General features: G+C 42.9%; 1 protein-coding gene across 3 annotated transcripts; it reads left to right on the forward strand.

The window, feature by feature from the left end:
• Positions 1-29,014: 29,014 nt before the first annotated feature.
• On the forward strand, positions 29,015-52,431 carry HSPH1 (heat shock protein family H (Hsp110) member 1). Of its 3 annotated transcripts, XR_008200323.1 has the most exons (19): positions 29,015-29,464; positions 31,879-31,936; positions 34,162-34,302; positions 35,037-35,159; positions 37,620-37,719; positions 38,824-38,957; positions 39,383-39,627; positions 40,210-40,438; positions 40,814-40,920; positions 41,168-41,301; positions 43,022-43,230; positions 44,877-45,008; positions 47,359-47,496; positions 48,779-48,904; positions 49,897-50,004; positions 50,105-50,224; positions 50,454-50,615; positions 51,539-51,795; positions 51,944-52,431. XR_008200323.1 is itself a non-coding variant. In XM_052649919.1 (18 exons), exons 1-18 carry the CDS (start codon positions 29,358-29,360, stop codon positions 51,743-51,745), a joined length of 2,580 nt encoding a protein of 859 aa, XP_052505879.1. In that variant the 5' UTR covers positions 29,015-29,357; the 3' UTR covers positions 51,746-52,431. The 3 variants fall into 3 exon arrangements, 2 of the variants coding, with proteins under 2 accessions (XP_052505879.1, XP_052505880.1); XM_052649919.1 differs by having other exon boundaries at positions 51,539-52,431; XM_052649920.1 differs by lacking the exon at positions 44,877-45,008 and having other exon boundaries at positions 51,539-52,431.
• Positions 52,432-63,205: the final 10,774 nt, after the last annotated feature.

Here is a 63,205-nt window from a genome sequence, read left to right on the forward strand (position 1 = left end):
GAGGAACGCTTGCAGGAAGGTAAAAAGACAGTGGGGCTGCAGTTCATCATGTCAGGAAACACCTTCTGGCACTAAGCGGACATCGGGGGTAAGAAGATAGGAGAGCTGTCTGCAGAGGGCAGTAGCAAGCCCAGGAGTGGGCCCTGAGCTGCTAAGGATGCAAGTCCCTGGGTGGGGTGGGTGCAGCTGACCAGACCCCGGAAAGGCGGCCACGGAACCCTGAGGACATCTCATTAATCGGCAAGAGAAATGCTAGGCTTCGCGATACAGACATCACTTCATCAAAAAGGCTAAAACCAAAACATGATTTATGTCTCTTTTCTTCTAAAAATATATTTCCTTTACAGTTCTCTGACTTCAATAACAATAGCCATGGCGTGATAATGTCTCACACAATTGAAACACAATTTTCAGAAATAGCGTTTGACTAGCTTTAAGTCAAGTGGATGTTGGAGTCTCTTTAAATCAGTCAGGTTCTTTGGCATTTGAGAGGAGGCAAGTCCTGGTTTTGTGTTTCCCTGCTCTGTACACTAACACCTAGTTTGAAAGGGACAGAAGAGGAGGAAAAGGAAGGAGACCACAAATCTTGAGAATGCATTTTTACCTCTGCTCTAAAGCTGCAAAAGCGACTCACTGAAGCAGCCAGGGGTTGGCTGAGAACAGGGAAAAAGTGAGGGAGTGCTGCTGAAGAGAGGAGGTTGCAGGAAGGAACATGGCAGGCACAGGCTTTAAAGGACCTCTCAATAACTGGGGGCCTCCCTTGTAAGCTCAGTGGTTAAGAATTCTGCTTCTCAGGGCACCCAAAGCCAGTGCTCTGGGACTACCCAGAGGGATAGGGTGGGGAGGGAGGTGAGAGGGGGTGTTCAGGATGGGGAAGGACACATATATACCTGCAGCCAATTCACATCGATGTATGGCAAATATCATCACGATATTGTAAAGCAATTATCCTCCAATTAAAATTAATTAATTTAAAAAAATAAAAATTAAATTAATTAATTAATGAGGGGGCACGGGTCCAGTCCCCGGTTGGGGATCTAAGATTCCACGTGCTGTACAGCACAGCCAAAAGAAAAAAAGAGTGAGTTCAAGTATAATTCTTATCTAACCCCAAGTCTGAGATCAACACTGTGGTCATCAATGATAGGGATACGGCCATAGATTGCTGGAGGACCATTATGGTCCAAGAATTAAAAATCCAGACCCTCTCCTACTCAGGACTACCTTTTAGAGGTTCGGTGAGGCAGGAGAGCGGTGTGTTCTCGTTCCTTCTTTCCTCCCACAGAGAGAGACCCACTCAGCACCATCACCAGGAAGAGGACCCCATGGACTGATCTACAGGGGCGAGGGTTAGCCATCCTACTCTCTCCTCCCCTCCTGTCCATTGCACTTGGTAAAACACAGGTCTGAGAACTTGGCAAAGTCCTTCTGCATCTTTTACCTAGTCCAACCCTCCCTCCCCTCACTGGTCCCACCATGGATGCAGGCTCTCTTTAGCCTTTCCACATTTTGTAAAAGTGTTATTGGGCTTCCCCGGGTGACTCAGTGGCAAAGAATCCTCCTGCCACTGCAGGAGACACAGGAGACTCGGGTTTGGTGCCTGGGTTGGGAAGTTCCCTTGGAGGAGGAAATGGCAACCCACTCCAGTATTCTTGCCTGGAGAATCTCATGAACAGAGGAGCCTGGAGGGCTCCCCCAGGAGCCATGGGATTGCAAAGAGTCAGGCATGACTGAGCACATGCGCTCACACACGTGTGAAAACCACTGCGATAATTTTCTTCTGGCTAACGTGGTCCCCTTACTTTTCTGCCCAGACTTCCTGGGGCATTCAGATCAAATATGCTCATTTGGGAACATTATTTTGAGTCCTCCACACATCAGATGAAATGATTCCTATTTCTGGTCTTGTTTAGCAGTGTTCTCTAAATCACCAATTATATACCATAACTACCTATGTCTATTTATAAATTATATGTGTGTCATTGGACCAATTATGTCTATCTAAAAACATACAAATATAGAATAACTTTAAGTATGAAATAAATACAAGTTCTAATATATTTTTTCCTGTCCATCCTCCACCCCAACCCTGGAACCACACCCTCTAGGCATAATTCTATCACATTTATAGCATCACCTCCTATTATAATTTTTTTTCAAAATCTTGTTTACTTTGCACAGAAACAGACTCACAGACTTAGAGAATGAACTTTTGGTTGCAAGGCTGGGGTGGGAAGCGGGGAGGTGGGAAGAGGGATAGTTAGGGAGTTTGGGATGGACATGTACGCATTGCTATGTTTAAAATGGGTAACCTACAAGGACCTACTGTATAGCACAAGGAACTCTGCTTAATGTTAGGTGGCGACAGCCTGGATAGGAGGAGACTTTGGGGGAGGATACAGGTATATGTATGGCTGAGTCCCTTTGCTGTCCCCCTGAAACATCACAACATTGCTAATCAGCTATGTGCTGCGCTTAGTCTCTCAGTCCTGCCCAACTCTTTGCAACCCCATGGATTGTAGCCCTCCAGGCTCCTCTGTCCATGTGGATTCTCTAGGCAAGAGTACTGGAGTGGGTTGCCGTGCCCTCCTCCAGGGGATCTTCCCAACCCAGGGTTCGAACCCAAGTTTCCCATATTGCAAGTAGATTCGTAACTGTCTAAGCCACCAGGGAAGCCCAAGAGTACTGGAGTGGGTAGCCTATCCCTTCTCCAGGGGATCTTCCTCACCCAGGAATCTAACCGGGGTCTCCTGCATTGCAGGCGGATTCTTTACCAGCTGAGCTACCAGGGAAGCCTGTTAATCAGCTATACTCCAATACAAAAATAAAAAGTTAAAATACCCTGTCTAGTTTGTCTTTGTATTCACAAAGTGCCTGACACAAAAGAGATGCTTATAAATATCTGTTGAATTAACTCATATAACATTATAAATCATTTTTTATAAATACTTCAAAATTCCCGTAATTTCTCACTGGTGGCTGATTGTAGACACTGCTGCATTAAATAACTTACTGAAAAAATGCAGTGTAAACCTCAAATGAATTGCTCTCCTTCATTCAAACGGTCCCAACAATTGTGCTCAGTTGGGTTTTTCCTGTCAGTCTTGGAAGTATGCCGCAGGGCACAAATGAACACCAATCTCAGGCCCAGGCTATTAACAATTCCAGATCTGGGTTTGTTTTAGAAATGAAGTATTCGGACATTACCATTTCAGTGAGGACTGGGTCATTAATTTGCAAATGTAAAACTCTCCCCAAACCAAGCCAAAGCCCTGTTATTCACGCAAGTCTTGCATCGGAGAAAACCAGAACGACAGGAATATACTTTAAATAGTCACAATTCCCATTTCTGAACATTTTATTCGGTTTGGGCATTCAAGGTTCATTGTTTTTTATTACGAGAATTATCTGACTGTGAATACTTGTTTAAAAAAAATAGAATCTTAAAAAAAAATACTGTTATGTTGTGGTCCTTCATGATGTCGATTTTAGTCATTTAAATTATACGACTGATGGCCTAGCTCATCAGACATGTTATTGTTGTTGTATTAACATGTAAATTGTTAATGTTAACATTTGAGCCTGTGAGTTCTCTGATGAGCCTGAGTGCACCTGCCTGATGGGGAGGTGATGGTGAGTGTTGATCTTTTGATGTTCTAAAGCAGCAGGCCCCACCATTTTTGGCACTAGGGACCCGTTTCCTGGAAGACGATTTTCTCACAGACTGGGTTGGGGGATGGTTTCAGGATGATTCAAGCACACTACATTTATCGTGCACTTTTATTATTATTACATCAGCTCCACCTCAGATGATCAGGAATTAGATCCCGGAGATTGGAGACCCTGTTCTATGGCTTCATTTCCCTGCCAATAAGCCTTCAAAGCATACCATTTAATGATTTTTCTAAAAAGTGAATTTGAAGTAGGTGCTTAAGGGGTCTTGACTGAGCACTTATTCTTTATTTTGTTCTCTGTTTACTTCTCCTTCAGGACATTACATTTCTGATAAGGGCTATTCGGAAACAATAATATGGGTGAGCTATTAGGAATGCTGCTTTCATTTGGGAAATTCGACAGATAAAGACATTAATGGTAGATTGTATGCTATTAAAGGAGCTGTTTAGGGTTTGAGTTGGTGTTTAGGGTAATAGACCGTTCATTCATCCTTCCCCCTCGGGCTTTATTCTCAAGTGTCTGATACCCAAGGAACACTAGCCGAAGAACTGGTAGAACAACAGCCCCCACTGCTGGGCTGGAGTTAGGCTGGATGCATAAGACTGAACGGGATTCCCAGGTGGCTCAGTGGTAAAGAATCCAGCTGCAAATGCAGGAGAGGCAGGTTCGATCCCTGTGTCAGGAAGATCCCCTGGAGCAGGAAATGGTAACCCACTCCAGTATTCTAGCCTGGGACATCCCACGGACAGAGAAGCCTTATGGGCTACCACTCATGGGGTCACAAAAGAGTTGGACACGACTTAGTGTCTAAATGACAAATCAGATTGAATATGTTTGAGGCCAGGAGTCTTAAGTAAATCCTTTTGCCACCAGTGCTTCTCTTCCAAGTCTGTGATGACTAGGTTGGTAGGACAGAGTAAGTCCATCTGCCCAGGCAATCAAATGGGCAGAAATGACAAGCAAGATCCTGAGGAGGCAGAATACAAAAAAGAGAGTAGGTCTTGTCAGTCCAGACCTTTCAGACCAAAAGCACAGCTCACTAGCAAAGCCCAGGCCAGGGGATATCTTGAATTCTAACCAATCAGATAAGCAAGTTCTCCTTCTGCAGAAGCACTAAAGGGCTTGAGCATGAGAACAAATGTGGCTTATTCTACCCACTATGGAGAGGGAGGCTGAAAATGAGAAGGCCTGAAAATTCCTCTTCTCCAATAATGGTAACAAGAAATGGAAAATTTCCTACTAAATCAATAAGCAAGGATGGCATCAGTCAGTCAGTCAGTCACTTCAGTCGCTCAGTCGTGTCCAACTCTTTGTGACCCCATGAATCACAGCACGCCAGGCCTCCCTCATCACCAACTCCCGGAGTTCACTCAAACCCATGTCCATCGAGTCAGTGATGCCATCCAGCCATCTCATCCTCCGTCATCCCCTTCTTCTCCTGCCCCTAATCCCTCCCAGCATCAGAGTCTTTTCCAATGAGTCAACTCTTCACATGAGGTGGCCAAAGTATTGGAGTTTCAGCTTCAGCATCAGTCCTTCCAATGAACATCCAGGACTGATCTCCTTTATGATGGACTGGTTGGATCTCCTTGCAGTCCAAGGGACGCTCAAGAGTCCTCTCCAACACCACAGTTCAAAAGCATCAATTCTTCGGTGCTCAGCTTTCTTCACAGTCCAACTCTCACATCCATACATGACCACTGGAAAAACCATAGCCTTGACTAGGGGACCTTTGTTGGCAAAGTAATATCTCTGCTTTTGAATATGCTGTCTAGGTTGGTCATAACTTTCCTTCCAAGGAGTAAGCATCTTTTAATTCCATGGCTGCAGTCACCATCTGCAGTGATTTTGGAGCCCCCCAAAATAAAGTCTGACAGTTTCCACTGTTTCCCCATCTATTTCCCATGAAGTGATGGGACCAGATGCCATGATCTTCGTTTTCTGAATGTTGAGCTTGAAGCCAACTTTTTCACTCTCCTCTTTCACTTTCATCAAGAGGCTTTTTAGTTCCTCTTCACTTTCTGCCGTAAGGGTGCTGTCATCTGCATATCTGAGGTTATTGATATTTCTCCCGGCAATCTTGATTCCAGCTTGTGCCTCATCCAGCCCAGCATTTCTCATGATGTACTCTGCATAGAAGTTAAATAAGCAGGGTGACAATATACAGCCTTGATGTACTCCTTTTCCTGTTTGGAACCAATCTGTTGTTCCATGTCCAGTTCTAACTGTTGCTTCCTGACCTGCATATAAGTTTCTCAAGAGGCAGGTCAGGTGGTCTGATATTCCCATCTCTTGAAGAATTTTCCACAGTTTATTGTGATCCACACAGTCAAAGGCTTTTAGTCAATAAAGCAGAAATAGATGTTTTTCTGGAACTCTCTTGCTTTTTCAATGATCCAGAGGATGTTGGCAATTTGATCTCTGGTTCCTCTGCCTTTTCTAAAACCAGCATGAGCGTCTGGAAGTTTGCAGTTCATGTATTGCTGAAGCTTGGCCTGGAGAATTTTGAGCATTACTTTACTAGCGTGTGAGATGAGTGCAATTGTGCGGTAGTTTGAGCATTCTTTGGCATTGCCTTTCTTTGGGACTGAAATGAAAACTGACCTTTTCCAGTCCTGTGGCCACTGCTGAGTTTTCCAAATTTGCTGGCATAATGAGTGCAGCACTTTCACAGCATAATCTTTCAGGATCTGAAATAACTCAACTGGAATTCCATCACCTCCACTAGCTTTGTTTGTAGTGATGCTTCCTAAAGTCCACTTGACTTCACATTCCAGGATGTCTGGCTCTAGGTGAGTGATCACACCATCGTGATTATCTTGGTCGTGAAGCTCTTTTTTGTACAGTTCTTCTGTGTATTCTTGCCACCTCTTCTTAATATCTTCTGCTTCTGTTAGATCCATAGTCACCAGCAATTGCAGCCACGGGGAGTGGTGAGCTGATGAGCTCTGTGGGAACTCAGGAAAGAAAGAATTCCTGCCATGTAGAGTCATCAGACTGCAGCCACTGCCTACGTGAGCCCAGAAGAAGCTGGACACTGGCCCCAGATACCTGAGGTACACATCAAAGGAAGGATTTCAGCGAGCCCAGACTCTTGCATCTTCCCAGACACAGAAAAGCACTAAATTCCTTAACTTGGGATATCTGGTTTTCTTTCACAAACAATCATTTTTTATGCCCTTTATGGCCAAACAACCTGGCTCCTCCTCTTGCCTCCTCGGAACTATTCTCTCAGGGTCACTTGAGACGCTGTCTGCTGGGCTTGAAGTCCTAAACATTCCTGCTGAATAAAACTGTCGACTGAAAAATATAGTCACAATCTGAAAGTAGAGAGTTATTTTATTTGATGGGAATGTTTAGGACTCCCAGCCCAGGAGACAGCATCTCAATAGCTCTGAGAAAACTGCTCCAAGGAGGTAGGAGGGGACGTCAGGATATATATAAGTTTGCGACAAAGGGAGTCTGAACATCAAAGATCAGGTATCAAGTTCAGGAATTTAATGTTTTATGTACGGGAAGATGCAAGCCTCTGGGTTCACTGAATTCATTTCTTTCATATGCACCTCATATATCTGCGGCCAATCTTGTTTCCTTGTTCACCTTGCTTTTTGCATTCCCCCAGCTCCTCAGCAATCACTGTGGGGGTGGCAGCCTCCGCTGGATCGCAGTTTGGATCACATTTAGGCTTCCCTGGTGGTTCCGATGGTAAAGAATCCACCTGCAATGCAGGATACCTGGGTTCAATCCCTGGGTTGGGAAGATCCCCTGGAGGAGGGCATGGCAACCCACTCCAGTTTCTTGCCTGGAGAATCCCCATGGACAGGGGAGCCTAGCGGGTGACAGTCCATGGGGTCGCACAGAGTCGGACACGACTGAGTGACTAAGCACAGCACAGCCCATTCACATTTGGAGGCCAGAAATCCCGGATAGCTGTGACATTTCTTGTTAATTAATATGGCAGGAGATATTTTCATTTCACAGGGCATAACTCTCAACTTTCAGGTTGTGAATATTTTTGTGAGTCCACAGTCACACCAGGGGGTTCTGCTCTCTGGTGTCCTCACTCAGAGACATGCATGTCCACCTCATCACCTGCCACAGGGTGGACCCAGGACAGAGAGAGAGAGCATGGTCATGCTATCCTGAAGTGTGTCACCAACGGCCCTCCTGCTCGCATTCTGTTGACCAAAACAGGTCACGTGGCCATGCCCAAATTTAAAGGGAAAGTACTATCCCTCAGGGAAACCTGGCATGCTGCAGTCCATGGGGTTGCAAAGAGTCACAAAAAGACTGAACTTCTAAGAGTTCATTCACTGAGCAACTGAACTGAACTGAACTATCCCACAAGGTACCTGGAAGGAGGAGAACCAAACTGCAGGTGACCCCTCCCCCCAGGAATGCTCATGGAAGGTATTGAAGGGGTTACATCTGCTGAACTTGGCCTGGGCTGAGCAGCTGCATAAAGAATGCAGAATTCACCAAAGGCCTGTGACTGCTTAGGCCAGGTTTTGAAGAATAGGGGAAAAGAAAAAATAATACTTCTTTTGGGGACTTCCCTGGTGGTCCAATGGCTAAGACTCTGTGCTGCTAATGCAGGGGGCCTGAGTTCATTCCTTAGTCAGGGAACTAGATCCTACATGCTTCAACTAAAAAAAAAAAAAGATCCCACATGCAGCCTAAATAAATAGATACATAAACATATATATTTTTGAAATACATCTTTTGCATGTTCCTTTAACTTTCTCTATGGGGGAAAAAAGTGAAAGTTTTGTTTTTGCCCACACTGTGCAGCAGTGCGATCTTAGCCCCCTGCCCAGGGGTCTATCTAGCTCAGAGGCCACATCATAAAGGTCTTGAGGGACTCGAATGCCCTTAATGATTCTTGGGGATGGGGGTGAGGGGAGAGGATGGATGAAGGGTCAATGTCCCCACTGGGCACAGCAGGCATGGTATCTGGGGCCCACAATTCTTTTAGGGGCCCAGGACAATGTTTTATGTTGTCTTAAAATCAGAGGAAAAAAGTAACTTTTAAGTCAAAGGAAATGTTTTCATATATAATATTAATAGATTAATCTTTTTACCAAGGTCATAGTAAAATACAGTTTTTATCTCTTATGAGAAAAAGGGCTCATGACGACAAATGTGTCAAAATGTGGTGTAGGGAGAGGAACCCTGTATTCTCTCCCAGCCTCCCCTCTAAAGAACAGAAATATGGTTGACCCAGCCTGACTATCGAATGCATTTGGCATTAACCAAGAACAGAAATCAGGAAATTCAGGCCTCAAAGAGAAAACAGAGCTTCAGCCTGCCCCCCAACCCCAGGGCACACCTCGTGGAGGAGTGCTGATAAAGATGGTCAAGCAGGACCTATGGAGCCTTCCCAGGTCAAGACTTCCCCTTTATCCTCCACTTTAGCTCCTCTCTGAAGTATCTAGATAATAGTATTTTGATGCAAATTTCCTCAGTTGTTTTGCAGACATGAACAACACCCCCTGCCCCCCACCAAATGGAAGATGTTAACTACTCGGCAGTGGGGACCCAGGCCTCCTGGAGTCCAAGGACTGATAATGTTCACCCGGTGACACCACCCTGTTAGCTCACCATCAGCCAGTCAGAGGACTGTGCACCAAGTGACCATACCCTGCAACTCCACAACCTCTCCCTGCTCTCTGGCTCAGTTGCTCTGCCTGACTCTTTGTGACCGCATGGACTATAGCCTGCCAGGCTCCTCTGTCCATGGGATTTCCAGGCAAGAACACTGCAGTGCAGTTCTTCTCAGGGGATCTTCCTGACCCAGGGATTGAACCCTGGTCTCCAGCATTGGCAGGTGGGCCCTTTCCCACTGCTCCACCTGGGAAGCCCCCATCCCCCAACCTGGCTTTTAAAAAATACTTTGCAGAAACGCTTGGAAACCTGGGCCTTTTGAGGGCATGAGCCACCTCATCTCTTTGCGTGGCCCTGTAATAAAACTTTCTCTCCTCCAGACTCCGATGTTTCAGTTTGTTTGGCAGTGCATCAGGCACACCAACTATGTTAATAATGTCTCCAAAATAATTTGGGGATCAAGAGATGGTGGGGCTTTCCTGGTGCTGGAGTGTGATAAGAAAGGGATTACAATGCTCAGCCTGAGCCGAAAGTCTACTTTTGGACTCCTCTAATGTGGTGTTTTGTGTCAGACCCAGAGTTATTCCCAGTAAAGTTCCTCCTCCCTACGGGGAGCAGGGGTGGGAGGTTGATCAACTTCTACCCTCTGCGCTAGGGAGCAGCCATGATTTCTCTAGAGTGCTCCTCCTTGGGGTGTTTATGCCCTCAGCCTCATCTTTATTCACCCTTCTCTCTTATTTGCACCACTGCAAGAACTGTCTTCGGAAAAGGCAATGGCACCCCACTCCAGTACTCTTGCCTGGAAAATCCCATGGATGGAGGAGCCTGGAAGGCTGCAGTCCATGGGGTCGCTGAGGGTCGGACACAACTGAGAGACTTCACTTTCACTTTGCACTTTCATGCATTGGAGAAGGAAATGGCAACCCACTCCAGTGTTCTTGCCTGGAGAATCCAAGGGACAGAGGAGCTATGGTGGGCTGCCGTCTATGAGATCACACAGAGTTGGACACGACTGAAGCGACTTAGCAGCGGCAGCAGCAACAGCAGCAAGAACTGTCTTCATTCAGCCTCCAGGACTTTCCCTGAGTTCCAACAGGTGGGTTCAAACAGGTGCTAATCAGGGAAGGGAGGGGATGTGGAGACAATGGAAGAGCAGTCAAAAAACAATGGTGGAGCCTTGGGGCAGGGTCCTGGTTCCCCCTCAAGGGAAACATGGAACAGTATCTTTGAGCTGTTTTGCAGACACAGAAACACCCTGCTAGGTAGGAGACGTTAACTGTATTTTGCCCACCAGCATGCAGACCCCAAATGGGTTGGAATCAGAAGGTTGATGATGCTGACTCCCATTACGCCTGGAGAAGGGAATGACAACCCCCTCCAGTATTCTTTCCTGGAGAATTCCATGGACAGAGGAGCCTGGTGGGCTACAGTTCATGGTGTTGCAAAGGGTCGGACACGACTGAGCTCACACACAGTTGCATTACCTCACTACCAACCAGTCGGAAGAAAGCCCACGAGCTGATCACGCCCTCCTTGAACCACTACTATAAAACTCCTCACTGCCCGCTCCAGGTTTGGGACACAGCTTTGAGAACATCATCCTGTTGTGGCCCCTTTTGCCTGGAAAAGCAATAAAGCTACTCTTTTCTACTTCTTCCCCCCAAAACTCTGTCTCAAAATTCAATTTGGTACGGGGGTGAGAGGGTACAGAGACCAAATTTTGGCTATGTAGCCACAAGTCAGAAAGAACTATTAAGCATCTGAAGTGTGACTATTCCAAAGAGATGCTGTAAGAGTGAAACACAACAGATTTTGATGATTGAGTATGTAAAAAATGTTGACAACCTCAACAGTAATTTTATAGTGATCACAGCTTGTACTCTTAATAATTCAGATATATTAGGTTAAGTTACATACATCAAAGTATTTCCACCTGTTTCTTTTATTTGTTACCATGGCTACGAGAAAAAATTTTAAATGACAAATATCTCACATTTTGTGGCTCATGTTATATTTCCATTGCACAACGCTGGTCTGGACTCCACAGAGCACCTAGAGTGGTCCTCTGAGGGTCCCAAGTCTCCTGACACTTCTCTACTCAGACTCTCCAGTGGCTTTACACATCCCTCAGGGGCAAATAAAAGATCATCGTGTGGCCCATGAGGACTCTGACAATCATACGTAATCCCACCTAATGCCTCTCAGACCCCCTCACTTGTCACTCTTGCCCTGGCCACTCCATTCAGGGACACTAGCCTTCTCGCTCCACTTTCAACATGCCGACCAGGATTCCAGCCCAGGACCTCTGCGGGTACTGTTTCCTCTGCTCAGAATCCCTCCCTTTACCTATTTGTATGTCACTCCCTCCTTCCTTCAGGCCTCTGCTCACGTGTTACCACCCTATTTAAAGTAGGAGTGCATACACATGCGTGCATCTCACACACACACACACACACACACATCGTTGTACCACCCATTCCCTCCTTACTCGGCTTCAGTCTTCTTCATGGTGCTTACCGCAGACTGTCATTTTTCTGGGTCAGTCTTCTTGTCTTAGGCCATAAGTTCCATGAGGGTAAGAATTTTTGTGTGTCCTTTACTGATGAGGACCAAGTGCCTAGAAGAGTGCCTGGCATGTAGTAGAAACCCAAAGAATGTTTGTGGAATGACTAGTAGAGCAGTAAATCTGTGTGGATCGAGGCTCGGGGGAAAGCCCAGGCTGCCCTTCATGTCTGCTGCTGGCCAAAGTAAACAGGTCTCCTCCACCACCCATAGATTTCTACACTGGAGTTTAAAGCAAGAGCCTCATAGTAATGGGGTCTGCTTCGCCTGACCTTTTATCTGCAGAAACTGAAGGAAGTGACTAAGGCAGGATGGGACCTGGAAATGCTGGAAATCCCAAATATTACCAACGCAAACACAACTCACAAAAGTCTCATGTGCATCATTGTTCTGTTCTTTTTTTCAATCTTTGGCCACATCACACAGCATGCAGGATCGTGGTTCACCAACCAGGGATTGAAGCTGCACCTCCCATTGTGGAGGCACAGAGTATAACCACTGGACCACTAGGGAAGTCCCAATCTTTTTTTCCTTCCTTTTTTTTATAACTAAAATAAGTTACAATATTTTATAATTCTTAGGTAAAATCAAAAGAAACCAAAGACGCCCCAGTAGCATAAAACCAATTACTGTAAGGCTTGGGCTGTGCTATTACAATAACTAGTCAAGTCACAGATGGATTAAATTTTCAAGAGCCAGGCTTGGCTTCAGTTTTCATCTGTCTCCAAGTCACCAGTGCTCTGGACATTCCCTCATTGCCATTGCTGCTAACTCACTTCAGTCGTGTCCGACTCTGTGCGACCCCAGAGACGGCAGCCTACCAGGCTCCCCCATCCCTGGGATTCTCCAGGCAAGAACACTGGAGTGGGTTGCCATTCCCTTCTCCAATGCATTGAAGTGAAAAGTGAAAGTGAAGTCGCTCAGTCATGTCCGACTCTTAGGGACCCCATGGACTGCAGCCTACCAGGCTCCTCCATCCATGGGATTTTCCAGACAAGAGTACTGGAGTGGGGTGCCATTGCCTTCTCCATTTGCCATTATCTAGTGTCAAACCAGTCAATCCTAAAGGAAATCAATCCTGACTAGTCGCTGGAAGGACTGATGCTGAAGCTCCAATACTTCGGCCACCTGAAGAGCTGACTCTTTGGAAGAGGCCGATGGAGGGCAGGAAGCAAAGAGGGCAACAGAGCATGAGAGGGTTGGATGGCGTCACCGACTCAATGGGTATAAGTCTGAGCAAACTCCGGAACATAGTGAAGAACAGGGAAGACGGGCAGCCCATAGGGTCACAGAGAGTTGGACACAACTGAGTGAAGAATGACAAGTGTCCTCCTGAACATTCTCCCCCTTTCAAGGTGAAGTTAGAATGTCAGCTTTTCTTATGAAAAAAAAAATCCTTGCTTTCTAGAGACCTCCTGATCCGTGTTCAGTCACTCTACACACAGTTAATTCCAGTTCTTCCAGTCAGTCCTCTCCTCTGCCCCACTGGCTTTCTTTCTTTCTTTTTTCTTTAGCCACAGGGCCTGAGGGAGCTTAGTTCCCTGACCAGGGATCGAAAGTGTGACCCACCCCCCACCCACGGGGATCACGGGTAAGTCCCTGCCCTCACTGGCTTGAAAGTCATCTTGGTTGGCTGTTCCCACCTCTACTGGACTCAAGGCAGCGCTCCCCCAACCCCCGCAAGATATAGCAACTTGGTCCCAACTAACAGGGAGAGGAGCATCTGCAGGCTGAGTCCCCAGAAGGTAAGGAGCCTCCTGGGTCAGCCTCGGCGTCTGACAGCAGCCTCCGGGCCACCGCCCCCCACCTCTGCCCCACTTCCCCAGCGGAGAGCCGGACTCTGCTCCATGTGGGCTTTGACAGGCGAGCTGTCCCGTCCACACTCCCGAAACCTCGTCCCGCCCACAAACTGCTCTACACCGGATAATAACTTGTGCCTCCCATGGAATGAAAATTCTGTTCCATTCTTTGGGACTTAGCTCTATAGAAGGTTTTATGATTTAACTGTGCTTGAAGAAAGGGAGGAATTACTTAAAAGCACCTCACACCTTCCTGTGTCCACGCCCACCCCCACCCCTCCCTCCACCCCTGGAGGAGGAAATGGCAAGCCACTTTAGTATTCTTGCCTGGAAAATTCCATGGACAGAGGAGCCTGGCGGGCTATGATCCATGGGGTTGCAAAGAGTTGGACCTGACTGAACGACTAAGCATACACGCCATCACTTAAATCACTTAACAGTTCAGATAACTACTTAATCCAGCTGAGGTTTGTTTGTAAAACGAGGATGAAATACAAAATAACTATCTCAGGGGGACCTTGGAGGTTATCTGGAAAACATGAGAACACCCACCTCTCTCCTTCTCCTAGGAGTAAGTACTGGCTCCCTGTGGAGCTGGGCCTGGCTTTGCTCCCAAGTGAGGAAGGCCCAGGATGGCAGGAAAGCATCACGGGGCAAAGCTCAGCTGGGAGACAGACAGAGAAGGATGGGGCAAGCCGTGATGAGCCCACCAGAGCCCCTGGGTCTGGCTGAGCCCAAACCAGACACACGTTAAAGCTCCTAAATTATGTGAATCAATAAGTTCTCCTTTTTTTGTTGGTTAGTTGTTTTCTCATTGCCTACAACTGCAAAAGCCCAAACTGAAATATTGCATTTTTAGTCTTGGGCTCTTAACTTAGGCAGCTCTGTGTAAGATTTTCATGAATCTCTGGCTCCCCTGGGTGGCAAAAAGAATAAATTCACATTTCTAGGATTTCTGCTGTCTGCATAAGCATCCTCATTTCTACAGTTTATTTACACTTTGACTCCCACTCCTCTAGTCTCAGATATACTCGGGTTTGCTCTTAACCCACACATGCTTCGACATAGGTTTTTTTTTTCATGTCTCATCTGCTCTCCCAGATGCGGCTGTGCTGTGTCTGCCGTGAGCCCGTCAAATTCCATTCACTGGTCCCGTTTGGGGTGGGCACTGGGTTTGGGTTGGGGTATAGTGACTGGCCAGGTCAGGAGGGTGGCGGGCCACCTCCTCCAGAAGCAGTCAGGACACAAGCGCCGTTTTGATAACTTTAGAAGCTTTTGCCAACCACGTGACTCTATCATGCTTCTAAAAGCCAGGTGAACTGAGCTCATCCAGATGACTCTGAATAAGAACGTGAAGGATTTTTTTAAAAAGTCAAGCTGATAGGTATTTTCACTTTGTAACTTGTGAGGACATGTTTAAAAACACAAAAGAACTTCCCTGGCCATCCAGGGGTTAAGACTCTGTGTTTCCACTGCAAGGGACACCGGTTTGATCCCTGGTCAGGGAACTAAGACCCTACATGCTGAGCGGCCAGAAATTAACTAATTAAAAACACAAAGCTCTGACCGTATGGGTTTTATTTGGTCAGATCCATTTCCTGAAGAGTCATTGCTATTCCTTGGAACTCTTGCAGTTTCGTCCTCAGAGAGAGTATGTTTCACTGCGATGTGCTTGTAGTTTTACATCAGTTATTCCTTCCTTAGTTCAGAAGCAGTAACCTGCTGGTCCTCACAAGTACTGGTTCCTCCATATCTGGCAGAAACAGGGCGGATCCTTCCTCCAACCTCCTCACCTCGGCTCAGGGGCCACCTGCTTCCTCCCCGACCCCACACCCTTGCCCCGGGCCAGGCTAGGTGTCTCACTTCCATTCCCAATAACGGTCCTCGCACAGTGCTCTCATTACAATGATTCCTGGATAATTTATGGGTTTATGGATTGTGTCTCCAACTAGATTGGGAAGCTCGAGGTGTGGCCTTTATCTCTTTTTTCTTTAAACCAAGGACTTCCTAGCACAGGGCTTGGTTCAAAGTTTATAAAATGAATATGTAGGTGAGACAGACAGGAGAACATAAATTAGCATTTGTTGAGGACCTCGTGGCCAGTTGTCTCGGAGCACTGGGGTCAGCAGTTAACAAGAGAGCGTAAGTAAATGAATTTGACAAGGACGGCACCTAGCACAAAGTGGACATGTTCGTTGTATGAATGATGGTGGATCCACATTCTGAAGATGAAGACACTGAGGATCAGAGAGCTTACACTGCTTCCTGGGGTCACATAGGAAGACTGAGGTTTGAGCATAGCTCTCTTTCCGGTCCCTAAGTCCTTGGTTTCACCTGTACTTCCCTGTAGCCTTTCACTTATTCCTCCCTGCATCCCTTGCCCCAGCAGGTAGGCAAATACTTTTTTGTTGATAATGATCTCTGAATCAACTGTTAGCAGTCTTCCACAATGGCTTTACATGGAAGGGATTCCACAGATATTTGTTGGATGAATGGGTGAATGTCTACATTTCCAGTGCTGAGCAGGGTGGCTGACTAGTCCATGCAGTCCACAGTGTTGTAATAGTCCTTTAGAAAATAAATCAGTATCACTGTAGTGACCTGTGAAGCAGAAATGTAATGTCTTAAAAAATAACAGTGGGGAAAGGGCTTTAAGAGAAATGTAATAGAATTAAATGTTAAAAAAAAAATCTTTCCAGGATACTGACAAAATTAAAATTGACGACATTCAGAATATTCTTAAGAATCTCTCAACAGCAGAAAGGAGGCATTTAAAACTCCCTGCTAAAATCTGGTTCTCTGATTTTGAATTATCTGTGACGATATTAACACAGATCTATCAAACTTTTTGAAATCTGTGACTTTTTTTTCCCTTAGTCAAAAATCTCTTCTTATTCTGTTTTCTCTTACTCTGAAAATAGATACATATATATGAATATATACATATGTATATATATATAAGCATGCATTATATTGTAGGAATATTTTCTAGGGTGTCAGTAGCAAAGGGATTAAAGTGTCTGACAGTTGGAACCCTGGTTCCTGGAAGAGACAGATCTGTGCTGAGCATCTCAGCCCATCATTTAGCACTCCGTAACCCGAGGAGCATCTGATCCCTTCATCTGCATCTTCTTCCTCTGTGCTCGCTGACCTGACCTTTAAGGCAACTGGACTAATACCTCGTCTTCACACCACATGATTGGAGAGGTCCCAAGGCTGGCAAATCAAACATGGGACCAGGTCATCACCTATTTCCAGCAAAATGAGTTCATACCCATTTCAGGCTCATTTTACTGCTGTTTGTTATAACTGTTGTCAGGAAGAAATGAGCAGGTTTGTGTACCACAAGGCAAAATAAGATTTGAAATTTGAACATGTGCTTATTTGTTAAAATTGTTAAGAACCCTACTGTGATGTGGGAGGCTTTTTGCTAGTCTTCGATGCTCTCCCATGATGTGCAGGAGGACTGGGTTGCTTGGCCTTGGGGTGTGTGGTCTCACTCCTCATCCCCAGAGGCAGTACCTTGTGCACAAATCCCTGCTGGCTGATTGTCTAGGCAGCAATGCCACAGAGGCGGCACCCTGTGAAAGACGAGGGCTGGGAAACTACGTGTTGTTGCATGTTGTGCTGGGGCAGGATTCTGAGAGGCAGGAAGCGAGGATGTGTCTTAGGTGACAGGAGGTTAGGTCATTAAGGCAATAACAACCGCAGGTGCCGTTCAGCGTGCTCCCTTTGCAGGCAGGCACTTTGCTTATGTTGTATTACTTAATTGGTCTCCACACAACCACGATATGGTAGGTTTCCTAGCCACATTTCAGGTACAGTTTCACAGAGATTAAGTAATTTGCCCACAAGAGGTTGTAAATGTCAGCTCTTACCCCAGATTCATCTGACCTTAGAAATACAAAAAGGCAAATGGTTGTCTGAGGAGGCCTTACAAATAGCTGAGAAAAGAAGAGAGGTGAAAGGCAAAGGAGAAAAGGAAAGATATACCCATCTGAATGCAGAGTTCCAAAGAATAGCAAGGAGATACAAAAGCCTTCCTCAGTGATCAATGCAAAGAAATAGAAGAAAACAATAGAATGGGAAAGACTAGAGATCTCTTCAAGAAAATGAGAGATACCCAGGGAATATTTCATGCAAAGATGTGCTCAAAAAAGGACAGAAATGGTAGGGACCTAACAAAAGCAGAAGATATTAAGAAGAGGTGGCAAGAATACACAGAAGCACTATACAAAAAAGATCATTATGACCCAGATAATCAAGATGGTGTGATCACTCACCTAGAGCCAGACATCATGGAATGTGAAGTCAAGTGGGCCTTAAGAAGCATCACTGTGAACAAAGCTAGTGGAGGTGATGAAATTCCAGCTGAGCTATTCAAATCCTGAAAGATGATGCTGTGAAAGTGCTGTACTCAATATACTAGCAAATTTGGAAAACTCAGCAGTGGCCACAGGACTGGAAAAGGTCAGTTTTCATTCCAATCTCAAAGAAAGACCTTAGACACAGGGCCTAGGGTATTTTCTTGAAATGCCTCACCATAACTCCGAATCCATAGCCCGGCTGGCCAGACTCTGGACCTTGTTCTAAGAGCTTCTTCTACTTTAGATTCCTGAGAGCAGGAAGGCCTCAGGCCTTTCATCCCCACATCTCCAGTCCAAAGTGGAAGTGAAGGCCTTGCAGGAGGAAGGTATTTATCCACTGTAGGTGAAGCTAAGAGTGCAGAGTCAACTAGTTAGGAGAAAACACGTCAGATTACATACTAGCAGGCATTTTCATTATGTAACTTGTAAAGACATATTTAAAGCACAAAGGTCTGACCAGATCAGTTTTATTGCATGGTGATGAATGTCCCGGAGCTCCAATCTTATTGAAAAAAGTCAACAAGGGTAAAGTAATTGTCCTCCAATTAAAAATAAAATTTAAAAAAAGAAGAAGAAGAAAAAGTACATGGAATGCTTCTTGGAAATAGCCCAGGACTCCTCAGCATTGGAGTCCCCTCTCCTAGCTTCGCAGCCAAGCATCCCCTCATTTCCTTACTCATAGACACACTTTACTCTGCCCAAGGAAGAGTTCTGATTCTGTTCAAGGACCAACACCATCCTCAAGGACATGTCATAGGTCACAACAGTAAGGCTGGGGCTTCTTTACTCTCGAGAAACAAAAACGTCCTTTCTTTCATCTCTGCCCCAGTGGTAGTAAGCCGAGATTGGTCTTACTTCTCCTCAGGAGGTAACCTCACCGCTGGAAGACGAAACAAAGCCAGAGCAGGGCTGGAGGCGGGGGAGCCGGTCTGCTGTGGTTTGTTCTAGGAGAGAGGGGGCACTTTTTTTAATAGCTGATGACGTAAGATGGGACGGGGTTGCCTTTTGCCGGTTCGGCCCCTCAAGCCCTTGTAAGGCCAAGAAGAAATCAGACAGGAACAGGACATGTATACGGGGCTTGAGAACCTTGGCACAAGTGGTCAGGGACCTACATTCCGGGACAGTTAGGAGATACAACCCATAGTAGGTGAGGAGGCTGGGGAGAGGTTTAGAAAGGCAGGAGTCAGGAGCTAAAGACAGACTTTCCTTCTTGCCTTGGGCTGACTCTGTCCCCTCCCTTCAGAGACGAAGGTGTCGACTGAAATAAAAACACACACCCTGAGAGCTATGCATTTCAGTTTTATTTGGGGGCTTCCTGAGGACGATATAGCCCAGGAGCCACCCTCTCAGAGGGCTCTGAGGAATGGCTCCCAATAGGTAAAGGGGAGGGTTAGCATGTTACCAAAAGTGGGGAGCCGGCTACTCACTGCTCAAAAGCCAATAAGGAGGCCAGGCTGGTAGAAAGGAAAGTTTGCTTTAGTTTGGAGGCCTGTAATGGACTCCTGTACAAAGGCTGATCCCTCCCATAGACAATCCATGCAAGAACTTTAATAGTTGGAGGGAGGTGGCTGCGTGCAGAAACAGCACAGTCAGCTCCGACAGTCATCCTGAAATTAGTCATCGGTGGCCTGAACAGCAGCATCCTGTTTTAAGTACAGGTAGCCTTTAGTCTCGGGGTCGGTTTGTTCCCATCTCTTTGAGGCCACCTCTCAGAATAGTAGCAGCTATGTCATGTCCACAGTCTTGTCATCATGTAGTTAATTTCTCTGCCTGATGGGGGTTTCAGTATCTATAAGACAGTTCACAGGACATGGCTCAGAATATTATCTGTAGCCCTTAGGAGGGACGAAAGTGCTTGACTATCCTTAATGACTAAACTCTTATGATTTAATCTTGTTGGAATGTTTTCCTTTTTTTTTTTTTTTGCATTTTCTCACTTCTCTGATTAAAGTTATTCTTTGGCTAAAGTTTATCTACACACAAAAGGTAGGCTGAAGACATGGGAAGGGTGGGGAGAACCATAGGGTCCTACTCTGTTTCACATGTGATTTTCAAGAAGGGGGAGGTGCAACTAAGCACATATCTTAGTAGATAGAAGGTTACTGCTAGTCACAAGGCACAGATACCTTAATGATTTTAGCGCTTTTCTAAGTATGAGAAGATGCAAGAAATTGGGTTCATGAAATTTTCTCCTGAAAATACCTGTGCGTAAGGCCTGTTCTGCCAGTTCTCCCAGAGCACAGAGGGCTTCATCCTGATCTCTACCCTGAACTTTCAAAGTGTATTGAAGGTCAGCAACTGCAGTGGTTAATGACTGAATCCCTGTAGAGCTGGATGACGAGTGCCTTTCTTTAATTGACAAAGGGGAAGAATTTATACTGTCAGAAAATGAAAAGAGTTCATAAACAGTGAACTCCTCAGAAGAGACATTTTGCAAGCATAAAACAAAGCGCGGTAACATATTTGTGGGGTGTCCTTATTTTTTGTTTAAATGAAAAATAACGGTTTACAGGGAATTCCACAGCAATCTAGGTTAGGAGGTGGTGCTTCCACTGCCAGGTTCAGTGCTTGGTCGGGGAATCAAGATTCTGCAAGCCTTGTGGTGAGGCTCCCCCCAAAAAAGAAGAAGAAAAAGAAAGAAAAGAAAAAAAAATAACAATTTACAAACTTCCTCAGGAAAAACACATTTAACATTTCACAATTTAAATAGCTGGTTTCAGGGTCCTTAGTCAGCAATACCAGCTTCCGAAGAGCAATACTGTGTTTTTTTGGGAAGCATTTACTCCCTTGAACATACCTTAAACCTTGCGCTTGCTGATGGAGAAAGCAGCCAGAAGGAAGGTGCAATAATTTTGGAGTGCCTCATCATTCTAAAGAGCCTCTTGATGAGGATGAAAGAGGAGGGTGAAAAAGCTGGCCTAAAACTCAACATTCAAAACACTAAGATCATGGCATCCACTTCCATCACTTCATGGTAAATGGATGGGGAAAAAATGGAAACCATGGCAGACTTTGTTTTCCTGGGCTCCAAAATCACTGCAGACAGTGACTGCAGCAGTGAAATTAAAAGACGCTTGCTCCTTGGAACAAAAGCTATGATCAACCTAAACAGCATATTAAAAAGTAGAGACATTATTTTGCCGACAAAGGTCCATCCAGTCAAGCTATGGTTTTTCCAGTTGTCATGTGTGGATGTGAGAGCTGGACTATAAAGAAGGCTGAGTGCCAAAGAATTGATGCTCTCAAACTGCGGTGTTGGAGAAGACTCTCAAGAGTCACTTGGACAGCAAGGAGATCAAACCAGCCAATCCTAAAGGAAATCAACCCTGAATAGTCATTGGAAGGACTGATGCTGAAGCTGAAACTCCAATACTTTGGCCACCTGATGCGAAGAGCCGACTCACTGGAAAAGACCCTCATGCTGGGAAAGATAGAGGGCAGGAGGAGAAGGGGACGACAGAGGATGAACTGGTTAGATAGCATCACCAACTCAATGGACATGAGTTTGAGCAAACTCCAGGAGGTGGTGAAGGACAGGGAAGCCTGGTGTGCTTGACCAGTAACTGTAGTCAAGCGGAATGAACGTGCTGATTGACTCAGGCCAAGCAGTAACCACCCTCTGGTGCCAGGGTTTAGTCGTGAATAACTAAACAAACACTGGCATTGCAAGAAATACCCTTTTTGCTTTTTATGCTTTGTAATTAAAAGGGAATTAAAGGGCCTCCCTGGTAGCTCATCTGGTAAAGAGTCTGCCTACAATTTGGGAGACCTGGGTTCAATCCCTGGGTTGGGAAGATCCCCTGCACTGAGTGACTAAGCACAGCACACAAAGTAATTTTAATTTGCATGTCCCTTAGTTCTCTCTCCTCCACATTTTTCTAGTTGTCCACCACGAGACAACTGACTGTTAGTGATTTTATCCATTCTTGCCAAGATTTCACTTTGCCATCAGGTGGCCAGCTCTTCCGAAGTGTCTTGAAGGAGGGATTTCATTTCATGTGGTACAAACGAGGTAAGAATAGCCCGACATGACTGATGAAAACAAATCCTGAAAAATGCTATTCACTTAACCACTCCCACCCTCCTGAGTGGATTATTAATTCATTGGGGGGAAGTGAATACACCCTTGGGTTCAAGAACTTAAGGTGTCCTACACTGATGGCATCCATCATGAGTGCTAACATCTCTGGAGTTCAGAAATATCCTGGTTTCAGAATTTATCTGATTAAAAAAAAACACAACCAACATTTTGGTGGTTATTTCCTTGTTGAAAGGAAGGTGCCTCCTTTCAACAGGGCAAATCCATTCTGTGCTGAAATGACTCATCTTTAAGTATAAGACTTGACCCCATTATAGTTCAGAACAGAGTAGACACAGGCTCCTCTTTCTTTCTTTGCTTTTTCTCCCACGTGTTGAAGAAACAAAGGAAAGAGAAAAAGGGATCTATTTATGGCATGTGAATTTAGTTTCAGGGTGAAAAATGAGAATGTAAGGCAGCAATGATCCTGGTTATTCAAATGCTAAATTTCTTTATTTTTTCTAGTAAAGCAGAATGGTTAAGGTAATCCAAAATGATTATTTAATAATTTTCAGCAAATGTGCAGGCATTCGAATTATTACTTCACAAGCAAGGAAAAACTAAGGAAAGGAAAGGTGGTGAGTTATACATACTTGCCTGAGGAAAATAATTTATAATCGCAAAAATACGTCTCAATTGCAGTCAAAATGAACTCCCTGGAGTGGACAGGTCATGTTTTCACAACAACCAGCATGTCCTGTAGCTAAATAGGGGGCAGCCTACCCCTTCTCATCTACTGAACCAAATACAAGCTGACGTTGCCTGTTTCATTCATAATGAGGTCATCATTCTTCCCATCTCTTATTCTCTGTGGTTCAGAAATCAAATGTTACTTTGTTTTCTCTCAAAAACATGTCCTGAGGCTATGCCTTTTGGGGATTTCCCTGGTGGCCCAGTGGCTAAGACTCTGTGCTTCCCAGGGGCTCAGGTTCGATCCCTGGGGTCAGAGAACTAGATCAGGGAACTCAGTCCCACACACTGCAGCCAAGAGTTCACATACCACAACTAGACCAGTTCCTGCAAGCTGCAACTAAGACCAGGTCAGCCAAATAAAACAAATAAATATATTTTTTTTTAATGACTGTGTCCTGTTTGTACCAACGAAGCTTAAATAAAATCTTACAGCTGTGGGTCATAATCAGGGACAGTTTGGGGTGGGGTGGGGTGGAGAGTTGCTACTACTGGTATCTAGTGGGTAGAGGGCTAGGATGCTCTGAAACATCCTATAATGCACAGGACACCCTCCACACACACACACATACACACAACCAAGAATTATCTGGTCTAATACATCAACGGTTGAAAAAAGCCTGTGTTACAGGAAAACTGATACATATCCCTTTTCTCTAATAAGTTTATAAAAGAAACAAGGTCATTGACTTTCTGAGCCATACAATTGAAAAAGAAAAAAAATAAGTTAATGAATAAATAAATAAGCAAGATAATTGCAGCTTGTGGTGCACACTGGAAAGGAAATAAATGGATTAACAACAGAAGATGACTGGGTAACCAGGAGACACTTCAGATAATAAAGCCAAGGAAGCCCTCCCTTACAGAGGAGATTAGGATATTTTTGTCACCAGATAAAGTGTTAGTTGCTCATTCATGTCTGATTCTTTGCAACCCCACAGACTGTAGCCCACCAGCTCCTCTGTCCATGGGATTCTTCATGGAAGAATACTGGAGTGGGTTGCCATTCTCTTCTCCAGGGGATCTTCCTGACCCAGGGATTGAATCTAGGTCTCCTACATTGCAGGTGGATTCTTTACCATCTGAGCCACCAGAGAAGCCTGTCAGCAAGTAACAAACTCCCAATTCAAGCTGACTTAAACTGTAAGGAAATGTATGGTTCATGGAACTCAAAGCAGAGGTGGGGTGGGTTTTGGGGTTGGCTTAGGCCCCTGGTTCCAATGTCTATCCAACTCCACACTGCAGCTTCCTTTTGAGGATGGTAACATCACTGTGATGTCATAACCTCACAAGAGTGTGCCTGGAGGAAATAGGAGGAGGTGGGGGGCACAAAGATGGATAGGGGCAGAGAGGTAAGGCTCCCATCCCTACTATCTTTCTCCTTTAAAAATTACTTATTTGGCTGTGCTGGGTCTTGGTTGCAGCATGTAGAATCTTTGGTTGTGGCATGCACACTCTTATTTTTGGCATGCAGAATCCAGGTCCCCAAACAAGTATCAAACCCCAGCCCCCTGCACTGGGAGTATGAAGTCTTAGCCACTGGACCACCAGGGAAGTCCCCCCATCTCTACTTTCTAAGTGATGGTACTGAGAGTCACCTTGTAGGACTGAGTAGGTCACGTGCCTACCCCTGAACCAATGACTGTGGTTGAGAGGAATGAATGTGCTGATTGGCTCAAGCCAAAAAGTGACTACCCTCTGGTGCCAGGGTCACCTTAATAACTAAACAGACACTGGGTATTCCTTGGGGAAGGGTGATGAGCTTATAGGTTGGCATTCAGGAACTTCTGTGGGAGATGAGATTTATACTGAGCCTTGAAGAGTGAGAAGGAGCTGGCCTAGCCAGGAACCTGAGGAAGAGATTTTTAGACTAGACAAGCACAGAAGCTTCCAGGTCGGGTGAGAGGCCATGTGTGCTCCAGGGGAACCGGGTCTCAGTGAGCTTGGAGGGACAGATATGAGCATTATCCCATGATTTAAGTTTTAGCTTAACCACATTTGTTATAAAATATGATGATCCTTTGTAGGTTAGAAGAAAAAAAAACCCATATAGTCTTGGTTTTCTTCAGGATTTTTCCATGTATTTCTATTTTTAGGTGATCTAACATGACTTAGTTCAGTTCAGTTCAGTCGCTCAGTCGTGTCCAACTGTTTGAGACCCCATGGACTGCAGCACGCCAGGCCTCCCTGTCCATCACCAACTCCCGGAGTTTATCCAAACTCATGTGCATCAAGTCAGTGATGCCATCCAGCCATCTCATCCTCTGTCGTCCCCTTCTCCTCCTGCCCCCAATCCTTCCCAGCATCAGGGTCTTTTCCAATGAGTCAGTTCTTCGCATGAGGTGGCCAAAGTATTGGAGTTTCAGCTTCAGCATCAGTCCTTCCAGTGAACACCCAGGACTGATCTCCTTTGCAGCTGCTAAGTCGCTTCAGTCGTGTCCGATCTCCTTTAGGATGGACTTAAAAACAAGACAAAATAGAATCTGTGAGTACCAATTAATTTTTAAAGAATAAAGTTCAAGTTAATGTATGAGAAGGAAAAAGAAAATAAACTCTTTAGAAAGCAGATACTGAAAGAGACTGAAATGGACAAGATTTCAGGTACTGACATTACAGAGAAGCTTTACCAAAGGCACCCTGATTTAGAACAACTTTGATACTTCTGTAACCTCCAGTACTCGGCACCTTGCTGAATACAGAGGAGACCACAACATACTGGCTCACATCAAAAGCTGAAAGTCATGAGCACTTTCATGTATATTATTCTGTCTATATATCCACTCTTTGCCCATCTCTTCCTTCCTTTCAAGGAAGTCTGTCACAGCCCTTTACATCTACTGCACATTATCTTTTGACATTTTGATTTGGGTTTTCCTTTTCTTAATGCTTGAATTTTTGTTTTTTTTTTTTTGCTATGTGGCATAAGATGTGATATCCTAGTCCCCTGACCAGTGATAGAACCCATGCCCCCTGCATTGAAAGCACTGAGTCTTATCCATTGGACTGCCAAGGACGTCCTCGTCATTGTTCCTCTTTGGGAGCTGTTTCTGCTTCCAGGTTTGAAAACCCTCTTTGTTCCTTAAGACACATATGGGGGAAAAACCCAGTAACTGCAGTGGTAGCCACCACACTTAGGATAAAGTCACCTTCATTCCCTGTTTACCTCCGGATCCACAATGAGACAGCAATCTGTTGGGATTACTTTTATTTGGTTTCATTCTAAAATTTCTCATACCATAATAGAAATAGTGTGAGAAACTGTATATATATTAAAAAACATAATAAATCAAAATAAATAAAATACAGTGAGGTAATAAAAATGATAAGGGTTTCAAGCATGTCATAAATGCATCATTAGATAATACATATGATGGTTCATATGGCCCCTACTCATTCACCTGTTCCAATAAATAAATAAGTGGACTGATTAAATACAAGAGGGCTATACAAATGTACAACTTGGCATCAACAACAGTATGAGTTGAGCCCAAAGTTCTGGCACTTGGTTTTCTTGAATAGTATTACTACTACACGGAGAAGGCAACGGCAAGCCACTATAGTACTCTTGCCTAGGAAATCCCATGGACACATGAGCCTGGTAGGCTGCAGTCTATGGGGTTGCTACCAGTCGGACATGACTGAATGACTTCACTTTCACTTTTCACTTTCACACATGGGAAAAGGAAATGGCAACCCACCCCAGTGTTCTTGCCTGGAGAATCCCAGGGAAGGGGGCGCCTGGTGGGCTGCCGTCTCTGGGGTCGCACAGAGTCGGACACAACTGAAGCGACTTAGCAGCAGCAGCATTACTACTGCAACAACTTTCGGAATATCTGAGCTTCCCTGGTGGCTCAATGGTAAAGAATCCATCCGTCAATGCAGAAGAAAAGGATTGGGAAGATCCTCTGGAGAAGGAAAAGACAGCCCACTCCAATATTCTTACCTGAGAAACCCCATGGACAGAGGAGCCTGGCAGGCTACAAAATTGTTAGATAAGAGGTAGGGACTAAGCAACAACAATTGAGTATCTACTACCAAACTAGATGCTTTATTTATATCTAACCCTTCCAAACTCCCAAAACGATAGGTATATGTCCATTTTACCCATATTGAAACTGAAGCCCAAGGGAGAATATGAAGAATATTAAATAGTAAAATATTAAAATCAAGCAATAATGACCTATGTTTAGTGCTTTACACGTCCTTTCAATCATTACACATACCCTGTGGAGTGGGGAACAGGAAGGCTTAGTAATTATCTCAAAGTCACAGAGCTGGCAAATTATTGAGAAATATATATGGCCAGGATTCATGCCCATAAAATCTACTTTCAGGAGGCCTAGTGGTCTTATAAGCTGTATTATAAAACATATCAGTATTGCCCCAGGATTTGAACCTGATCCAAATTCTTCTGGCTCCAGAGACCTAGAACTGTTCCTTTCTCCTTTCTGCACAACAGTTTCCTCATATAAATGTGGGAAGCAGACCAAAAAAAAAAAAAAATCTCAAAGTTCTATTTCTGTTCAAAAGTGCTATGATTCCAGGGAAAAAAATTTTTTGGGGGGGGGGGCCAGGACATGTGGCAAGAGGGATCTTAGTTCTCTGATCAGGGATAGAACCCGTGCCCCCTGCAGTGGAAGAGGGAAGTCTTTTAACTATTGGACAGCCAAGAAAGTCCCCATGGATTTCAATATAAGGTTTTGCTATGCAGAAAAAAAAAAAAAAAGCGGGGAGTAGGGGAGGCAAAACAAAAAAATAACAAAAAATAAATATAGCTAACTATACTTTCAAATTTATGAATACAGTCACCTTTACTAAATTCTTCCAACCTTCAAGGTGAGTTAACTGAAGCATGTAACATTATCTAGCTTGTTTGAGCCAACCGGTACAATTGACTTTATTTGTAAGGTAAACCTGGCCTTCTAGTCTTGTCTCTAGAGGACAGACTGTTAATGCTTTTTTTTTTAATTAGAGGATAATTGCTTTACAACGTTGCATTGGTTTCTGCCAAACAAGAAGGTGAATAGGTGTAAGATTACATATATCCTCCTCGCTGCCCTAGACTGCCTTACTCTTAATTTTTCTAACTTTAGGTCTAAATTTCTACCTATTTCATATATCTATGTATCTAAGAGTCGGCAAAGAGCAAACTTAAAAAGACACCGAAGGGTATAAAAGATTCGATAATAGGAGCAAACTGCCACGCCGCCCCTCCCCCCCCCCATTTTTAATGCTCACCTTCTAATAAAAAATAAGTAATAGGGATATAGCTTTTCAGGGAAAGAAACAAAAGCTGTTTCAGACCAAGTGAAAAGCAAAACTTATCATTTTGGCTTGGGAGTGGCAGGGCAGAATAATGTCTGTTCAAGTCAGATGGAGCAAAATTAAGCAGAAAGTGGTACCACAGATAGCTTTCCAAATTACGCCACACCTAAAATTCGCTTACAAAAAGTAAAACGAAAACGCTAACATTTTATTCCACAAAAGAATATCCTGCTGCTGATGAATACAAGAGCATTTAACACAAATTCTAGGATTGTTACTAGAAGTTGAAACGGAAATTCCTTCTTCTAATTCTTAATTCACCAGCTGTGGCGTAATCAAGACAATAATAGAAGCGGATACCGAACAAGCACGCAAACAAAACAACGCTGTAACTGGAGAAAGCGCGCAACAGCAGCAGAGAAACACGGCCTCTCCCGAGAGCCTCCCAAGACAAAGCCGGCTCCCAGCACGCACCGCAGCCAGGACTACACATCCCAGCATGCAAGGAGACACTGACTCCCAGCTGGACTACGGTTCCCGACATGCTCTGTGACAGCGGGCCAGCCTCCCCAGCGTACGGGGGTCTCGGGTCTCCGCAGAAGTGGGGCGGGGGGGTGTCTCGGGCACCTGAGCCTCTTCTCCCAATATAAGGGTCAGATACCATCGCCCACTAGTACATTACGAAGATTACGATTTTTTCGAGTCATTCTTCGTTGCCCATTTTATTAGGACGGCAAAGAGCCTCTAGCTAGGGCGGGCGGGGGCGTAGGCGGGTCAGCCTGGCCAGCTTGAGCCAATAGCGCAGGAGTGGCTTTCTGGCTGCCATGGCAACGGCGGCCGTCCCCAGAGGGACCAGCCACTCATTGGGTAGAATCTTTCGAGAAGGCTCGAGAAGAAGGAAGCGGAAGTAGCACGTGGAGGGGCCGGTGGAGGCGCCGGTGAGTAAATGCCGCAGATTCTGGAAAGTTCCGATCAGTGCGATACATAAGGCTGAGGCTCTGGGACCTCCCCTTCTGGGTCGGTAGTTCAGCGGCGCGCCGGTGAGCAAGCGGCGGAAGATCCGGGCCGGCAGCCCGAGCTGCGGAGCGACTCGCGGACACCGAGCGCCGCCTTCTCCCGTGGCTACTGCTCTGCGAACCACCACTGTCCCCGGGAAGCCGGAGGCGCCAGACCGGCAGACTGTCCGTGTGTCCGTCCGTCCGCGTGACAGGAGCGGACCCCACGGGAGCCGAGCGCGGCCGGGGCCGGAAGCGCGGCTAGAAGGACGCAGACCCAGACTCATCCCGAGCCGAGGCGGAGGCGGACCAAGAGCCGGCCATGTCGGTGGTGGGGCTGGACGTGGGCTCGCAGAGCTGCTATATCGCGGTGGCCCGGGCAGGGGGCATCGAGACCATCGCCAACGAGTTCAGCGACCGGTGCACCCCGTAAGTGGGAGCCTGGTGGCGGGGGGCAGCCGGCGGGGGCTAGGGATCCCGGGGAACCCAGGCTTGCGGCTGGCCGCGGAACGCCGGCGGCGAACGGAGCGCGGTGTTGGGAGAGGTGCCCCCTCCATGGGGATCGGGATGCGGGCTGCCTGGCCGCTGGGTAGGGGAGGGCGCCTGCAGCCGCATATCGGAGAGGGGGTGTCTCTGGGATTCGCGGAGGCCAAAGGAAACCCGAGAATCTAGTCTCCCCGGGGTGGTCATTTCGGGCGGGCTTCCTCCTGGGAGCCGGTCGGGGGCCAAGCCGGAGACTTGGCTCCCTTTTCTTGGCGAGAAGTCTCTGCCAGCTCCTTCCGCGGCCGCCCCCGTTTCCCCACCCGGCTTCTCGGAGCTGGCTGAGCCGCCCCCAGCTCGTCCCCCTCTTTCCTAGCCTGTCTTTGCTCACCGCGGAGCTGGGGCTGCCGAGCCTTTTCTTCCGCATTGTGAATCTCGAAATGAGCTGGAAGCTTCCAGAGCCTGTATGCTGCTGCTTGTGCTGTGAGCCAGTGGATTGTTGTTAGCGACCACAGACTCACTGCTAAGATAGATGAGTGTATCTTCTTACTCACGCTTGGATCATTCGTGAAAGATGTAAAAGACCTTTTTGCTCGTTTTATGAAAGCCATTATAGAGGAATTGTGTTCTAGTTTTTTTTTTTTTTAATTTTGCACAGCTTAAATAAGGAGAGAAAATAAAAATTGCACACTTGCACCCTAGAATTGGATGTTGTCAATGAATTAAACAGTATATTCTGCAGCGGCATGGGGTGGGCAAAGGGTAACGTTTTAAAAAGCAACTTTTTTTGGAGAGGGTCTTAATTTTTGAATATAATGTTTATGGAATGAAGCATTGAGCCCAGAGGTGAAATGACTGGGCTTCTATCAAATATTTGAGTGCAGATGAACATTTATAAAAGTGAATGGAAATGAGAAAGTACCCAAACAGAGACAGTGTCAGTACCAGTGGGAAGACTTATTCCCTAAGCATCTCATGCATCAACCTTTTTATAAATCTACAGTCTTTTCTTTAGCTGTGCCAACGTCTCTGATTGGGGTGTAGTAAGGAAAAAGACAGAATCTCAGGTTTTCTTGCCTAGGGACAGTTTATATCTTTGTTCTCTTTTGTCCAATAAAAGGAAGAAAAGCTATTGTAGGAAAAAATTGTATTTGTGGTTATAGAGGTCACTGTGAAACTAAAGATGACAGGTGTGTCTCTCAAAAAATACAAGCGGAGGGCCGTATTGGAGTTTAATATTTTATATAATAGATGTTTGACTCAACTGTGTTAGCTACTATTAATTTGTTTGGTGTAATTAATTTTATTCTCCCCTTGGAAAATGAGTAAATTCGTCGGGCAGCTATATGTTTACTTTTGAGTTGGGGGTGACTGTTTTCGGAAGGTATTTTAAAGGTCCAGCCTTTGCTCCAACAGTTCTCTGGCTTTTCGGAGGCTATTTAGCACCAGCTCAGATAATTTAGGTCTGAGATGTTTCTATTATAGCAAATTTGAATTTGATTCGGCTTGGTATTTAATGCCCTCAGTGTATTCCCATTTTGCTCATATCGCACTGTTACTCTTATTCCGCCTTCTAATCTGAAACCTAATTTGCTTCCATCCTTCTGACAAGACTCTTGTGCTTGTCTCTGCTCTGTGCTGCCATTCTGTTCCCACTGCTCTGAAGGCTATTTCACAGTTACAAGTCACTTCATCTCTTAAAAGCTGACTTAAAATGTAACTGATTATTCAGTCGTTTTGCTCAGCATTTATACTTGGTTCTGTTGTGGTACTTGCTCTGCATTTTCCCTTGACTTGCTCAAGTAGAGTCTTCTGTATAGGACCCTCTTTTGTGCTTTTAAATTCCGGAAGCATAATTTAGGCCCACTTGTTTCTCCTTATATAAAAATTTTCTAAAGAGTCAAGTGGTCTATTAGAACAGCAGTAGGTAGGATAGTGATGTTTAGATTTCTATGAAGTTGGTAACTGCCATTATTTTTGTCAGCGGTGTCTAGGACCAAATTAATAATACACTTTAACTGTTGAAAACATTTTCAGAGTTAATGTCCGCTTCCTAATGATTGGGGCCTGGAGAATTATGCTGGTACTTGTGCTCTTGGAAAATGTCCTCTGAGCCTTGAGCAGTCTCGATTGGGAGCTGGGGTTGGAGCAGTGGGAGTGTGGCTGCCACCTAGATAGCAGTTAAGTTGGAGCCCTCACAGGGTAGCTGACCAAAGCTTTAGGCTCCAAACTTGTGCTGAATTGTGTCCCCCTTGCCTAAGAATGGAAGTTTATAATTCCATTATAAATGGAATTATGTTAAAAAGCATCCACATTTGTGCTTCTTCCCATCTGTGAAACATGGGTTTTTTCATCTTTTCTAGATCAGTCATATCATTTGGATCAAAAAACAGAACGATTGGAGTTGCAGCCAAAAATCAGGTATGTTCAAGAGGATTCTGATCATTTTTGAAAGGAGTTTGAAAAGTGAAATCTCAGAAACCTAGGAGAATGTGAAATACCTAAGCCTCTGTATGTGCTTTGAGTTTGTGGGCTGTAATGCAAGTATTCCTTATGAGCCCTTGCTTGTGTGCTCACTTGCTCAGTCGTGTCCTGCTCTTTGCAACCCCATCAACTGTGGCCGGTCAGGCTTCTGTGTCTATGGAATTTTCCAAGCAAGAATACTGGAGTGGGTTGCCATTTCCTACTCCACTTATGAACCCTTACATCCCTATTTTCCTTTTCTCTTCCTTTTGTTTTTTTGAATAAGATATACTTTAACTCTCTAATCCTCCAACCTTAGTTTTTAATGTGTATCCTATTTTCTGAGACGTTTGATTTTTTAAAATGAGACACATGAAATTCTTTCATGTGAAGTTTCTCATGATACTCAATTTAAGAGTTAAAGATTCCTTTTATAGAAGGAACTTCTAAGAAGTTCTGTTGTTTCAGAGCATTTTCAAGTTACTTAGTAATTAAGGAGAACTAGTTGTGGGCCTGTGGTGTCCTATAGAGTAGCCATTAAATACAGTTCTTGAGCACTTGAGATGTGCCTAATCAGATTAACATGTAAAGTGTGAAATACATGCAATTTTGAAGGCTTAAAATGAAATAAAAAAGAAAACCATCTCATCAGTTTTCTACAATGAGTACATGTTGAAATGACAGTATTTTAGATATATTAGGCTAAATAAGTTATTGGAATTAGTTTTACTTATTAAGAGGACTTGACAATTTACCTATGTAACTCCCATTTAGGGCTCACATTATAACTTGAATTTTGGGGGTTGAGGAGAAGAATATGAAAATCTAAGAAAGGGACTGAAAGCAGTCCTATATATGTAAACATACTGAAGTAAACATACTCTGTATACCTTAAATTCACACAAGGTTATGCATCAGATTGACATAATTAAAATAAGGCTGAAAAAATTCTTTTAAATACAAAAAATAGTACTGCTACAAAGGAAACACAACTCTGTAAACGCTGGAATTCTGTGTCACGGCTAGTTGCAAGAGGGGAACGAAAGAAAAGACAAAGCAGGGAGGGAAATGGGCATGCCACTCTGTGACCTACTCAGAAGGGAGGGCCTGGTGAGGTAACAGCCTCCCTGACTGGCTGTGGAGAAGACTCACGTCCCAGCCCTGAGAGCCGCTGCATTGTTGTTACACGAGGAGGTCCACGGAGGCTTCGATCTAGCCTGTAGAGTGCTAGACATCTGTCATCTCAGTTCCAGAGTCGCAAGGAGTGTTAGCACATAAACAGTGTTGGAGATACTCCGTGTTATTTGAAAGCTAGTGTTGCCAAGCTGTATTTTTCCCCTTTATAAGAAGTAGACCAGAGAGAGAAGTGAACAGTAAACTGTTTTGCTGGTTTCAAACTAGTCACTTTAGAAGTCTTAGTTTTTCATCTTTTATTGTAATTATGTTTGTGCTTTAAATAAGGTTCCCACTGCTGACATCTTTGAGTGAAGTATGCTATCAAGTGTGACTTTTGTATATCCAGAGCCTAACCATCAAAAATACCTACAAGCAGTTGAAAGCATTTCCTCATATGGAAACTGTTTGAATTATCCTTACCTTTTCAGAGTCCAGAGTGCTCAGCCTTACACCATGGAACCACTGGTCTATGCTCACCTTTTCTGCTTTTTGGTATAGATTATTAATATTCCATGCTATTGATACAAAAAGTAGCAATCCATACATTTTGTGACTCAGAATAACTTATCCTGGCCACTTAGCGACTTAATAGACTATAATAGTTAACTCCTTTTTAGAAAAATGTGATTGGACTATAGGGCTTTCTAATTACCCTTTTTCAGTTATTCGTTAGGTATAAAACAAGTTCAGTGGGAGAAAAGGAATGAAATGAAGTGATACATAAAGTTCTCGGGGCTTGTTCAGAGTTTTAGTTGACAGTTTCATTACCTTTGAGTTCATCTTGCGGATTTGGAAGCCTGTGTGTATATTCCTCTCACTGCTTCCCTCCTGGCATTTCTGTAGGAAAAGGAGAGAAAATAAAGTGTTTTCATTGGTGGAGAAATTCAGGGCTCTTGGGCAAGTCACTTATATCCTGGTGATTTGAGTTGAACCAAGTGACTTGCTTTTTAATTGCTGTAACTAGTGATAGATGTTGAAATTAGAATTTAATTTTTTTTTTTTTCCAGCAAATCACTCACGCAAACAATACAGTGTCTAATTTTAAGAGGTTTCATGGCCGAGCATTCAATGACCCTTTCATTCAAAAGGAGAAGGAAAACTTAAGTTATGATCTGGTTCCAATGAAGAATGGTGGAGTTGGAATAAAGGTAATTTAACTGAACAACGTTAGATTCCTTACTAAGAAACTGTTCAGTTCATCTACAGAGAAAGGTACTTATTTCTTAGTAAGTATTTAACTCAGTTTGTATAATTGGACAAGGTGGTCTTTTACTTTTTATCTGATTTTTCTTAAACTATGGGTGTATGTTTAAATCATCCTTGAAGAATTACTCGGATGGTATATACTGCTATAAAGCTTAGTTTGTGTTTCTTACAACATCTTGGCAATTAGAAAGATTCAGAATTTCTGGTGTCTAAAGCAGTTTAAATTGTGTTGTCGTATGAAAAGCGCTCTGTTCCACTGTAGCTCGTTTGCAGTTGTGTGGAGAGCTCTGGTGTAATACAAGCAGAAACCTTTTTTTAAACTACAGAGGCATTCCTGTCTTATGATCTACACAAAATCATATTTGTCTCCGTGATTCATCTCTTCAGTGAGACTGGAAGTTCACTGCTGTCTGTAGTGCTTGATCTAGTACTTTGGGTGGGGGAAACATGCCCCAGCTTCGTTTCTCCTCTTCGTCTCTGGGGAAGAGTATTTCTCTTTTCCTTCTGCTTTGCCTTCCTCTCCACTTTCCTCTTTCTTTTTCCCTTTCCTCCTTTTAAACAGCCAAACAATAAAGGTTTTCTGGAAGTGAATATGTAATGATGTTTGGAAGTTAATATTAGTAGTATGTAGCTTTAATGACTGCAGTAATGAGAGCATTTTCTTTCCTCAACGCAGGTGATGTACATGGATGAAGAACATCTGTTCAGTGTGGAGCAGATCACAGCCATGCTGTTGACTAAGTTAAAAGAAACTGCTGAAAACAACCTCAAGAAGCCAGTAACAGATTGTGTTATTTCAGTAAGTAGAATTCAGCAAGGCAGTGTGTTTTATTTTAATTTGCCTTCTTCATGTTACTTTTTAGTATTAAATGTGTGAAAGCTGTTCTCCTACCAGAGATCAGAATTCTGCTGGACTGTATCACTGCAGTGTTTAGCAGCATTGCAGAGTAGGTTTGAATGCTGTCTTTAGCCAGAAGTTGCAGAGTTTTTTGTGTGGTGGTACATATCAAAATCTCCTGTTGGGCTTTTTGAAAATGTAGATTGGCTGATCAAATTGGAGGATGTTCTAAAGTTAGTTACTGTATTGAGAGACAATTGTATACGTCCATGAGAGATTTCACCCACACATGAGAACCAGTGAGTTCTTGGTGAGCAGTAGTTTTAACTAGGGACTTCCCTGGCAGTCAGTGGTTGGGATTTCACCTTCCAGTGCAGGGGGTGCAGGTTTGGTGAGCTAAGATCCTACATGCCCAAAGGCCAGAAAGCCAAAACCTAAAACAGAAGCAGTACTGTAACAGAGTCAATAAAGACTTTAAAAATGGTCTACATCACTCAAAAAAGATTTCATGCCTTAAATGTTTTTGAACTGCTAGCAAAATTTTATCAAGTCTTCCAATATATACTTCACAAATGGTGATATGCCTGATGGTCACTAAAGATGTCCAATAAATGGAAAAATTATGGAGTAATGTACTCTGAAAAGAGAACTTACCGTTTGACCTGAGTCAGTAACTAACTTATTCCTCTGGGTTAGAATTTTCATATGGTGAAAATCAGAAGTTTATTATGATAAAGATTAAATAATAAGGTTCTTATATCCTTAAATTACTAGGATTCTGAATCTGTGTTCTCTAGTATGGTAGCCAGTGGCCACACATGGCTTCTGAGCACTTGAAAAGGAGCTAGTCAAAACCGAGATGTGCTGTATGCATAAAATACCAGGTTTTGAAGAGTTAATATAAAATAAAAAAATGAAATAGTTTGGATATGTTGAGTTAAATAGAATATTTTATTAAAATAAAAAATAAAAATAGTCCACATAAAAAATATCTTAAAAAAAAAGAATGTAACCAACCAGTAGTGACAGAACCCAGGTTTTTCAGTGGACAGTTGATAATTGTTATTCAGGAGGATTTGCAGTGGACAGGAACCATCTTTTATTGGCAGGGTGACTTGCCCAGACCCATCAGGAGCTTTATGGTCGTGCACCTTGGGATATGAGAGAATCCTGAGATAAGAGAGGCAGGAAGGCTGAAGTTTGTTCTACTAAAGGACTATCTTGGAGAAATGCTTTTAAACAGGGGCTTCCCAGGTGGCGCTAGTGGTAAAGAACCCGCCAGCTAATACAGGATATGTAAGAGGCGTGGGTTCAATCCCTGGATTGGGAAGATCCCTTGGAAGAGGGCATGGCAACCCACTCCAACATTCTTGCCTGGAGAATCCCATGGACAGAGGAGGTTGGCGGGCTACAGTCCATGGTGTCACACAGAGTCGGACATGACTGAAGTTAACTTGGCACAAAGTTGAAGTTTTAAGTCAGTGGTCCTTCCTCCTCCCCCACTTCCCTTTAAATAACCTCATATGGAAAACTGCAGAAAGAAGGGTTCTTTTTTTTTTTTTTTTTTTTAAGAAAGAAGGGTTCTGATTGGAAAGGTGAGCAGAGACCCACCTTTGCTCTTGGTGCTCTTTCCAAAGCATTTATAGATACTTAGGGATAAAATGTGGAAGCTCCTGTACCAAGTTTTTTCTTAGGTGCTTTCCAGTTAAGTGATTATGTGAATGTATTATTAGATGCTCTTCTGGAAGAATGTGCTAGTTAAAATGGTGTCCTAGAAAGTGATCAAAGGAGTTCATCTAGGTAGAAGACAGCACTGTTAGAAACTATCCCTTGAGCTGCTTTTTGTTCTTCCTCTTTAAAAAATCAACAGGCTTTGACAAAAAAAGTTTCATTTTTGTAATCTTAATAGGTCTGCTGAATTAAAAGGTACCCCATCTACTAATGCTTAAATCCAACAAATAGCAAACCAAAGGGCAGTGGCTAGGATTAACTTTGTATTATCTTTAAATTCCTGTAGTCTCTATAGTGTAATTACATTTAATGATGACTTAGCAGAATAATTTCCAAATGTTAGTAGAAATACGACCACTTTAGAAGTAGTATTTCTTCCACTTAAATGTAAAACTTTGTTAGATTTAAAGAACTGGTAATATATATCATGAATATCTTGATTAGTTTTTATTTCAGGTTAAAATTTGGTTATAATAAACCTGATACTTAAAATTTTAGGACAGTCTTCTCAAAAGTAGTTACTGTTTCTTAAAGAACTTGCCAGAAACTTAAAGTCTTTCTTCTGTTTCATAACATGGCTAGGCACCTGTTTAGCTGGACTGTTGTGAATTGATCGCTGGTGGTTGTGAGGGATTTGTATGTATTTTGGTTTTCTGGGTAAGTTAAAATTTTTTCCCTTCTTGTTTGCAGGTCCCTTCTTTCTTCACAGATGCTGAGAGGCGATCTGTCTTAGATGCTGCACAGATTGTTGGCTTAAACTGCTTAAGACTCATGAATGACATGACAGCTGGTAAGAAAAAAACTGTTTTTGTGTAAAAGTTAACATACTATTGAAACTAAAGTTAAGACACATGTGGTCCTGTTATCAAACACTTCCATGTAGAAATATCGCCTATTAAAAAACTTAGACTTGAAAGCAAAAGTTCTAGTCTTTCTTTCAGAAGCTTGTTTTAATCAGAAGTTGGAACCTTGTCAAATGGGTGAATCTGTTTTCATTAGGAAACACTTGTGTGTATTTTTTAATCTTTTGAATTAGTTGTGTTGGGTTTAGTTTTTTTATTTCCTTACGTTGTTTTTATAGTTGAGAAACAAGTTTTCCACAACCTTATTATGGGGTTCTAGAACTACCTTGAGTGTTGATTTAGCGGAAAATTTTTTTTCCCCTCATATGTTTCCTGATTGTTGGTAGTTGGGAGGCGGTCATTCCTCTTCTGTCAGATGTTGATTTAAGCCGCGCCGTTTGCTAGGCGCTTTGCTAGGAATGAGGCGATGGGGAGCAAAGTACTCAGTAGCGCCTGTGTCAGTTAACTGTGGTTAGGATGGACCCAAAGTCACTTACACCCTAGTGTATTCAAGCAAAGCAAGTAGGACTTTGTTTAGCATATTTTTAATAGCTATTTTAAGGATTCTTAAAGTATTGATAAAGGTGTGTTCTTGAGTATCCACAGTGGTTTCAAAATTCAGGAAAAGCAAGCCATAGACTGTTTAAGGTAGATCAGTTATTTGCCTTGAATCCAGTTGGTAGGAACGTAGTTGCTATAGTTACATATTAAATTCTTAAATTTTTTTGGATAAGCAGTCTCCTAGCAGGTTGTGATTCAAATGTAAGTATTGTGTAATGAGTCTGATACTGTCTGTGTGTGGTTTCTTGTGGTTTACATGCCATTGTTTTTGTATTACATATGTCTTCTCTGTCACATCTCTTCATATATTTAAAAGTGATGGAACGTTGTTCTAAAATCAGAAAGGGATGAAGTCAGATATGAAAGAAATGTGTTCACCTTTAATTGGTTGAAGTATAGTCAGGTTCCCTGCATGTGTAATTATATTGGTAACTATGAAATTACTGAAAGAATGTGAACCAAAGTATTGAAACATACTAATTTCCTTTTAGTTGCTTTGAATTATGGGATTTATAAGCAGGATCTCCCAAGCCTGGATGAGAAGCCTCGAATAGTGGTTTTTGTTGATATGGGGCATTCAGCTTTTCAAGTCTCTGCCTGTGCCTTTAACAAGGGAAAATTGAAGGTAAGGTCATAAATTGGAACTAAGTGACCCAGATACTAATGTGTGACAATTGTTGTTACTTTAAGCTACTGAGCTTCTTGGGTAATGAAGAGTTTGGGATAAAGCTATTAACAGAGACTGGTTCCTAAGGTTGATCTCCATAAAGACAATGCAGTTGTCTTAGAATACTCTTAATTGTTCTTGCTTAGGAACGAAAAAACTTCTAAGATTATCTTCTATGTAATCATTAGAATTAAAAATATCATAGAGATGTAGCATTTCATTTGGATTTTATAGTGACATATATCCTAATTGACGGGTTTCATGTTGTAGTTTAAATAGAAATTTTGAGCCTGTTAGTCTTTGATTGAGTTAGCAACGTTTAAGTTTCTGGTTACAAATATGATTGAAAATAACCAGATTATTTGTTGTTTCAACTAAATTAGGTACTGGGAACAGCTTTTGATCCTTTCTTAGGAGGAAAAAACTTTGATGCAAAGTTAGTGGAACATTTTTGTGCAGAATTTAAAACTAAGTACAAGTTGGATGCAAAATCCAAAATTCGAGCACTCCTTCGTCTGTATCAGGAGTGTGAAAAATTGAAAAAGCTGATGAGCTCTAACAGCACAGACCTACCACTGAACATTGAGTGCTTCATGAATGACAAAGATGTTTCCGGAAAGATGAACAGGTGTGTCTCAGATTCTGACAAATTGAATAGAAGGAACTTCTCGCTGAAACTGTGGTCTGGGTGTCAGTTCTGATTGGCGTCTTCTGAATCTTGGCCCACATTTCGAGACTGTACTACCTGAAAGACTGTCAGCATCATTAGAACTAGAATTGCTTCTGCAAAGAGGGTTTTTAAGAAGATCTGTGCTAAGTGTTCTCACAGTGAAGTCGTTTTAGTATTATTTCTGGGCCAGTGATTGAAAAATGTTTTCATTCACAGAAATGTTTTGAAGTGAATGGAAATATTCAAAGTAATGAAAATGGGATCACATAAAACATTAAGGACTAAAAATGGAAATCTTAATATAAAAGTGATTTCTTCTGTAGTTACTAATTTTCTTTTCATTCTCCCTTCTGCATCTGGATTTTGTATATTTTTCGGGAAAAAAGTTATGAATTATGGTATGGCTAAACCTGGCCCATGTGGAATTCAGGGTGTCTGAGAAGAAAAAAGTTTGTTGGGTTGATGAGGTCAATATTCTGCCCTACTTTTTAAATAATTCTTAAGATCAGTTTTCTTAACATTTTCCTCTTAACTGCCAAGGGCACAATTTGAAGAGCTCTGTGCTGACTTACTGCAGAAGATAGAAGTTCCCCTTTATTTGCTGATGGAACAAACTCAGCTCAAAGTAGAGGATGTGAGTGCTGTTGAGATAGTTGGAGGCACTACACGAATTCCAGCCGTGAAAGAAAAAATCGCCAAATTCTTTGGGAAAGATGTCAGTACAACGCTCAATGCGGATGAAGCAGTGGCCAGAGGGTGTGCGCTGCAGGTACTGTCTTCGCCTCTCCTCTGGGAGTCATTCCTCAAACCACTTCTGCTTTATCTCATCCTGGCAGAGTCCGGTGCCCAGTTAGACACCACCAGGGAGTTACTTTTCAGTAAATCAATAAGGCTGTGGGGACACAAGGATCTTCCAGTATTGGAAGATTTGTTGAATTATTTTTTTATCTAGTGAATGCCACTATTATTTATCTTTATATCTAGTGTTTAGATGATAAATAGTTTATGAATAAGACATATATATATACACTCTTAAGTTTTGAATTTGAACCTACCCGTCCTATTTGAATTGATCTTTATGTTAGAAGCTGAGTGAAATTTTTCATGTGCTCACGATACTGTCTTTTTCTTTTTCTTATTTAAGTGTGCAATCCTTTCCCCAGCGTTTAAAGTTAGAGAATTTTCTGTCACTGATGCAGTTCCTTTCCCAATATCTCTGGTCTGGAGCCACGATTCAGAAGATGCTGAAGGGTAAGTAGGAGAAAATAATGTTCAGATACTTGGTTTTAATATATATTAAAAAAATGAATATATGACATTCATGGTAGAGTGTTTGATTAAGTGAGATCTTTTAGCAATCAAACTTACCAAAATACTTCTCTCATTTTGGGTTGTCAGTGGTGAGATGGGGTTGATAAAGCTTTTGGATTGCGTTCTGTTTGTGTAGCACAGTGAGCTTGAACCCTTGAAGTACTGAGTACCTTTGCTTTTCTCTTAGTGTCCATGAAGTGTTCAGTAGAAACCACGCTGCTCCTTTCTCCAAAGTTCTCACGTTCTTAAGAAGTGGGCCTTTTGAGCTGGAAGCTTTGTATTCTGATCCTCAAGGAGTTCCATATCCGGAAGCAAAAATAGGTAAGCAATTAATTGTATTTATTCTTTTGAAGATTTAGCCTACCAACTTGAACACTCTACTCTTAGCAGGGTTGAGTGGAATACCATGAAAACGTGAAGTGGAACATAATTGAAGATGTGAGGACGGTTTCAGTTTGGAATAATGAAGATGGGGAAGTCTCTTCTTTATTGATGACTAAACTGGCCTAAAGAGATTAAATGACTGTGTGTGTAGGGACACTTGAGTATTTCTCCTTTTCTGATACAGTCTGTACTTGAAGATTATCACCTACTTCTAGTATTAACCTTTCCTCTGGGCGAAATGTTACTTGCAGAACATTACTTCACTTTGAAACCTGGCTTGGAAGCCGTTGAAACTATCTCCGAAAGGCACCTTTGTGTTGTAGTCTTTTTTAAAAAAAAAATTATATATTTTTTGGGTACATTTTTCTTTGAGCAGTTTGCACTGCCCATCTATTTTGGCCCAAAGTAACACTGAAAATCTGTGGGAGACCTGCAGGCATCTTCTTGTTTATCTTTTCCCAAGTAAAATGCTAGTATTGCTAGATCTTGTCGGGACTCGCCTTTGCCCAGCGCCGCTTCATAGTGAAATTGTTGGAAGGAGTCTGACCTGGCCAGTTGTGTTTTCTTTCTTAATCCTTAAAACTGTAAATGTTCTGACACAGGAGCATTTTATATTTTAAAGTCATTTTTCCTTGTATTTGTTGACAGATAGTTTAAGTAATCATTAAATATGGACTAGACTAAAATTTTGACAGGCTGGATTGTAGTCCCCATTCAACAGAGGATAAAATCTAAGCTCTTTAGCCTGGAATTGGCTCTTTTATTTTGTCACGAGAACTGAAAAGCCTGCACAGACTTGCAGAGCCATCTTACATATCTCTCCTGTGAGTCTTCTTGAGTACCCTGTGGTTAATGCTGTTTCTTTAACTGGATCTTATGACAGCTACTTGCTGAACCTAGTAATTTGATAATTAATGAAGGTCTATTCCAACCTATTTCACTAACCTAGTAAATAAATCTAACTTTCTGTGTGTTTGTGTAAACAGGACTTTAAATACAAGACTATTAAATCCCATGTAGCACTTTGCACATAATAGGTTCAAAACACTTAGGTTTTTTTTCAGTGGTATTTGTAGTAACAGTACTGTTGGTAGAGGTGATAACACATAGCACTTGGTTCCATAGTAAGTGCTCACCGTAAACCCTTATGAACTCAAACTATAGAAGCATAGATAAAGTAACTTACAGCCATCACAGGGCCAGGATTCAAGCCCAGGGAGTCTGGGTTAGAGTCACCACCTCTACCCTGAAGTTCCTACAGAATCAGAATGAGGCAAGTGCTCGATATCATGTGCTGTATACTTAGGATTTTCATGTTGAGGTTGTGCTCCCCTGTAAAGTGAGGTAGGAGGAGGCGAGGATGGCTGGTCTGTGTCTCACACAGTGTCTGTGTCAGAAGTGTTAAATAGAAAGTCAAGAGCGTGCCCTTGCCTTGGAAGGTTTCATGGCATTTTAAGACTAATCCCAAGTATTGTAAGTATACTGTGTACTTACAAGTCTATTTTAAAAGGTTATGTTTCTGGTATACACTAAAGAACTTAAGTCTTAACTCAGTTGGTAGAGAAAATGGAATTTTGGAATTGCCATCTTTCTTAGCCTTTGTCTGCATGATAGATTAAGATTTGGTTCTGAAATTGTCTATTTCTCTTTGCTGTAGGCCGATTCATTGTTCAGAATGTTTCAGCACAGAAGGATGGAGAAAAATCTCGCGTGAAAGTCAAAGTGCGAGTCAATACCCACGGCATTTTCACCATCTCTACAGCGTCTATGGTGGAGAAGGTCCCAGCCGAGGAGAACGATGTGTCTTCTCTTGAAGCCGACATGGACTGCCAGAATCAGAGGCCACCAGAAAACCCAGATGCCGAGGTAAGTTTGTAGGTAAGCCTTTGAGATTGAATATATAGTTGACTTAATTCTAAGCTCGAAGAGATGGGTAGGAAAAGGTTAAAGTGTGTTTTTCTTCATGATAATTAAAATTTTCGTTAATGATGACAATAGCGATTAACTAGATGATGGTAATGTACAGCCTGGAGTTTGGTGAACTGTGATTAAATTCTGAATAGCTTTATTTGAACCAGCATGTGACAGTTTGATTCAGAGTGGGCAAAGTTTCTTGGAATTATATTTTTTAAGACCTAGGCCATATATTGAGAAGTCAAATGCTGACTGATGATTAAGAAATAAAAGACTAAAAAACTGTTCATTGAAATAGATACCAGATATTAAAACTTGTTTTGTTTGGTTGGTTTTTTAGTCATATGGCAAAAATCAGTTTTGGTATTTTATAACTTGCTTGTAGTTAAATGGTTTTCTGGGTTGTGAGAGGAAGGAAGTGCAGTATCCAACTAGAGTTTAGAAAGTTGTTAATTGTTCATGATGTTAATTGAGACTTCTCTTAGCCTAAGTGCTAGTTTTACATGGTCAACCAAAGAATTCTAAGAAACTTTAAAATAGATGAGCTCTTATAGTTTGCATTTAGACAGTAACCAGAAGTAGCTTAAATGAAGAGGTAGGTAGGCAGATACAGTGTTTTAGTTCCCATGAGCAAGTGTGACATCCCTGTGGTCAAAGAACTGTTAACCACTGTGACCATTCCTAGAACATTGAGGAACAGGAGCATCTGAGCCTTAGCTTTGTTCTCATCAGGAAAAACTTCAGTGTAACGAATTAAAAGACCAGTGCCACATACCAGTGCTGTCTCATCTGGCTACAGACACCATTATTCTAATGCCTGTTGTATCTACTCTCTTAGTACCTTTTAGATGCATATATACCAGGAACGCCTTGCTTCCGGTACTTCAGTGTCTCCCTCAGGATCTTGAGGCTCTGAAAGAAAATTAATGAGAGACTTCAGTTACTGGAGTGAGAATGCTTCAGGCTTCTCCCTAAGATGGGACGAGATCATAACAAGCTCTGATTTACTGGGGATTGAGGCATCTACTAACATGCAGCATTTGTTCTTTTCCTGGGATTTTTTGAGTGTAGACTGTTGGGTCACGGAGAGAGAGTGGAGACAGAGAGGGTCTTGCACCTCTAGACTGGAGTGATGAGCCCCAGATGATGGATTGTCAGCTATTTTATGTGACTCCTCAGTCCACTGACATGCAGACACGTTGAGATGTGTGATGGCCACTGCTGAAGTTAGGTTTGGGGAGCTTATTTTTGGGAGAGAGGCCTGGAGTAAACCTACTTGCTTTTGAGAATTAATATCTGTGCAGTGCTAGAGGGGAGCTTCTTGAAGGAGAGTTCTTGTCACCACATCAGTCAAAATGCCTACTACTTGTGTTATTTAACTATTATATTAACTGTTATCATTCAAAGAATTTCTTACAGGTTTACAATATCTAAGAAGTTTTCAAATACTTGTTCGTTATGCTTTTATCCAGTATCTTTTCCCCCCACCTATTAAGACTTCGGAAATTGAGTGTACTGTCTTTGGTGCCCTATAACCTTGTCAATTTATACAAGTACACCTGCTTTCTACATCCTTTGTGCCTGGGCTTTCATTTCAGAAAAATATCCAGCAAGACAACAATGAAGCTGGAACACAGCCCCAGGTACAAACTGATGGTCATCAAACCTCACAGTCTCCCCCTTCACCTGAACTTACCTCAGAAGAAAACAAAATCCCAGATGCTGACAAAGTGAGTGACTCTTCTAGTTCATTCCATTAGACAATGTTGCGACATGTGATCATTAATGATATCATTCAATCTGCAGTTTCAAGAGCAAGCACCAAGTTACCTTATTCTATATAGGATTTTTTCTCTCCTATTAAATTTCTATGTTTTCCAACTGAAACCAGTGAGGGGTACTCCAGCTGAACTATTCTACTTTTTGGACCTGAAAGCTTCTCTTGAATAACTGCCAGTCCAGGCAACCAGGGGCGAATGCATAGCTTTTGTTGGATTCTGTAGTGCTACAGGTGCCTGCAAATGCCAGCATCCAAAAGAGACACATCCCAGTGCTGTGTGACGAGTTTTCACTCGAAGTCATCCGATGATAAATACATGGGCTATAGGAGTCTAGTAAACCTTTTTTCTCCTCTCAAATTGCCTGTCAAATTTATATAAACTAATTACAACGGTCTGGTAATAAGTTTCCATTGTTATTCCAGATCTGTGCTTTGCAGAACTTCCTTCTTCGTGCAGGTTGCATGTAAATTATTCTTTGATTAGAAGTTTGGTGTTCTCTCATTCTGAGGATAGAATTCTTTATCTTCAAATGAATTACCGAATGGTCCACTGGGGTCCAAATACACGTTAAAAGTATCTGGCTTTAAGCTCCCACACCCTGACTGATCCCCTCGGGGGTCCTGATTCTGATTGCTGAAAGAAGCTGCTGCCTCCTCTTGAAGAGTTGGGTGTGGATGGTCTGGCAGTGATGGCTCCTTAACTTCAGTGTTCCTCCCCTTCACCTAGTGCTGAGCATTGACTGGCTCCTGCCAGTGGTCTCCATACCTGTCAGAACATGACCCTGGGTGGCATCTCATGTTCCTAGCTGTAAGTGGGACCGCTAGTGCCAGACCGTTTGGGACGTTATCGCAGACGCCCTTGGAGTGTCCCTAGTCTGTGCCGTGTCGGGTGCCATTTTGTGGTACGTGGGTTTCGTCAGCAGTTGGTGTAATGTTGCACTGCTAGCCTTATCCCAGCTTAGCCTCCATACCTGTGCTGTCATCTGTTTGATTCTCGGTATCTGTTGCACTCCTGTGTTTTTGCCGGGTGCAGGCGTCACTTTTCTTTCTTGTGTTCTGTGAGCCCCGGAGCGTGCACAGTATATTGTGGGGGTGGTGGGGGAGTTCTCATGCTCACTGGAGGGGAGAGATGGGGATGCGGCAGGCTGACTGACAGGATCCGCCTCGTGACCCAGCTCTCAGCACTCCACAGACAAGTGATCTCTCAGGAGCGCAGAAACAGAAGCCTGGAAAACACGCCTGGAAAACAGGCTCTGTCCTTGTGATTGTCAAGCCATTGAGCCTCTTCAAAGTCCCAGTTTCTTTTATAGAGTCTGAAATTTTAGCATCCTCCGTGACTCCCCCAGCTTACCCAGTGTCAGTTCCTCTTGAGCCTCGCGGGCTCGTCTGTTGCTCTTTTACCATCGCAGCCAGTCAGGGTGCATGTCAGATGTCCCTTGGTTTCTCCTCATCTGTTCTACAGCTGAGTTTGCGAAAGTTGTGCTCTTTGTCATTTGTGTCTAGAAGAACACAAGGTTCTGCAGAAATGAAAATGCTGAGAACATCTTGGAAAATTAAAGGCCATAGGAGATACTTACTTCTTTAGCCCTGTATTTACATACTTTGGAAAAACTTAACAGTAAAAGTAACGTTTGCTACATCATTCCATTTACTGTTTTAAGACTGTAAACATTTTTTTGACCTTGCAGAGTTGCTTATGAGAAGTGGTACAACTCAAAGGCAGATAATAGGAATAAGGAGATGGATGTATACACACACGTATATGTGTGTATAGAATGTCCAAATTCAGGGAATTTTAAAAGGCACTCATCAGGGTACCGATAGCTGTAGCTGGAGTTTAGGGACTCCATATATATTACAGGAGTGGAGTTGATGCTGACATGCTTAGCAGCTGCTCAGTCGTCTCTGTGGTCACTGTTATGGATTGTACTTTAAAGAAGTGGCAGTTTAGTAGTATTTTTGACTTTGCCAAGTCACAAACATTGCTTAAAGGGATAAAGGGATTAGAAAGTTAAGGACCTGTGAAGAAATGCTTTAGCCAGAGAGATTAAATTTGAGATGAAAAATGTTCTGGTGAATTCTTGAAGGGGGAAGTACAGCAGGTATAAGTGTAATTGCAGCCCTGATTTAAAATGGGTGGGTGGGTAGGAGTTAGATGATTTTGCACATTCTTCCAGCTTCATGATTTTAGGGATTTCACTTTTACCTGAGTCTTCAGTAAGTATGATAGGGATATTTCTGTTATTCAGGAACTATTTAAGAATTTTTCTTTTTTTTTTTTTTTAACCCCTCTTCCCAAGGCTAATGAGAAGAAAGTTGACCAACCTCCAGAAGCTAAAAAACCCAAAATAAAGGTGGTGAATGTTGAGTTGCCTATTGAAGCCAACTTGGTCTGGCAGTTAGGGAAAGACCTTCTGAACATGTATATTGAAACAGAGGTAATTACTTCACTTAAATATTTTTATTTTGGAATATATTTATTTGATTGGCCCTGTTAGGTAAATGGCTATAATTCTTAACATTTCATAAGTTTTATACAACTTTTAGGGGCAGAATGAAGCCAAAAACGAATGGTTTTTAGTTAAATATTTTTAGCAAGTTTCTTTTTTTTCTAATATTTTTGCAACTTCATTAAAGAAATCTATACCATAGATCATTCTGCTTGGTGTAAAATTGATTGCCCAGGTTCTTGTGAAGCAATTGAGTGCTGATAGCTTCTAGCACAGAGCACAATACCATTGGTATACCAGGCCACACTAAATAGTTCTGTTAAAATACATTGTGCTTCTCTGTAGTTTGGATAGGTGAAATGATTGAGATTCTGTTTTCCTTTACTGAGATGGGACCATTGTGTTTAGAAATTTAATAATAAATTCCTTTTTCTGTTTTATAAATAATATGTTTGTTTGTGCATGCTAAGTAGCTTCAGTCGTGTCTGACTCTTTGACCTCATGGACTGTAGCCCGCCACGCTTCTCTGTCCATGGGGTTCTCCAGGCAAGAATACTGGAGTGGGTTGCCATTTCCTTCTCCAGGGGATCTTCCTGACCAAGGAGTCGAACCTGCATCCCTTGTGTCTCCTACATTGGCAGGCAGGCTCTTTACCACTAGCATCAGTAGTGTGGTGGCAAAACTGTGTGGCCGTTACACATTGGTCAGTATTAATCCCAGTAGGAGACAACCATATAACTACATAAAACAGACAAAATTGCATAAGAACAGTAGATAATTTTTGTTCCCTTAATGTTAATCTGAATTGTGAAAGTTATATAATTTATTGCGCCCAGTTGTGTCCAACTCTTTGTAGCCGCATGGCCTGTAGCTTGCCAGGTTTCTCTGTCCATGGGATTTCCCAGGCAAGAATACTGGAGTAGGTTGCCACTTCCTGGTCCAGGTGATCCTCCCGACCCAGGGATCAAACCTGCATCTCCTGCATTGGCAGGTGGATTCTTTGCTACTAGTGCCACCTGGGAAGCCCTATATAATTTATTTTATAATGTTAAAAACAAAAAACCCCTCATTCTGTGTATTTATAAGATGAAGAACTTTGTAGGAATCGTTGGAAGAATCTTGTGAGGTATAAATTAGAACTGTTAAAACTGATTTGGGGGGGGGGGGGGTGCAGTATAATTGTTGACTTTGTTAACTCCAGGATCTAAATAGTTAAAATTCAGTTGCATTTAGCAGAAGACTTGAATTAACCTTTTCTGTTTCTGGACAGGGTAAGATGATAATGCAGGATAAATTGGAAAAGGAGAGAAACGACGCTAAGAATGCGGTGGAGGAGTATGTGTACGAGTTCAGAGACAAGCTGTGTGGACCGTACGAAAAGTTTATATGCGAACAGGTGTGTTGAGGGCTGAGTTTTTATTCAGATAATCTCACTTTGAAGTACTTAATACCAAATTTGACGTTTAAACCTCTACTAGATTGTGTAACTTGAGTTTTTTGAAGACAGACAACTTGATACAGAAATCATATAAACAGAGTCATGGAGAGAGAGGCTAACTAGCAGTGTGCAGCTTGATACTAGATTATCCTAGTGACTTTACTCTTTACCATTGAAGAAAGAACCTGTCAGCACTTTTGTTCGTAGTCTGCACCATCACAGTTATTGGGGGGGTAGAAGCATAAACAGGAGACAATCCTTGCTTTCAAAGACCTCAGCGCCTTGGTTGCTCCGTCATTGCTTTATCCCTTAAGACTTGCTCATCCAGTCATTCCAGAGTTTGTCAGGGACCATAAATCCCAGAGCAGAAGCATGTCTGTGGAAGATGGGCCTGGGAGAAAAATTGGGCTAGTTATAGAAATCCAGAGTAGATACTGAACCTAAAGATAGAGTATAACCACATACTTTCTGAGTTGATTAGGAATGACAGTTGTGTGCAGTGATTGAACTATCAACTTGGCTTAGGTTTCCTTTCAGTATTTGGTGATTGTGGAAGTAAGTAGGAAGTTACTAATCAAAACCTAATTGTTTCGGAGAATAGGAAGAAAACTGCTCTTCTATGACGACATTTTAATGTACAAATTGTGCAAAGTTGAACTTCTAAAATTCAAGTCCATAAGGGCAGTTTACCACAACTTTTCAAATGTCCTTATGTGAAGAGAAACTAGCCTAAGACTAACGCCCTCCCCTGTGTAAAATACTGTCTGGAGCCAAGGTGTGGCATGTTTTTGCACCTTGATGTTTTTCAGTGAAGAGAATCCAGGTAATCAGGTTTGCCATCCTGGAAATAAGATGAGCTTGATACTGACCACTTCTGAGGATGCTGTTTTGTCATGAAAGCTTTTAAAGTAAGGTAGCCACTAATCCTGGTTTTCGTGTTCTGTATGTAGGATCATCAGAAGTTTTTGAGGCTGCTCACAGAGACTGAGAACTGGCTCTATGAGGAGGGGGAGGACCAGGCTAAGCAGGCGTACGTGGACAAGCTGGAAGAACTAACGGTAGGCCCTTCTCTCCCCTGGAAAGTGGTACTTGTGTTTCAGACTGTAGACTTCTAAAATGTAATTGCTGCGAATACTAATTTATCGCATTTGGTTTTAGAAAATCGGCACTCCAATTAAAGTTCGGTTTCAAGAAGCTGAAGAAAGGCCGAAAATATTTGAAGAACTAGGACAGAGGCTGCAGCACTATGCCAAGATAGCAGCTGACTTTAGAAATAATGTAAGTCTCTGTACACAGTGAGGACATGAACCCTGCCTGGATTTACAAGCTGCTGCTTAAGTGGAGGAGTCTTCATTGTGAACACATGGTCTTAAGTCAGAAATTAGGTTTTGGTGTGTGAGACGAGAAGTTGTTAATAGATTGGAACTTCATGGGAAATTGGGTGCAGTTAGATATTAGTTACTGTGAAATACTAGATTCTACAGAATGGCCATGTTTTTCCATTTAGGATGAGAAATACAACCATATTGATGAGTCTGAGATGAAAAAGGTTGAGAAGTCTGTTAATGAAGTGATGGAGTGGATGAATAATGTCATGAATGCCCAGGCTAAAAAGAGTCTTGATCAAGATCCCGTTGTGCGTGCTCAGGAAATCAGAGCGAAAATAAAGGTGAGTGTCACTGTCCAGTGTTTACTGCTGTGGTTTCTTAGGGATTCTGGTTGCAATGATTTGAACCTTGAGAATAACCATTTTTCCTTAAATCTTTTTACCTCATCCTAAGATTAGATTTCTTAATGGTTCGTTATTGATATTACAAAATGTGGGAAGGCCTTGTAAGTTTCGTCCAATTTCTGTTTCTTCATTTATTCATTTAGTTCAACAAATACATTTGTTGAGCTTCTACCATGTGCCCAGCTATTGTTCTAGGAGGTAAACTGTCAGTATACAAGGAAAGTCCCCACTCCTGTGGGGGTCGCCTGCCAGTGGCCTCTGCAGTGAAGACTTGACAGTAAACAAGTGTGGAAGGGTGTCAGATTGTGTTAAATGCCAAGGGGAAAAAATAGTCCGAAGGGACTAGGAAACTTGGCGATGGGGAGAGTCCCAGGTTGGTGTTTTATCAGGGAACGTCTTGCTGAGTTCCTGAGGCTTGAAGGAAGTTGGTAAGAAAACCAAGGAAGGTGCTCTGTCTGGAAGAATGCTCAAACACAGAGAAGGTTAACATGAGCCTTTGAGGTAATGGGCTATAAGCTTGAATTCCAGCTCTTTGCTCACTAGTTTTTCTGTTCCTAAGGTTGTTACTTAACCTCTCCTCTGTAGGAGATGATACCTTTTAATAATTGCTATGAGGAGTAAATGGGTTAATAATAAACTGAATAGTTAGCAAGTCCCTGACACTTTGTAGATGAATGTTTACATATCTAGATCAGGCGTCAAGCTATAGTTTTAGGCAAATGTACTGAGCAAGTAGAATTCTTTGTATGAAAGCTATGTATGATTGGAGTTGGTTGAAAAATACTGGTTTAAGTATGTAGGAAAGTAATTGAAAACATACTGGAGTTAGTCTGATTATTAGTTTTGTTTTCCTTTCTTAGGAGTTGAATAACACTTGTGAACCTGTTGTAACACAACCCAAACCAAAAATCGAATCGCCCAAACTGGAAAGAACTCCAAATGGCCCAAGTACTGATAAAAAGGAAGAGGACTTAGATGGCAAAAACAATTTCAGTGCTGAACCTCCACATCAGAATGGAGAATGTTACCCTAACGAGAAGAGTTCCATTAATATGGACTTGGACTAGATGACGTGAAACTGATTTCGTCCTTCAATTAATAAAATATTTTTGCCATAGTATGTGATTCTACATGACATACTGAGACTATTTATATTTTCTTTTTTAAGGATGTTTGGAAATTTTGTGTATTATATGGAAAAAGAAGAAGCTTAAGTCTGTAGTCTTTATGATCCTAAAAGGGAAAATTGCCTTGGTCACTTTCAGATTCCTGTGGAATTGTGAATTCATACTAAGCTTCTGTGCAGTATTACCATTTGCATCACTGAGGATGAAATTGACTTTTGTCTTTGGAGAAAATAAAGTGTACTGCTTGTTCAAGAGGGCTGTGATTACACTCTTTAAAGCATTTGTTCCTGCCAAGGTAGTTTTCTTGCATTTTGCTCTCCATTGCAGCATGTGTGTGGGTGTGGATGTTTATAAACAAGACTAAGTCTGATTTCATAAGGGCTTTCTAAAATTAATTCTGTCCAATAGAATATGACTTTTGCTTTGGTATTAATTATATTAAAAATCCATTGACTAAAAGCAAAAGCTAGTGAAATGTGTTAGCAGCATGCAGAACAAAATCTTTAAAATATCTCTCGTCATACAGTGCGTTGTCATGTGAAGGTGTACCATGGAAGAAACACTGATTCTGTTTGTAACTGATATTGTGAAGCCTCTTATGAGCTTTAAAATAAAGTTCATCTTACGGTGTCATTTCTAAACAGCTTTGTCACTAATTTAAAAATGGGATGGGGGCAGCATGACATAAACTGTGAAAATCCAACTTCTTTGCTGTTTCCTACATATGCTGTTGCTTTTGTAAATGAGAATGATCCCCACCCTGATAAAAAGTAGCATATACTGATTAGAAATTTTTAAAACTATAGAGTTAAATATAACTCATCTACCACCCAGAAAAACAAACTTGTATGGTTATTCTTCCAGCCTTTCTCTGCTGAAAGTGGTGTGTGTCTTTTAAAACTCTGTGTATCAGAGGATTTGGAAAAAATGGTTAGGTGTTCAATATACTCTTCTGGACTGGCCATGTGCCATGTGGGAGCTAGTTCCCTGACCAAGGATCGAACCTACACCCCCTACGTTGGAAACAGAGTCTTATTAACTTCTGGGCCACCAGGGAAGTTCTCGGTCAGGTGTAAACCACTTCACTGTTAGTAATACTGAGTCCCATTATAAAAAGATACATACATAAAAATATTTTAACTGGTTCCAGTATGGGTGGGCTTTATCATAGACTAAACAATGCTGCAGTGAAACTTAGGACAAAACAGGCTGTGTTGAGGGTTGGGTAGGGAGAAGGCCTGTGTACTTAGGATGGATAACACAACCACACTGCACACCAGTGTGCAGCAGTCCCCTCCCTCATCTACCTGTTGCCACCCACGAGGTAAATTTACAAGATCACGTAGGAAGTTGATCAGAGTGTAAAGCCTGCACTCAGGACAGCCTTTCTACCGTAAGTGACATGTCTTCATTTGTGTAGTGATAACTTTCACACTCAAAATGCTCATTAGTGTTTCATGCATGGAAACACTAATTTCTCATTTGTAATGTTTAAACATCAGTTTTTGCATGAAGTATTCTTAATCTTCCTTGTGGCACAGATGGTAAAGAATCTGCCTGCAATGCAGGAGACCTGGGTTCAGTCCCTAGGTCAGGAAGATCCCCTGGAGAAGTGGGATAAAGCAACCCACTCCAGTTTTCTTGTCTGGAGAATCCCATGGATAGTGGAGCCTGGTGGGCTACGGTCCATGGGGTCCCAAAGAGTTGAACATGACTAAGCGGCTAACACTTTCACTTTCTTTCATAAGGATCTTAACCATTCTCCAGCATTTTACCACTTTGTAGTATCTTAAGTCTTGCCATCTGGAACCTTACATTTATATGTAATCTATGGCTTTCCATGGTTTTTCTTATGTTCTCTTACTGCATGGTAACATACATTCAGTGGGTATATATTTACCCATTGAGAGGTGAACACAATGCTGTGTACAATCAAGAAACTCATAAAAACAAAGATTTTTTAAAGTATGAATGAAAAAATTTTTTTCTTCTGTCCCCAAATAGCGCCTGGTGATAATGGAGAAAGTACCTACCCAGTGTAAATGGTCAGAAATTTTCTGTAGCATCACTTTTCTATAAATATGAAGCAGAATCTCAGAAAAATGGCTCAACTTGCTACAGTTTGCAGGCCTCAGAACCACATTTTTGACTGGGGAGAACACATTGTCACGTTGACTATTTTGAGTACTTGTTAGTAGCATAACTAGTAATCACCTAGAATCCCCAGGACCTAGATCAGTTTGGATAAATGTTCTGTTTAACAAAGGAGTAGATTTTATAATTTTCCTTTAGATTGTCACTTTAGGACTGTTTCTGGAAACGTCTAGTCATTCTAGGAGTTGAACTTTGGACGTTGAATCTGGTTCATCTTAAACACTGGTAAAGCCACAATTAACTTGCTTTCTTGGGTAATGTCCCCAAAACTGACTTGATTTCCATTGTCCTTGATTCCTTATCGAAAAGAAATGTAATATATCCCTCTACGAAGTAGCCTGTGGACAGTTACTTTCTGAAAGTAAAAATACATTTCACATTCAGTTAACGTGATCAACGACCACTCACTTTTATCAGCAGCTTTTGAGAAATTTTGTTTGATGTTAACCACTTTGTCAATTTATATGCAGACTTCTGTCTTGCTTGTGTTTGCTGTGGGGGAATATCTTACTTTATGTAATCAGCACAAAACAGTCGTGTCATAGTTTTATGGGGAACACTGAGTCAATGTTTGGAGAGATTGGTTTTCTCCTAGTGGGCAGGATGCTGAGAGCTTCCCTATGCTATTGCTGTGTGCAATGGCTTTGTTGTGGTCTAATTTTTACCAGCCCTGGGTGCTTGCTGAAAGACAACTAGTGGTAAAGAACGTGCCTGCCAATGCAGGAGACATGAGACACTCAGGTTCGATCCCTGGGTCTGGAAGATCCCCTGGAGGAGGAAATGGCAACCCACTCCAGTAATCTTGCCTGGAGAATCCCATGGACAGAGGAACCTGGTGGGCTACAGTCCGTGGGATCGCAACGTAAGCAACTGAGCGCAGTTATTTTTGAGTCTGCATGTGGTCTTTGAACAATATAAGCATGTGCAGTATAACTGAAAACTTTAGGATAAATTTAGCTTTGCTGGTCACTGGTGGTTTTACTTTCCTAGAACTGTAGTAAAACATGGGCCCCTTAATTTTTCTGCGGAAGGACTAGTGGTAGTATAGTGGAAAGAACACATTTGGGGGGTAGGAAAAGATTTGGTTTTTCATCCGAGAATCTGAACTTCTGCTCCCACCCCCACTGGCTCCAGCACTGTGGTTTTTAGGCAGATTGTGTAAGTTTTCTGAATCTCCATTTCCTCATCCAAATCTAGAGTCTGTTTCTGATGTGGATTCCTCTAAGGCAGGGTCTTTCAGCCTCAGCTCTATTGATATTTTAATCTGAGTAATTTTTAAAAAATTTAACACCCCACTTGTTTTTATGTAAAAATTGGATATTTTGTTCATCGTGGACTTTTTAACTTGAATTTTTAAAGTACAGTTGATTTACAGGATTAGTTTCAGGTGTTCAACATAGTGATTCAAAATGTTTATAGATTATACTCCATTTATCCTGGGGCTTCCCAGGTGATGCAGTGTTGGAAGAGTCCACCTGCCAATGCAGGAGACGTGGGTTCGATCCCTGGGTGAGGAAGATCCCCTGGAGAAGGAAATGGCAACCTATTCCAGTATTCGTGCCCGAAAACGCTATGGACAGAGGAGCCTGGCAGGCTACAGTCCATGGGGTTGCAAAGAGTCAGGCATGACTGAACACACAATCACCTCATATTCCATTTAAGGCTGCGACATTTTGGCTATATTCCCTATGCTGTACCATGTATTCTGCTTGTTTATTATGCACAGCGGTTTGTATGAGCTGGGTAGTTCTTTGTCGTGGGGGCCACCCTGAATGGGGAAGCATGTTTAACAGCATCCCTGCCCTCTACCCACTGGAAGCCCTTGTTGAGACAACCACAAATGACCCTGTCCCTTGAGGACTTCAGCTCTAGGGAAAGTGGCTTTGGACTTCAAAATCCTACACAAAGAGAAGGAAGTATGCTGACACTTACTGAATGCATTCTAGTGAGCCGGCTCTGTGCTCTTCCTCAGGGGTCATGATAATTCTCTCAACTCTTTTATTGGTGGGAAAATGAGGTGAAGGATCATCTGACCAAGTTAAAGGATTAATCAGAACTGACAGACTCCAAAGCCCACGTTCTTCTGTATGTGGTAGTAGAGTCACCATAACATGCACTTATCCAGGCCGAGAAGTTGATCAGCACTGTCAAAACATACCTTCATCCTCACTGAAGACTCTAAATGTGAGTTCTCCAAATCTTTTCTCTGAAATTACCCGTAAAGGTCAGTCATGTTAGGATTTGCTGTGTTTTCACCAGGCTGTACCCAGTTTTCCAACCTGTACTTAAATGAAACACTACAGCTTTTCTTTACTAAATAAATATTCTTAATCTGGTGTTTTCAAACCTGAACAAGATCAGAATCTTTCCTAGAGAAAAAAAAAGTAAAATATCAGTGCATCAGAAGGAGGCGAGGAATTATTTACTGAATGCTTTTGTTTGACAATTGCAATTGTTCCTTTGAGGAACAAGAAACAAGCTTGCCTTTTCTTTGACCATTATATTAGAAATAGTGATTCACAACACTGGCTGTGTTTCAGAATTTCTCAGGGGCTTATAAAAATGTAAACCCACACTCAGAGATTCTGACTGAATTGATCTGGATGGGAACGAGGCATCCAGATGACTGTAATGTATGAACTGAAGGACCACCGGACTGTGAGCCATCCTATGTGATAACTGACATCTCAGCCCTAAGAACTAGAAGTTTCATTTTCTGATCATTAATGCTGTATTTGAAGGATAAACTGATGTGTTTATCCATTTATGTGTTTCTGTACTTAGCCTTTTCTCACTGGCTATAGATGTTTACCACCCCTCACCCCAACAACTTCTGTACAAACACATCCTCCATCCCAGACATTTCCTACAAATATGGTTTTGTCCTTTATTATTAAAAATAAGTAAAGTGCAGAGAATCAGGAAAAAACCCTCTCTGTACTGAGTCCTGACTCCAACTGAGTTAGAAGGCAGTTGGGCTTCCCTAGTGCAGAGTACATCATACGAAATACCAGGCTGGATGAAGCACAAGCTGGAATCAAGGTTGCTGGGAGAAATATCAATAACCTCAGATATGCAGATGACACCACCCTTATGGTAGAAAGGGAAGAAGAACTAAAGAGCCTCTTGATGAAAGTGAAAGAGGTGAGTGAAAAAGTTGGCTTAAAACTCAACAACATTCAGAAAACTAAGACCATGGCATCTGGTCCCAACAGTTCAGTTCAGTCACTCAGTCATGTCCGACTCTTTGTGACCCCATGAATCACAGCACACCAGGCCTCGCTCTCCATCACCAACTGCCGGAGTCCACCCAGACCCGTGTCCATTGAGTCGGTGATACCATCCAGCCATCTCATCCTCTGTCGTCCCTTTCCCAGGACTGATCTCCTTTAGGATGGACTGGTTGGATCTCCTTGCAGTCCAAGGGATTCTCAAAAGTCTTGTCCAACACCATAGTTCCAAAGCATCAATTTTTGGTGCTCAGCTTTCTCTATAGTCAAACTTCCACATCCATACATGACCACTGGAAAAACTATAGCCTTGACTAGACAGAACTTTGTTGACAAAGTAATGTCTCTGCTTTTTAATATGCTGTCTAGGTTGGTCATAACTTTCCTTCCAAGGAGTAAGCGTCTTTTAATTTCATGGCTGCAATCACCATCTGCAGTGATTTTGGAGCCCAGAAAAATAAAGTCAGCCACTGTTTTCACTGTTTCCCCATCTATTTCCCATGAAGTGATGGGACCAGATGCCATGATCTTCATTTTCTGAATGTTGAGCTTTAAGCCAACTTTTTCACTCTCTTCTTTCACTTTCAAGAGGCTCTTTAGTTCTTCACTTTCTGCCACAAGGGTGGTGTCATCTGCCTCTGAGGTTATTGATATTTCTCCCGGCAATCTTGATTCCAGCTTGTACTTCCTCCAGCCATCACTTCATGGCAAATAGATGGGGAAACTTTATTTTGGGGGGCTCCAAAATCACTGCAGATGGTGACTGCAGCCATGAAATTAAAAAATGCTTGCTCCTTCAAAGAAAAGCTATGACCAACCTAGACAGCATATTAAAAAGCAGAGATATTACTTGACCGACAAAGGTCCATCTAGTCAAAGCTATGGTTTCTCTAGTAGTCAAGTGTGGATGTGAGAGTTGGACTATAAAGAAGCTGAGTGCTGAAGAATTCATGCTTTGAACTGTGGTGTCGGAGAAGACTCTTGAGAGTCCCTTGGACTGCAAGGAGATCCAACCAATCAATCCTAAAGGAAATCAGTCCTGAATATTCACTGGAAGGACTGATGCTGAAGCTGAAACTCCAGTACTTTTGCCACCTGATGAGAAGAACCCACTCATTGGGAAAGACCCTGATGTTGGGAAAGATTGAAGGTGGGAGGAGAAGGGGACGGCGGAGGATGAGATGGTTGGATGGCATCACTGACACGATGAACGTGAGTCTGAGCAAGCTCTGGGAGTTGGTGATGGACAGGGGAGCCTGGCAGTCCATGGGGTTGCAAAGAGGCAGACATGACTGGACTGAACTGAATAGTGGCTCAAATGGTAAAAAATCTGTCCGCAATGCGGGAGACCCAAGTTTGATCCCTAGGTTGGGAGATGTGGAAAAGGAAATAGTGACCCACTCCAGAATTCTTGCCTGGAGAATTCCATGTACAGAAGAGCCTAACAGACTACAGTCCGTGGGGTTGCAAAGAGTTGGACATGACTCAGGGACTAACATACACACACACTGGATGGTAAAGTAAGTGTTTGTGTGGCTTTTTCATCAAGCATTCATTGCTTTACGTTCTGGCTCCACTTTTTACACTTGGCACGGCCTTGGCATTGGTTTTCCCTGGGCAGTTTCCTCTGTGAGATGGGTTTGTCTCTCCGTGAAGTGGTTGTGAGATTAAAGGAGAGTAGTGTTTGGTGATGTTCAGTTCAGTTCAGTTGCTCAGTTGGGTCTGGCTTTTTGCAACTCTGGGGACTGCAGCACGTCAGGCCTCCCTGTCCATCACTAACTCCTGGAACTTGCTCAAACTCATGTCCATCGAGTCAGTGATGCCATCCAGCCATCTCATCCTCTGTCGTTCCCTTCTCCTCCTGCCTTCAATCTTTGCCAGCATCAGGGTCTTTTCCAATGAGTCAGCTCTTCGCATCAGGTGGCGAAACTATTGGAGTTTCAGCTTCAGCATCAGTCCTTCCAATGAATATTCAGGACTGATCTCCTTTAGGATGGGCTAGTTGGATCTCCTTGCAGTCCAAGGGACTCTCAAAAGTCTTCTTCCAACCCCACAGTTCAAAAGCATCAATTCTTCGGCGCTCAGCTTTCTCTATAATCCAACTCTCACACCCATACATGACTGCTGGAGAAACCATAGCTTTGACTAGATGGACCTTTGTCGGTCAAGTAATGTCTCTGCTTTTTAAAATGCTGTCTAGGTGGGTCATAGCTTTTCTTCCAAGGGGCCAGCGTCCTCTAATTGGTGATGTTGACGCAGGGCAGACACCCAGTGAAGGTTGCTGTAGCTGTGACCGGAGCCCTCTGTCTTCTGTTTGGCCCTTGCTGGTTTCCTTCTCCGCCGTCAGTGCATATCCTGTTTACTCCTCACCTCCCACCGCTGCACACACACAAACACACCAGTTTTTTAAAAAATTCTTCCCTTTCATGTTTTCTGTGGAAAGTGTGGCTTTTTAAATGACACAGGCAGTCAGCTCATGCCTTTCTTCCTGCTTGGTGAACCAACAAGCCACTCACTATGGGTTCAGTGGAAACGCAGCATCTGCTTTCACTGCCCAGGGCTACCTCTCTGCTAACCACTTCCAGGCCAGGGAATGTTCGGGAAGCCAGATGGGGGGCGGGTCACAGATGTCTCTGGGGAATCTCACCGACTTGACAGTCCATAAACAGGGGACAATTATCTTCCCAGTTCCAAAGATGTGGTGATTGTCAGAATTGGTGGATTGTCTATTAACATAAAAAACTTCTCTGCTAGAGTCGCTTTGATAATCTTCTTTTCCCTTCAAATAACAACAGTCTCAGAGTAGCATTCTTTTTTTTTTTAATGCTCCACCTTTTAATTTAGAAAAGTTGAAAGCTTAGTGCACTGAACCCAGGACCAGTCACTGCAAGTCTCACCCAACATCCTCACCACAAAGCTTAGCACAGGGACCTCGTCTTCCCAGCGGCCAGTCCAATTTCAAGTCTGAGGACCCTCTTGCGGTCATGATAGTATTATCAGGTTCAATGTCCCCCAAATGTCCTTTACAACTATTTTTTTGGATTCAAGATACAATCAAGGATTATATGCTTCATTTGTTTGTCATCATCTGCTCAACACTTTTTAAAAATGAAACCAGTTTTGTTTCAGAATTTGGGGCATTTTATAGCAATACGACAGGTGACTCAGTGGTAAAGAATCTGCCTGCCAAGCAGAAGATGCAGGTTTCATCCCTGGAGGAGGAAATGGCAACCCATACTAGTATTCTTGCCTGGGAAATCCAATGGACAGAGGAGCCTTGCAGGCTACAGGCCAAGGGGTTGCAAAGAGTTGGACATGACTTAGCAACTAAACAACAGCAAAAACAGCAGTACTATATGTAAACATTTTGCCTAAAGGATAGCTTTATTAGAACAAGCAGATGGTCTTAATCACATAATTTTTGTTAGTACTTGTATCCACTTAAATAGACAAAAGCAGCATTCATTCAATGTGGCTCATCAACCAAAAGGTTCATATAAAATTTGTAGAATGTATTTGTTAAATTACATCTTTATAAAAGCCACTGGGTTGATCCAGTGATAAGGTCATAAACTTTCTTCCACTAGGATGCAATATATGACCGGGCATAAACAGTCCCAATGCTTAACAGCCGCAAAAATAAGATCTAGACCAACAAGGACTTATCGTATAACCCAGGGAACTCTGCTCAGTATTCTATAATAACCTATATGGGAAAAGAATTTGAAAAAGAATAGATACTTGTATAACTGAATCACTTTGGTGTACACCTGAAACTGATACAACATTGTTAACCAACTATACTCCATATAAAATAAAAAATCTTTTAATTATTTAAAACTAGAATAGAAGATATCTGCTTGACAATTGCTATTGTTTTAATGGAACATAGGTGTGTGTCCTGCATATGACTGGACTGCACACTTCCCACGAACAGCTAATGTGTTCTGGTCACGCTCACCAGGAGTGCTTGTCTTCCTGGAATTTCTCTCTGCCCTGCAGCCCTGGGTCCTCCGGAGGGGCCGTTACCTTTACCACACTAAGCAGGCCTCCAGGTTTATGGTGCATCATTAAAGAGCTTGCAAAACACAGAACACGAAGCCCCCTGCCCTTCCCCACTGTGCTTGCCGAAGTCTTGCTTCCTGGGCAGGATGGGAAGCCCCCAGCAGACACACACCTCCCTGTGTCAAAGAGTCCAGCGAACACTTGTGATGGGGATCCTCCTGGGGCCCAAATATGCCCAGGGGTGGGCTCTGTAAGAGCTCGGCCACTGCCCTGAAAGCGGTGGGTGGGGTGGAGGGGAGGTCACTTCCCAGAACAGGGGGCTGTGGCTCCCAGAATGGGAAACACATACACACCCCCCACTGGCCCCACCTCCCACAGCCCAACCCCTTTACTCCCTCCCTAGACCTCTCTCTCCCCAGGAATCCTGGCCAAACCTCCTGCCAACATCCCTTAACTCTCCCTGGGGAGCTCCCTTTGTGTCTGCTCCTGACTCATTGGACATGAATCTGAGCAAACTCCAGGAGATAGTGAAGGACAAAGGAGGCTAGCTGGTGTGCTGCAGTCCATCGGGCTGCAAAGAGTCAGGCATGCCTGAGCAACTAAATAACAAAAACAACAACAGTGATCTCTTTACATTTCTCTCCCAATGCACTGTGTGTTCCTAAGACAGGAAGAGAGTTTCTTATACCATCCCTGTCCTCCAGAGCTTAGGGTACAGCATGGTGCATAGGTGGAATGTTAACTAAAGGAGTAAATGAAATAATAACAGGTGCTGGCCAGATTCCACATTCTTTGCCTTCTTTTTTATTAAAAAAATATTTATTTATTTGGCTGTGCCAGGTCTTAGTTGCAGCACACAGGATTTTTTTTTTTTTTTTTTTAGTTATGGCATGTGGGATCTAGTTCCCCAGCCAGGATGGAACCCCAGCTCCCTGCATTGGGAGCATGGAGTTTTAGCCACTGGACCACCAAGGCTTCTCACATTCTTGAGAAGGAAAACCATGTCCCATTCTAGAAACCTGGGAGTCTGTATTCATTTCCTGAGGCTGCTGTAACCAGTAAACACAAAGGGTGTGGCTTAGAGCAACAGATATTTATTCTCCTTCAGATCTGGAAGCCTGAAGTCTCAAATCAAGTTGTTGGTAGGCTGTGGTTCCCTCCAAGGGCAGAATCTTCCCTTTCCTCCTCCAGCCTGTGGTGGCTCCAGGCATTCCCTGGGTTGTGTTCCCTCACTTCCTCTGTTTCTCCCTCACCTTTTTCCTTCTGTGTCCCTGCCATCTCCCTTTGCCTCTCATAAGGACCCTGGCAATGGCCTTGGGGACCCACCTGAAAAATCCTTAGTAAAATCATCCCATGAGCCTGAATTAGACACACGTGCAAAGACTTATTTCCCAATAGGGTCATATTCACAGCTTCCAGGAATTGGAACTTGTTATCTGTGGCTGGCCATGATTCAGTTCATACAGTGCTCCACCGTGAAAGAAAAAAATATCGCCTGTATCTTTCTCGCAAAGTTTTCCTGCCTGTGCTTCTCCAGAAAGACATCTCCCAGATGCAGTGTGCTTGCTTTGGTTTTGTCTAGGAAAATTAAGCTAGTAACATCTCTGATTGTCATAAAGATGCACACAGATGGCAGCATTCTTTGTGAGAGTCCACAAATAGGAGTTCGAAGGAAGAGGGGAGGCTCATGGGTGAGCTTCAGGATGGGAGGTCCAGAAAGGGGTGATAAACTATAAAGTATTCTCTTGGGGTTCTTGAAACCGAGGGGAGGGTAGGCCCAGGTTTCACCTGAGCTCAGCAAGGGCGGGGGTGGTGGTGGTGTGTGAGGGATGGAGGGAAGATGATGATGGTCCCTGGAAGGGGCCCCCAAGCAGTCGGGTTTCAGGAAACACAGAGTGGCCTCCAGGATCTAGAAGAATGATCCTGGCCCCATCCTGAATCTCAGAGGGACCTGACCATGCTTTCAGGAACTGTAGCCAGGCTCCCCCTGAGCATCTGGAGTGGAAAAAAG

This window comes from Budorcas taxicolor, chromosome 12, assembly GCF_023091745.1.
Source record: "Budorcas taxicolor isolate Tak-1 chromosome 12, Takin1.1, whole genome shotgun sequence".
NCBI lineage: Eukaryota > Metazoa > Chordata > Mammalia > Artiodactyla > Bovidae > Budorcas > Budorcas taxicolor.

Excerpts from the sequence above, each read along its gene's own strand:
- HSPH1 (XM_052649919.1), top strand. The coding sequence starts at position 29,358 with ATGTCGGTGGTGGGGCTGGACGTGGGCTCGCAGAGCTGCTATATCGCG. Across the intron at positions 35,160-37,619 it reads TAACAGATTGTGTTATTTCA|GTCCCTTCTTTCTTCACAGA; the intron begins GTAAGTAGAATT and ends TCTTGTTTGCAG. Across the intron at positions 50,616-51,538 it reads AAATCAGAGCGAAAATAAAG|GAGTTGAATAACACTTGTGA; the intron begins GTGAGTGTCACT and ends TTCCTTTCTTAG.